This window comes from Liolophura sinensis, chromosome 13 (genome assembly GCF_032854445.1).
Source record: "Liolophura sinensis isolate JHLJ2023 chromosome 13, CUHK_Ljap_v2, whole genome shotgun sequence".
NCBI lineage: Eukaryota > Metazoa > Mollusca > Polyplacophora > Chitonida > Chitonidae > Liolophura > Liolophura sinensis.
Window position 1 is genome coordinate 17,161,652 of NC_088307.1, and position 72,089 is coordinate 17,233,740.

Below are 72,089 nucleotides of genomic sequence, written 5' to 3' on the forward strand. Positions count from 1 at the left end.
GTCCAGGCTCCGATTTATATTGAATATTTATGACTATACCGTAATTGTTAATGATGCCATGCATTGACTCAACGATAGTCCAGTAACACTTCAAACCTATAATAATATGATCTTTTATATGGATAGTATTAAGTTTGCATGACATTATTCCCAATGCAACCCTATCCAAAAGGACGCGCTCTGTTAATGCAACATTAAAATGTATTGCATGTAATGTATACAACCATTGCAGAATGGCCCTTGGGCACTATTACTTAATTGCATATTGAGTGCCATGGGTATAATTATTCTAACTCGTGATTATGAGTAATGGTCACAAACAGCTGACTGTCAATCACCGTTTGCCATTTATGGGTAACATTCACAATATGGTAAACATGGCTTGAAAGACTGGGCATCCTCCATATACAATACTCTTTTTTCGAGTACATAATGTACTTCATTGATTCACCTAGGGAAATCTAGGGATGCATGTCATTTAATACGAAATCCCACTTCTCATCGGGAATTTTCTACAAAATGATTAAAACAGCCTATTTCGTAACAGTTCGGTGTAAAGTGTCATTTCGGCTTTATGAGAATATGAGAATTTCGCGCCGAAATATCAGAGTCAATGACTTTTCGCGACCTTGTATATAGCTGAAGTGTGGAGGTATTGGTGCTAACAGCCATATGTTTTACTACTTCTTAGGCATATGCAGAAATGTTTTAGAATTAACCCCCAACTGAGGCAAATTGACAAATGGCCGGATTTCACCGGTAATACATGTGACCATTTGTCAAGTATCACGCTGTCGTCACTGCTCCAGATTTACTCTCTGTGCTCTAAGTCTTTTATGATATTAGATTGTTCCAATCAGCTCATTCGTTAATGTAATTTAGCTCATTTCGCTAAGTTTTACCAACAAATTCTTTCCGCATTATGGCGCATTTTATTAGACATTAACCGACATGAAGTTGCAAAAATACACTTAATTAGGTAGCTTTGTGTCAAGAGGACTTAAAAAAACTGCCTTCACTTTTGTCTACAGCATGATTACGATCGTACAAAGATGGATATATATCATATTCATTTGGGGGCTAAATGAAATAAATAAATCGAATACACTCTCATCTTCTCTTACATCCACTTTTGCATTACTGTTTAAGTCGAAGCAAATCAATTTCGCTTCTAAAACACAACTGCATTTATGATGCGTGTGTTTTCCCGTTTTCTACTTTTTTCTTTTCTTTATTATTCACCGTATATATTATGCGTGTGTATGTAGCCTTTTATGTATATATTAGCATTTGTCCATGCATATTAATGTCTAGATGTTCTTTCACATGTTTTTAAAACACAACAGTTTGTCCTAAATTTTCATTTACATGGGATAGAACAAGCTCCTCGAGCTTCATTCTCGCCAGAAGATTATCACATGATTCAGACGATTATCACATGATCCAGACGATTATCACATGATCCACATGATCCAGAAGATTATCACATGATCCAGAAGATTATTAAATGATCCACATAATCCAGAAGATTATCAGAAGATTCATTCATTCTATTAAAAGAATGAATGAAACTGACATGTGTTCTAGGTTGCTTTGGAATCGAGTCCTGTGATTATCTACTTAGAACGCCCCATTCATGATTTACTAATAGTATATGCGAATGTCGGATTTGACTCTTAGATTTAACGGCAAAATTTCCTTTTCGGATATGACATGTTGAATTTGAACGGCGAAATTGCAGATCAAAGACCCGCCTTTGAATACAACAGTAATTAAGTCGGTGTTAATGGCGGTGGACTTGTATGCCATTGTAATACCAACCTGTAATGGATGTGCATTTTCCCCGCACAATGGCAATTTCGGGTCCAAGCTGAACTGACCGGTTTGCCCACAAAACGTCATAGTAAAGAGGGAAATGAATATTATCAGGCAACATAGTTTAGACCAGAATTATTCCTGGCAATAAAGCTTTCCGACCATAACATTAACTTGTCGTATTGCATCTCTTATCTGTTATGGGCGCCATCGTTATAAACCTCATGCACATTAAAAACCACAAATGTGCTGCTTCGGCTTTTCTTTCAGTTCGTTCATAAGTATCACGTGTGCTGGAATGCTTTACTCAAGACTATGATTTTCAACAGCAGGTGACGCTACTTCAGGCCAGTTCATGCAATGCCAAATCCCCCTCAGGCCGGATAGCACAGTTGGCAAAGCGTCCGCTTTGGGACCGGTAGATCCAGTGTCAATCCTTGATCGAGTCACACCTAAGACTTTAAAAGAGAAAGTTGTAACTTCCTCGCTTGGCGTTCAGCATGAAGGGGATAGTGCAACGACTGGTTGACCCGTATCAGTATAATGGCTCGGGCGGGGCGGCTTAGTGAAGCAGCACTAGACAAAAGAGCGGTGGAAATCCGTCCTGCAACAAGGAGGCACATTACACGAAGGAAGGATTCCTTCGTCGTCATATGACTGAAAAATTGTTGAGTACGACCTTAAACCCCAAGCACTCACTCACTCTTCAAAATTGTACGACTGACGCGTGAACATGGGTCAGTACAATAACATGTAGATGTCGTTCTATGGCGAGATTTCAAATTGCAGGAATTTCATGCCTTACCTGCGTATCGAAGTAATCTGTGTTTCCATAGACAGAAAGACAACACACAAAACGAAACATAATAGAACAATGATCAAACCTGTGTAAAACTTACAGCTCTAGGATCAATTTCATCTGACGATTGGTTTACTTGTGTGCGTAAGCCAATAACACAATTAAATTTTACGATGGGAATACATATTTAATATCTTGATTTTGGAAATAACACCTGGTGTCATTCTCATTGGTTTTTGTTGGATTAGATAGGTAATGAAAGTAGCATGATTAAGTAGTTTTTTCATCAAACAAACTTTGTATAAATTTTCGGTCGGGGTGACCTATCCTGTCGTGGTTAGTGCTAGCATTTTATCGTAACAAAAAATATGATGACACACCTTTCATGAAACAAACTTAATATAATTCGTGAACAGTGTTGTCAATCATTGATCAATAATAACTTACAACTTTCAATACTTGTCTGCTCACAGCACATAGGTAATGATTTATTACATAAAGCAACCACAATGAAACACATATATAGTATATTCTATAAAACTCCTTTCGACACACAAGGTGTGGTTTGAAACCCAGATTTGCATCTGTGGATTCTCCCCGTAAAAAAATTCAATCTAAAGATCATTTGACAGTCTGAAATATGAATTCCACGACCTAAGGGATCTGATTTATGTCGTTCTGTAGATCAGCTATACAAAGCATGATTGACACACTGGTAATAGAATGACTTATGGCCCCACTTGAAGCCTAATAGCGGGCTCGAGAAGACCTTATCTGCAAAGAGTAGGAAAAGCAACACGTATGCACGACAAAGTCTATACTGAGGTTCGACAACGTCACATTATCGTAGCAAAGTCAATCAACCTAAGGTTATATCTACTTTAACTGCATGAGAAGACTGTCTATACTGGGAAAGTAGGCCACAAAGCCTTTATTATTCCCTCTACTCCAGGAAACTGTACACAGGGAAGCAGAAGAAACAAAACACGAGAACGCTGAAAAAGCCTCAAAAACACTTACTCATTGTTCCGAATAAAATTTACTGCAAAAGGAAACCAGAGACACCTGGAAACCTTCTGCAACAATTTAGACCAGCCAAAATCAATAAAATTGCCAAAGAATACGACAGTATTACAATACACTAGTCAAGGTATTACAATCACCCACGTTTTCTCACGATAAACATCTGCTCCTAATTTATCCTTATTTACAGTGCTGTCCAGCTGAAGCGTTATTCCACTGAAATCAAATATTATTCCACAGTCGAGTCACAGTGAACTGACACTATATGATAACAGACATTTGCGATGTAAAAAGCAACCAAAACGGCAATAAAATTTCGTTATATCAAGATTAATGTATTTAAATCGGATTTCCCATTTACTTGGAGAAACTTGGTGGAAGCTGATAAGTTTCGGTCACAGAGACATCAGTCGGGATATTTTATTCCAGTAAGTTGAATGTCAATATGTTTTTACCATCACAAAACCAATATGTCCAGTTTCAGTGAGTAAAGGCCATGTCAGCGACACCAGTAATGCCACTTGTCCTCAGCGAAACTAATTTACCGAACTGATGTAAAGCAACCGTAATAACGATACCAGCATGAACACGAGAGCTTTTTGTTGTCAGAGAAAAGCCGTATTGTCCTTGGGAGAAGTACCGTTGTTCAACTTTAAACGATTTCCTCCACCAAGAACCATCTGAGAAGCCAGCAGTACCGTGTGGCAGTTATATACCCACACGTATTACAGGTCGTCTGGTTAATTCAAAGCACAGACCCCTAATCACAAGAGTCTGGGCTAGAATACTAGTGTGACCTTACGTCTGTCGTCTTTATCAACTGCTGAATAGATCAGTGCTTGAGCGTTTTTTGCCCTCAGATCATCCCCTGCCTATCAGGGAAGCTTAACAACCGCTCTTTGTAAGGGGAAGCCAACTACCACTTGATCGGCGAGAAACTAATAACCGGTCTGACACCAGCCAACCATACTGATAATACTACTGTGGACTGTATGAGAAGTCCGGCTGCTGTGAGGAAAGTAGGCCGCGCAAAAAGCTATCACTGCTCTTCGGGCTTTCCATCAGGGAGCTGTACATCTGGTTATAGACTATTCATTAACCCGACAAACGAGGAGTTAGGGAGGTTCATTACGTTTACCATAGTTTATAGTAAGATTATTTTACATTGACCCGTTTTTCACTTATCCAGAAACAAAGAAGTTTCAAGGAAACGCACAAAACTTGGGCGAACATTTCGGGGGAATGTGTTGTTGTCGTCGTATGTGATATAGCCGGTTATATCACGACGGCGCCACACTGAAAGGGAGCATTCAACTGTCGCCGTGCTTGTATGGTGATATTTTGTTCTCTGTCACTATCTATTATAACGGGCATAGCAGGAGAGCGGAACGCTTAAAATGTTGAAGAGTGTGCACTGAGATAAGCTAAAGCAAGCAGACATCGATAGAGACCAAGGTTGCAGTTAAGTTGAAGCGAAGAACAACTTTAAAAAGCATTAATACTGTTAATGGTTCGAAGCGCCTCGGCTTAAAGAATACTTTATCACCAGTTAGTATAGAAGCTGTCTTAAATATACATGTTTCTGAATCTTCTCTTATGCTGAGCTGAAATTTCATCGTTTCTATTTCCAGTAAAAAAATAACCCAGAAAGAACTTGTGTATAAAACGTATTATCATTGGTCATCTAGAAAGTTTAGTATATAAACAACCAAAATAAAAACTTTAAGGCATTATATAGTTTTAATCTTCATGTCTGAGTTTGTTACCGTCCATAAAGGCTCGACTGTTTAAGATATTAAATGTATTATTAGTTGATCGTTTAACAACCCCACGTGTCCGGTATTCAGTGAATACGTACATGTATGGTAAGATTCAGAAGATTTGTAAAAGCTGGAAGAATATTAAAGAATTCTATCTAATCAGCCGTAAATTAATGGTTAAATCACGTGACTTACCTGTGGTGTATTGTTTCTGATACATTCCTACACATGTCGTCATTTCCGGTTACGTCAGTATGACACTGACGAGCGTGAGATCCGATAAACACAATAATCAAGGTGATCCATCCCAGGCAAAAACCTCGGGCCATTTCTGTAGCGGAACTGTATGACTCAGTGTAGCTGTATAAACTGATAAATATCTATATCTTTCTGTTACCCCTGGGTAATGGTCTACAGCGCTGTTAATTCCAAGTTAAGTCCAATTAAGAGATTTGTTCCCGTCCATAATTGTCAGCGGCCAGTGAAATCATAGATGTACTATCGTTTATGGTTGGATTTCTGTACCTCGCACTAAACTACAGAGCTCAAAATAACCAATTTACAATCTAGCCTAATGGCTATTCTTGAGATTGCACAGCTATATACTATGGACTGAAGCCCTGGTAATTAAATGGCAGAATCGGATCGGCATATCTTCACGGTACGTTATCCCAATGTTTAAAGTTCTCTCAGATCGCGCAGTTCTCCCACATGACAGTTGCCCCTCGCCCTGGTTCTCTCATTCGCAGACACGACAAACCAGCGGCCGATCACCGACAATACAGAATCCGATACTGAGAGTAACACGTACTACAGACCTGCATACCTGTCGTTGGTCCGCAACCAGCTGACAATTGCTTGATTATCAACATGTCTCTACATGATTGTAAACAAATAAGGCGGACAACAGAAGGCTTGAATAAACTATCGCTCTACTCGATCTATCTGCCTTCAGCTATTGCACCCTCATGAACGACCCTGCTGCTGACAGCATCAGCTCTAGAACTGCCGATCGTCATGAGCTAGCTAGAAGACACAGCTGTATGCTAATACCGGATAAGGCAATGGCGAAAATGTCATATTGTGACAGTAAGACCGTTTAGTTTCCAATCCTACAAATGTAAATCATTCGTCCAGAAACATGCAGGCTCAACACCCAATGGGCCGTTATTTGGTTTAAAGGAGAAGAAAACCTAAATACATGACACTATAGGCTGAAAATAGCACATTTTTTTTCTCTCTGGTGGTGCCTGCTGCATAATTTTGCGATTTTTCCTCGCCATACACGTAAAGCCTGAAAACGGCAAAGCTGACATAAATCGCTGAGTCCATCGCGTCCTCCATCTTTAACACCCTGTAATTTATACTTGGGGTGTGTTGCCTCTCAGCCAATGACAGTCGTTAAAACTGCCGGTTTGTTCATGTAAACTCGGAACCTACGCCTAACATTCCGGTTTCCCGATCGTCAAGCGGAAAACGAACTGTACTGTTCGCTACCTTCTGGGAAGAAGAGTTCTACCGGAAATGTACGAAATGCACTTTGGCGGTTTCCGACAGCAATTCTCCTCCTAGCACAGAAGACTTTAGGACTAGTTCTTAGGCAAAATGAGGTCGCCCACAGCGGATTTTGGCGCTGACTCTATTTATAATTTATCTACCTGAGGTACATATTAGAATTTTTTATGGCATGCACCTGTGAGGAAATAGATACTCTTTTCAAGAAAAGAAGATACATGTCACAGATTCAGCGCTAGACTCTAACCATTAAAGGGTTAGTCTAGGACGAGAACTGATAGTGGATTTTGTACACCTAAAGGCCGAAGTCTCCAATATACTTTAAAGACACGGCACTTCATAGAAGATTGGCCCTCATTTCTGATTAATAGTTGTCTCCTTTAGGCAAATCCCAATTCTCAATATATAAGTTGAAAATACTCACCTTAGTGATAATATTTGTAAACAAACTGTCATTGTTAATAACTTCCTCATGATACTTTATTGTGCCAGTAACCCACCTCTCCCTATACGCTTCTGTCTGGGACTGGTGCTTCTGAGGACGTACTATGTACGCACCTTTACACCTCATATTTTTTGTGATTTATTTTGAAATTCTTACTTGTATGTACTGGACTATGTTACACGTGATCTTACCGATAACTACATGCGTAATAAACAAAAATTCGAGCTGTTATCAAGTGAGTACGATGGTAACCAGGCTAGAACATGTGCTTCTTTCTTTCTTAAATGTTGTTACGTCATGGATTACCTAAGTCAATATCGTGTGGCAATCGGGACTTGGTATAACTTTGTGTGCTGTAAAAGCAGGGTACACCTAATCAAACTTATAAACTTGCTGAATGAATTAACAGTGATTTGTAATGCTACTGACTCTTTACTATTTTGTGTTATTATAGGTATTCTTTGTATGTTAAACAACTTGAATTACGTTTTAATTGTCATTATCGCATTACTGCTGCGATGCGGAGATATACATAAAAATCCGGGACCACCAAGCTCGCATAACTTAAGATGTTGTCATTTTAATGCTAGGAGCCTTCTGGCTCAGTCTGATGATCAAATGTCATCATATTCTAAGTTAGACGAAGTCTCAACCGTACTTGTAAATGAACATGATTACGATATTATTTGTGTAACGGAAACTTGGCTTAGTTCTGCCATACCAGATGAAAGAGTTAATATAGAAGGGTACTACATTATAAGGAAAGACAGAGATAGGCATGGTGGGGGTGTTGCCATTTATTGTAAGTCATCATTGAATATCACACGCAGATTAGATCTTGAAAATGAAAATGAAATGCTATGGATTACAATTGAATTGTTCAATAGAAGTGTATTAGTTGCTGTATGTTACCGCCCTCCTAACCAATCAACGGAATCACGGGATCTTTTTATTAATAAATTTGATTCTACTCTCACTTCTGTTATATCAGAAAACCCACATGCTTTACTAATATTTGGTGATTTTAACGATCGCTGCACTGACTGGAATAAATACCATGATAAGAGTGAATTAAAAATGAAACTTTTCGACCTTTTGGCTGGAAAAAATTTATTTCAAATACTGAATGAGCCGACAAGATATACGGAAGATAGTGCTTATTTATTAGATCTAATAATCACTGACAATATGAGATATGTAACAGATTACGGAGTGGCTTGTCCCATGGCTAATCTTGACCACTGCACGATCTATTGTAAACTGGATGTTCTTTGCAATGATAAACCTAAATCTTTTAAAAGACATGTATGGGACCTTAAATGTGCTGATATAGACCGTCTACGTAACTTACTGTCTGTCTCACCCTGGGATATATGTGACGTTTTCACTGATATAAATGACAAAGTGTATGCATGGTCAAATCTTTTTCTGTCATGCTGTAAGGAAACTATCCCAAATAAAGAAATTACCGTGAGACCTCGCGACAAGCCCTGGATGACCAATGATGTGCGATATAAGTTACGAATTCGAAATAGATGCTTTAAAAAGTATAAAAGATCTAAAAATGAAAAAGATAAATTTCGCTTCTATATAGCCAGAAGGGAGGCCAACACAGCCAAAAGAGAGGCTATTCGTCGCTATGCTACACGTCTAAAAACCAAACTATCTGACCCAAATCTAGATACCAAGACTTACTGGTCTTCAATGAAATCAATGTTGGGTTCTAAAGCAAAACCTCCAATACCACCACTACTTGTAAATGGTAAAAATGTGTCCAGTGATATTGATAAGGCCAATGCTTTCTGTGCATTCTTTGCATCACATTCTGACCTTCCATCTCCTGTCCCCGACTTGCCGGACTTCTCCTTCGTTACTACAACTCGTTTAAACAGTATACAAATAACTGAAAAGGAAGTCGGCCATTGTCTCAGTTCGTTAAATACAAAAAAGGCATCAGGTCCGGATGGGATCAGTAATTTTATGTTGCAGAGTGCAGCAGGAAGTATAACACCCTCGCTTACTAAACTATTTAACTCTTCATTACAAAACGGCGTCTTTCCGTCCGCGTGGAAAAGGTGCCGCGTTTGCCCAGTATTTAAAAAAGGTGATCGACATTGTATTTCTAACTACAGACCAGTATGTCTTCAACCATCGATATCCAAAGTATTTGAAAAAGTCGTCTATAAACATTTATATCAATATCTTACGATAAACAATATTCTTATTCCTCACAATGCAGGATTCAAAAGTGGTGATTCAACTATCTGTCAACTAACTAAAATCGTCCATAATATTTATAAAGGTTTAGACAACGGTAATGATATGTGTTTGGTATTCTTGGATGTGAGCAAAGCCTTTGACAAGGTTTGGCACACAGGTTTGCTATTTAAGTTGAGGCAGATGGGTATTGGAGGAATGTTACTGGCGTGGATAAATGATTACTTATCTGATCGATCAATCTCTGTTTGCCTCAACGGTAAAGAATCTAGCTCGAATCCTACGTACTCAGGATTTCCTCAGGGCTCTGTACTTGGTCCTTTGTTGTTTCTTATCTTCATAAATGATATAAATACTAATACTGAATGTGACATAAATATATTTGCTGACGACACATCCTTGTTAGAAGAAATTAAAGATTTACCAGTCTCAGAAACTAGACTGAACCGTGACCTTAGCAAGTTAGCATCGTGGGCAAATCAATGGTGTGTCACATTCAATGCTCTTAAGACAGTTTATTTACTTGTATCATTAAAGGGAAATCCTTCCTACCCCAAACTGTATCTTAATGGCACGGAGGTGAAGAGCGTTCAGTCCCACAAACACCTTGGGATCTTTTTACAACACAATGGGAAATGGGACGAACACATTAGAAACTTAGTTAATAAATGTAACAAAAAACTGAGTATTCTCAACCGATGTAAGAAATGCCTTACCCGAAAATGTTTGAAAACTCTATACTTCAGTCAAATAAGATCTACCATCGAATATGGTGACATCCTGTTTGACAATTGCGGTATAGTGTTGTCTCAAAAACTTGAAACAATTCAGCGAAGAGCTGCTCTTCTCTGTTCTGGGGGCCTACGTCGGACATCGTATAGTAAATTATTAAATGAACTAAGATGGGAACCGCTTTATGTGAGACGTAGATCCCACAGAATTCTTCTTTTCCATAAAATTATAAATGGGCTATCGCCTCCTTATTTGAAAAAATTACTACCATGCGGAAATGAAGCTGTCGTCAGTACATACAATCTACGAAATAAGCACAACATCCGTCTTCCCAAAGGTCGTATCCAGTTGTACATGTCGTCATTTATTCCCCAAACAATTAAAGATTGGAATTCAATACCTCCCCACTTTCGTCACGACTCTCTAGAAAAGCTTAAATCCTATCTTAAACCTAGTTTTGTTGACAGCATTACTATTTCCGTACTGTACGATTCTTTTGTAACATTTTCCTCGATACTGCATTGTAGGATGCGGATGGGACTGAGCGCTCTTCACGCAGACTTATTTACCAATGGCCTTTCAGATGACCAGTCTTGTCATAAATGTAATTACAAATGTGAAAATTCTCATCATTTTATGCCGCTCAAAGGAAGCACATGTTCGACAGGTTTACTAAAACGATTTCTCCAAATGCTCACTTATCTATTTTCCTTCCGCATTGCTCAAAACATATCTCAAATATTTTACTTTTTGGATCAAATGACCTATCTCTTGAAGACAATAAAACCATATTCTGTTCTGTGCACAAATTCATTCAAGATACTCGAAGATTTATCCATCGTACTCACCAAGTAGTTCAAACAAGCTCCTTTTAAGGTACAAAGTGCTAAGACTGAAACCCATTCCTAAATCTGTTATATAATCGGTACTTAATGAAGTATATGAGTGTGTGCAGTATTGGATGCCTATGTGTATTGTAAATATTGTAAATATTTTATTCTTCACTATCAAGTTTTGATTATATAAATGTATGATGTATATAAGTTTGAGGAGACCCCCCTAGTGACCCATGGGTTGTGGGATATCCTCAGTAAACAAATAAAGAATTAAATTAAATCCTGAATAGTTTTGAAGATTTAAGTAATATTCAGACGATCCACTTGCAATTTTCACGCAATACACAAGTAGTAAAACTCTAAAAAAGGAAAGCTTCATTTTGATTCCATAATTCAGCATTTCATTTTCCCATCATCAGAATACAATGTTGAAACACAGAGTCAAAATGAAATTAACTGAAGAATTAAAGTTGAACAGAGATGAGTTAAAACATTTAAAACTGGATGAAAATGTAAAAGGGTCTCCATAGTAAATATCATGGATTTTTTATCCAATTTTTAATTTTTATTAAAGGGCGACAGTAAGGGTGTTTCATAATGTTACTATGTACGAGCTGCCCAAGTCAGGCATCACTAGAAAGACCCCTACAGTATTCCTCAATCTAATCACAGTTTATGGACACCGAGGCAATCGATCATTACTCTGGCAAACAACGGAAGATGGCCACAGAATTCCGTTGTATCTACGAATTTAATGTAGACGCTGATATTTACTTCTAAAGACGTTATTCCTCATTCGTGTCTTCAGTTTTGTTTAATGCAAGTCATGAAGTTTCAAGATTCATTGGTTTGTTTCTACTGTCACAACACGAAACCAAATAACGCCACTCCGACAATGTACCGGATAAGACCATGTCAACAACACCTGCAATGCCGATTGGCCACAGCGAGGTAATTTACCGAGCCAATATATAAAGCATCCCTAACAGTGATACCATCATGGACATATGAGACTTGGTTATCAAGGAAAAGTGGACCACAAACACAAGGCTGTCATTGTTCCTGAGGCTTTCTATCAGAGAGCTATGTATCTGATAACCGGGTACCCTGTAAATCTGACAGATGAGAACTCGGCTACGCTAGTGGGTTCTTAACAAGACATTAAGAAGATTAGAGCACTTTTAGCAGTGTATGAGTTCTCCAGACACAGTGACCTCATATTTGTGTTAACATCGAATGCTGACGGGAGCATGCAGACAAAGGCAGAGATTGAAATGAACGATTATGGGTTTACGCCACATTCGCAGTATCGCAGCCATATTGTAGTGATGGCGGACGGTCGTCGTTGGCAACGGAATTATATTATTACATGGACAAGATGTGGCGACCAAAAAGAGTGAAAAATCAGATGCCGTACTATGTTTCGCATTCAGGATTCTTAGGTGGTGGTCTTTACACGTACACTGTATTATAAACATAAGACTAAAGGTTACGTCTCTGAGGACAGTCTTTGGTGTTTAAAATATAGTGGCACAACGTTTGAGAAACACACGAGTGGTCCATACCTAGAGACGTGTGTACGTATACCAATAGAGGACATTTCACTACCTTGGACTTTCTAATACAAGGTATGGTAGTGAGGTGACCGCTACATGGCTGCCTTGACCTGTAACACAAAGGTCATCGGGTAGCGAGAAAGACAAGAAGTGAGGCAGCTAAACGAAGTAAAGAGGTGAGCAAAATAAGCATCCAGCCTCCAATTGCCGTGAAACTTGTATGATGATATTTTCGTCCCCCAGTTATTTATTTTAACAGAACAACAGGAGCGCGGAGCACTTAAAATTGCTGAAGGAGATACATTGAGAAAAGCTCAAACAAGCAAACATCGACACAGAAGTACATTGCGGTTTAGAAAGGATAACTAGCGAAGTATAACTTTGGAAGCGACAAAACTGTTATTTATTCGACGGGCCTGGGATTAGATATATAACCTATCCTAACAGTGCATATTTTAAGTCATCGATTGCGTTGAGTTGATTTCTTTTATGCTTGTTTCCAGTAAAGAATACCTCAGAAAAAACGTGTGTATAAGTTATTATTGGTCGTGTGGAAAATGTGCTTTGTAAAAAATTAAATTTTAAGGCTTTATATAATTCGAATCTTCACGTAGGAAGAAAACATTAAATTTAATGTCAAGAGAACTTTCAACAAAGATACCATATCGGGTATTTAATACATATGTAACTGTATGCTGGGAATATGTAAATTTGTGCAAAGTGGAAGAATATTGAAGAATTCTGTCAAGAGTATAATCCGTTTGCATTGTTAAATTCATGTCACTTACCTGTGGTATATTGTGTCTGATTCATTCCTACACATGTCGTCATTTCCGGTCACGTCAGAATGGCACTGACTAGCGCGAGACCCGATAAACACAACAATCAACGTGATCCATCCCAAGCAAAAATCTGGCACCATTTCTGTAGTGGATCTGTATGATTCAATAGCGTTATGAATGGATATATATCGCTAGCTGTTACCATTGCAAAATGGTAAACCGTCCTGTTAATTTCGAGCACGAAGTTCTTGGAAATGGCCGCTCTCTTCTTTACAGCCGTGAAGAGATCTTATAGCTGTTCGTAATGGTCGGGGAACAGTAGAGGAGTTAATCGTATAGTAAACCTTCAAATCGTAAAACTACTATCGTTTACAACACGACACAAATATTGTGCCTTTAGGAGATGAGATGTGAAACATTTGGTGACAATCCTATGAAGGCACTGTTTAACGCACACAATATACGCTGCCCAAGGCAAGCACGTTTCCATCTCGCCTAACAGCTATTTTTGACACTGTACCCTCGTCTGGTATGGACTAAAGAGTCATGGCAACTTGATGGCACAATCAGACTGATTTATCTCTTGGTGTGTAACGGAACTTAATCCCATTGATAAATGTTATTTGGCCATCGCTCTCGTTTTCATTCACAGACGAGCACCTGATCGCCGCGAGTAAGGAACCCGGTACTGAGAATAACACAGGGCAGCATATGAGTCGTTGATACGATGCCAGCTGACGATTGCTCGATTATCTACATGCGGATGCTCTACTTTGTACATAACTGTCCAGAAATAGAGTGGGCAAGAGCAGTCCCTAGTAAGCTAACACTATGCTTGATCCACCTGCCTTCAGCTATTGCACCCTTCTGACTGAGACGGCTACTGACAGCATCAGCTCTAGACTTGCCGATTGCCGTAAGCTAATGACACGAATGTGTCCCAGCAGGGATGAAGGATGAGACAAAGGCCAAAACGTCAAAGGTGGCAGTTAGACCGTTCAGTTGAAAATCCTACTGATGTAAGATCTGTTGAATTATGTAGCTGTAACACTCAGAGGGCCGGTACTTGGTTTAATATCAATACCTGACAAACGGTAACTATTGTCTCGTTGCATGACGATTCAAAACTCGAATGCTGAGTCCATGCATGGGAAGAAGAAGCTGTGTGGAGAAGATAAATCGTCAACAGCCAACACAAAAACACCCTCAGACCCGCTCGGGAGCATCTATTAAGGGATTAGTTAGGATGGGTGGGAATGGATAGCAGACTTCACACACCGAAAGGCTAATGTCCCCAATACGTTTAAAAAACATCGCTCCAGTTCGCCTGACTTGGTAATGTAAATAATATCTATTTTACACGATCGTTTTGGAAGCATTTGTTCCATTGGATGTTTACCAGGGGCGTGGCGTCTGATGAGTTTTTATGTGTCAGATAAAATAATAACATTACGTTTTCAAAAATCTATTCATCTTCTGTAAACAGTAATGAATTAAAAATATAGATCGAGACACGAATTTCCAAGATTTTCAACGTTCTACAGTATTGTAGTATTGTATTGTACGGCCTGCTCCACATATTTTGTATCACATATTCAGCACTGTGCAAGGGCATGGTTATATCATGGTTATCTCAAATTTGCTACAGCGCAAAGAAAAAGACTTGGGTGAGAGTGTAATATTGTAGGTAGGGTTGTTACAACTGTTTTCAGTCTGTAATTAGTACAGACACGTGCTATGATAAACCTTCATCATATATGACGAGTAAATAAATGGCCAAAGATGTATTGCGATGGCCTACATTAAATTCCGTCATATTGACATATTATGCAACATCATGACGGTATCATATTAAATTTCGCCATAATTATTCAGTACATATTCTGCAACATTATGATGGCGTTGTAATTAAAGGAAAAACCCTAAAACACTTATGAATGAGTTAAGTATTGAGTACCATAAATACGTGCTATGATAAACTTCATACTTTAAATGTAGAGTTGTATTAGTTTGTGCAACTTAGCAATCTTGGGAACGACCATTGAGATAAGCTCAAAGAAGCAAACGTCAACGAAGCCCTAGCCTGTTGTGGTTCAAAGGAAAATAAAAATTTCCAAATGTTGCTCGGAAACCAACATTATCGTTCTTTGTTCGAAGCACCAGGGCTCAAAGAAAGTAGTTTTAACAACCATTACGCACATAGTGTCTAAAAAAGCTACACCGGTTATTTTTTGGAAAAAATCACTCAGTTCAAATTAATTCGAATTTTTGCTGTTATTTTAGAATACTTCAGATAATTACTTTTCAGAAAAGATCAACATGTTTAAGCGTTTTGATGCTTACAATCCTTAATGAATTTCCTAATCGTTATAACATGTTAACAACAGACGCATGTAGAAATGAGTCTTCCAATTGTTATCCAAAGAGTTGAACGGTAATTTAGAATTAAAAGCTGACTGAAGAGTTCGAATATTACCTGTGCCTTGATGGAGATTTTTTCTCGTTTTGCTTTTTTTAAGTTTTATATAATATGAGTTTAACTTCACATGTATATCACGACACTAAACGCATAACAACCTTAATATTGTAACAGATTTCACTTAAATTATACTTCAATAGTAAATGAACATATCTGTTGTTATGTGAACAACTGCCGTCAGCTTCTAAATTTAGCTTGCCACTGTTTACATATGCTGAGTTCAGGGCCTGCTGTCTGCTTCTGCCTTAGAATGTTCCAGAATACGCTCAATTCGGGGCCTGTTGTTCAAGAATTTTCTTATTCTGTAAAATTCCACCAGTCTATGTAAGACCTATGAAAGTAGGCCAAAAGGGGAAAAGGAAGAAAGGAGAATTATTGAAAGTTTTGGATGCTTTCGCTGTGTATTACTTTAGTAGGCCTTTTGTGCTGAATTTTGGTGTCTTTATAGCCTCTGGCTTTGTTATATCATATCTCCACCGAGCACTTGTTCAGTCTGAACTTGTATATTTAATTTGTGCTCTTGTGTACACAGAGCTTATTAGTACACGGACCCTGTATGTGGAATTTTGTGTATATTTCGTCATACACTCAGTTATACTGTGGACTTTCCCTCTTGTGAATATTGCCTCCGTGCATTTTTTAAGCATTGTGAAGTATATGCACCGTTGTACATGTAAGTACTTTAGTATTTGTATAGATACTGCTATCCTTTCTTGTTAAACTTAAGTACTTTAGTATTTGTATAAGTCTTGTTATCTGTTCTTGTTAAAGCTAATAAATTGTCGAAAAATAAAATCTGCTGGTTTTGGTTATTTTTTTGTGCGGCTAAACTGTCGTGTATTTCGAACAAACCATCTCTTTATAATATAGACAGTTTGAATCTCCATCCATCGTTTTCCCGCTATTTAAAAGCACTTGTTTTGAGAAAACTTTCAATGTTCTAGCTCCGCCGAGCACTGATGCGGTGTCATGATATTTCGCGACGATCAGTACTTGTGCAGATCCAGTTTACAACTAGAATAAACTAGGACAAGGTTAATGTCATGTTCCAGGGGATCCAGTGCCACTTTTACAGAATGCAAGACAGCACCCAATCGAAAAGCTACATAACATCAACACATTTGACTGGTTTGCACTATATAATTGGTAGAATCTTTCACATGTGGGAAGGTCCTCCAGCAACCTCCGGATGGTCGTGGGTTTCCTCTCACCATAATTCTGGTCACCCTCGTTTATATTCTTGGGCACGCCAGCGCGGAGCAATGACCCTGGAGCCTCTCACCAATGCGGTCGCTATGAGTTCAAGTTCGGCTCATGCTGGCTTCCTCCCCGGCTGTATGTGGCAAGGCCTGTCAACAACCTGCAGATGGTCGTGGGTTTCCCTTGGGCTCTGCCTGGTTTCCTCCCACCATAATGTTGTTCGTGGTCGTATAAGTCAAATATTTTTGAATACGGCGTAACACCAATCAAATAAATAAATAAATAAAATAAATATCAGAAGATGGTGTATACAATATAGAAAACTAATATTTTCATGTTAATCTTGCTAACCACAAGTTCTTTGAATTTTGAGGATGATCAGGGGTATCACGCATCATAAAATGGTGGCCACTGATTATGACGTCACACGACACCGGAAATATCACAGTCGTATCGTAGAGATGTTAGAAACATCTGTGACTACGGGAAAGATCCGGAGACGGGGTATAGTGATTGCGATACATATCGTGTGCTGTTCCTGTGAGATGGGATGTAATGTATCAAGAACCACATAGCACTAATCCCAGGTCTGACATCAACCAAGCATACGGATAATACCACTGCGGACTGTATATGAGAGTGAGGAAAGTAGACCGCGTAAAAAGCTATCATTGCTTTCCGGGTTTTCCTTCAGGGAGCCGTGCATGTGGTAAAACACTATTCATTCTATCCGACAAAATAGATATAGGAAAGCTAATTACATTCTCCACACCAGATCTACAGAAAGACTATCCTACATTACGGATCTTTCGTTCATCAAGAAAGAGTGACCTGCTTTTTAAGAAAAAAGTCAATATATGGAGACACGTTTCATATAAATTATGTTCCTGCTGCCTTGCATATGTGGCATAACATATCGAGTCACATTTAAACGGAATCGATTGTTTTGACTTTTTAGCCTCATCCACATTGATCTGTTATAAGAGATATGGAATAACCAGAAAACTATAAATGCTGAACATTGAGATATGCGCAAAGCGCACAAATGTGCAAGATAGAGACCCAGATAAATGGCAGTTAAAAGAAAACAAGAGCAGTGGAACTTTGCAAGCATTAACACTGTTTTTCATTCGACACATCTGCATTTCAAGAAAATATGTTTTACGTACAACATACCCTTAGTGTACACGTATGATTATACATACCTTGTGTTGAAACAGTTTATATCTGTTACCAATCAATAACTCAGAGGAAGGTTTGAATAAGTGATTTTTCGTTGTCTAGATATGGGCTCCGTAAAGAATCAAAGCTAATATTTTTGATTGATATTTAAGAATATCTAGTCTTAATCTTCACGATAGCAGTTTTCAATGTCCATAAAATTCATTTCAAATGAACATTAAATATCTCAACATATTCTTTAATATATACAGCTGTGTAGTGTGACTTGAGATTTGTTACAAGAAGAAATATTTTAGAATTCTGTATAGAGTGAAGTCAGTTTGTCTGGTTGAATTCATTTCACTTACCTGTGATGTATTGTATCTGATACATTCCTACACATGTCGTCATTTCCGGTTACGTCTGTATGACACTGACTAGCGTAAGATTCGATAAACACAATAATCAAGGGGATCCATCCCAAGTAAAAACCTGGCGCCATTTCTCTATCGGAACTGTATGACTCACTGTAGTGCTATAAACAGAGATAGGCCTAAATCACAGCTGTTATTCCTGGAAAATGCTCAACAGTCTTGTTGATTCCAAACCACGAACCCTTGAAAGTGGAACCTTTCTCTTTTATAACAGTGAAGTGATTATTTGCTGTACACAAACAACCTTCTGATGGTAAATCAGTAAACCACAGTATAAAGCATTCAAATCGTTCATCTAATGCAGTTTAAAATACGACAAAATGTAAAGGCTTCAGGTTAGGGTGAAGAGTCATCAAAGAGTTGAAGCATTTGGTCACATTGCAAATCCTGTAACCCAAAACAAACTGTTCGATTGTAATTGTTATACGCCCTTCTACACTACAGGGACTTAAGTAACCACATTTCCATATAGCCCAACGCTAATTCTTGAAAGTGAACTTCTGTCTTTTGGTGACACACTCAGACTGGTTGATCCCTTTACCGATAACGGTACTTAATCTCAGTGATTAATGTCGTCTCAGATCGCGCAGGCCTCTCACACGGCAGTTAGCCTTCGCTCTGAGTCTCATTCAAAGACCAGCGGCCGATCATCCACCAGGCCTATGGATTGCGGTTTTACGAGTAACACAAGCTTACATACGGATCGCTGGTCCGACGTCAACTGGCGATTGGTGGGTTATCAACCTGGTAATGTTCCACTGTGTACCTAACACTCAAGCAATAATGTGGACATCAGCAGCCTTGAGTAAGCTAACGCTCTGCTCTATCCACCTGCCTTCAGCTATTACACCCTCATGACTGAGATAGCTGGTGACCGATTCAGCTCTAGAGTTGCCAATCGCCCTAAGCTAGATGACAAAACTGTACTCCAGCACCAATGAGGTAACGGCTATAATGCCACACAGTGGTAATGTGATCGTTAAGTTTAAAATCTTGGAAGTGCACATGCTCTATAATCACTTAGCCCCAACACCTAGAGAGCCGTCCTTTGCTCAAATATTCAGTCCTGACAAACTAGAGCTATTGCCGGCTTGTATAAAGATTTAAGTGGTGGGAAGCTAGGCGTATGCTAGAGAAAAGAAACTGTGTGGGGGACAAATTTTAAACAACCAACGGTAGACGCTGCCAGACACTCTCCGGAGCAACATTTAACAGATTACACCAGGGTTGGTGGTAATGGATAGCGGATTTTACACACCAAAATGACCAAAGCCCCCAGTATGTTTAAAGAAACATTAGGGCAGTTCGCTTGGCTCGGTAATGTAATGGGTTTCTTGCACAATCCTTTTGCCTCGTGGATTCTGTAGTTCTTAGTATATAGACATTTCACAGACTGCAATATATATCATTACTATATCCCTTACAGTTACTGTAATGTCCGCATGTCTGACATTTAACGAAAAAAGCATCACTAGAAAGACAACCCCAAAAAATCGATGTAAAATACAGAAATAATTAAATTTTTAAAAGATCTTTTTAACGAGATAAGTTGAATTTGTTTTTTTTTTATGGCAACTGACGTGTTTTATCATGTCACGATATTCTTCCCTATAATCTACGCATGATATAAGAAAATAGCTGATGTATAAGTTAAGTTACACGAATAGATCTTACAAAATTGTAGATTGATAAAATGCCTTGACATTATTTTACCAAAATATGGCCGATAAAAGTAAAATGTTAAAAAATTCACACACATATAAAGCATACATTGTGTCACCTATCTGAAGACTGTCAAGGTAAAGTCCATTGAAAACCTAATCCAAAATTAATATTTTTGGACCGAATAAACTGCAGTAAAATGTTTGAATTCCATGGTGAGCTTTATAGATTAGGATAAAGTTATGCTGAATCGGTAAAAAGATTTTTGTGTGAGAAACCTGCGATCACACCCTGTCAGGTACAGATGACCTGACTTAAAGCCGCATTCAAACAAGCATGTTGTACATGAGTGGGAGAAATCTGGAAGTGCGAAATACAAATCATCGCCCTTCACCACTTACATGTGACTTATATCAGGGTACCGGGCCACTACTAAAGTGTAGGCACACTCAGCCACACGATATAATCCTGAATGTTTAAAAAAACTGACGTCTTCGAAGGGAACATGCCTTAGACCAGTTTAGTAAAGGAAACCATCAGACTATCTCGCGCTATCTAGTTGTTCTAACAATTACAACAGTGCTGTACGAAGAGCTTGTATGGCATGGACGAGGAGACTAGAGATTAGGATATTGTCAGACGAGTTACTCCCCTTTAAACATACACGGGCTAAATTGTTGGACGTTGGTTTCTGTATGCCCTAACAACGCTTCTGGTTTCCACTGTTACACTGAAGGCAAAGTAATTTAATATAAGCACGACGAGAAATTTAGGATGAAGAAAAAACTCAAGTCGACATGCGTGTAATTCTTAATTATAATAATGCAAAGTTTTTTTTTTTTTTTCTTTTTTTTTAATTTTTTTTTTTTATATTAACAGCAGTTCTTTAGGTTTAGAGTCCGTATAATCTGCTTCCCAGCAACCTTCGGATGGTCGTTGGTTTCCCCCGGGCTCTGCCCTGTTACCTCCCACCATAATGTTGGCCGCCGTCGTATAAGTGAAATATTCTTGAGTACGGCGTAAAACACCAATCAATTAAATAAATAAATAAGTCTGCTTCCCAGTGCAATCGATGTTGGTTTCCTGATAAATCCGACTTGTGATAGATTGTACCCGGGACATAGCTGAAATGAAATTTATGTCCCGCCCACGACGTCTGATGTCTTCAGATCCACCACAGCCTCCTATGATAGTAACGTAGCCACGATCGTCTTCGTATGTATAACCAGTCCCGATAGCTCAGTTGGTAGAGCATCCGTTTTGTGGGAGGTAGATCCAGCGTCATTCCTGGGTCGGGTCACATCTAAGACCTTAAAAAAGAAAGTTGTAGTTTCTTCTCTTGACGTTCAGCATTAAGGAGAAGTGCAACGACTGGTTGACACCGTATCTGTATAGTGGCTCGGGTGGTGCAGATTACTTGCCTTCGATAAGTCGTCTCAGTGAAGCAGCACCAGATAAAATAGCGGTGGAAATTCCCCCTGCAACAATTACATTACATGCACTCTAAGAACGACATTAAACCTCAAACACTCACTCACTTGTCTTCATATAATATTTAGGCCATCCATCAGAGTAATGTTTCGGACTATCTTACGGAAATCAGAGTTATGCACGTTCCGAACGTCAGTCCATCATCTGATCCGCACTTAGACTATTTCAAAATTTCTTTTTTTAACCTCTATACAAGGCAAGAAAGGGTTTGGAAAATTATTTCTCAGATATTATGTTCACACAAGATGATCAGCTCTGGTGAGCTAAACATCCCCGAGGCCTGGTCCCTTTGCATGCTTTAATGTCATTGTATGTTAAACGTGGTGACAACACAGGGTTTCGAGTAATTCTAGACTAATAACGCCCAATAATTTGCATCTGTCATCACTACAATTTTTACCTTATTTTGCTTAAGCCACATTGTTAGGGGTAGTTTTACCGGTTACGTTTGACCATTTATCACACTGTCGTCGCTGCTCTGTTTGTTTCTCTCTTTGCTGTAAGTCTTTGTTATATTGCATACAACCACGTTGTTATATCATACCCGAAGGTGTCTGGTCTCAGTACATCAGGAGTTTTGGCTATGTTTATGGATATTTATTACTTTCACATGTTAAACGTCAGAATATATCATTTACACGACGGTGAGGTTTTACAGTGTGGTGAAAAACTAAGTGCTTGGAGTCAACCACTGATCTTTGGCAAGTAATGTTAGGCTAACATTTTTAGTCACCAAATGAGCTCGATGTATATATTATATTTGTGGCCATCAAGTGACTACAAACTGGTCATGTCGGATATTTTACTTAAATATGGCTGTGGACAGCTTTATTGTTGGAAACATTCAAACCTCGGTCTCTAGCCTTATTCCTGGCAAACACCTTCACCATCAACACGGTCAAATACTGCCTCATTGATTAAGGGCTAATGAACCTTCACTGAAGCTGTTTTATCCCTTGAATAGCTGTTACGGAAACATATGCCTTCTGTCAACTTTCTCAAATGTCGCTATATGAAGAAACCTCAGTTCGACATGGAGTTAATTCTTAATTTATAACAACGCAAACGTTTTTCACAGAGGGCCAACTATCTTTTAGACAACAATAAATCAAATGTATCTATGTACCGAAAATCTACCTCATATGAAGTGAGGCCTCATTTTCTGTGTCTTTGGTATGGCGTTCCAGTGAGGTAGCACAATAAATATATGAGGGGACAAGGTCGTGATATTACCGAAATAATGTTGAAAGCGACGTTAAACCCAACGATAGGAACACTAATCGAAGAAATGGCTCATTTTTTTTTATTGCATTACGCTATGATATTTAAATTATTTCATTTATATGGCGGTCAGGATTATGGCGGAAGACAGCATGGAGTAAACCAGTGGCCTTTGACCTTGAGTATTGACAAATCAACATGGTATTTTGACCTTGCAAATGTGTACATAGTGAACAGTGATCCGGACTCCATATAGGATTTGACGCAATGTATTGCGTATTTTATTTTAAAATTTTAAAAGTTTATTAGGCGTCTAATGAAATTAACCTGTGGCTAAGGCCTAACGTCACAAAAGCAGAATTTCTAATCTGATGGAATAGACTATCTATTGTATATATCTACTGTTTTTTTCTTATTCAAAGAGCTATCTCTCACCGACAATCGGCTGATGTTTCAAAAGTTTTTTATTAATTGTTCTTTGCCGATTATTCGTACAGCGTATTACAATCATGAAATTCTTCGCTGCAGACATCATACCCTTGTGTCACTAGAGCCGTCATTTCGTTGAACGTAAGCCAAAAGGCAAATCTGAGTCGGCCGAAAAAAATTTTTTTTTTTGCTAAGACAAACGGAATAACTAAACTTTGCCCAAAGAACAATCATATTGCGAAATTTTAAAGTAAAAATTGGCAATGTTCGTACATCCAGAATAAAATGGAAACAGTTGCGATATGCGCGAACACTACAGTTTGACAGTTTTTTCACTCATACGACAGCGGCCAACATTATGAGGAAGCCGGGTACAGCACGATCATCCATAGGTTGCTGGTCGTCCTATGTACGACCATAGTGGAAGCCTGCATGAGTTGGACACAGAAAGAACGATCTATGCAGATGAAATATGTTACCTGTATTAGGAACGACCTGGATTTTTCTGCTGTTCATTCTACGGCGTTTACACGATAAGCTTCAATTGGCATTAAAAACACATAAGACACTTCATAAGTTCACAACCTGCCGGTTTTATTGAAACTTTCTGAGATTTGTTTCACACTGTGTGTCTTATAGACTATACACAATTGTTTCACATAATGAATTAGATATGTTAAATTTTTCATACTTTATTGTGTAGGCTGATATTTTGTCCAGAGGCCGCATGAACAAAACTATTATAAACCTAAGTGGATGGTAAAATCACTGATATTTCGGTAGTAGCCTTCGCTTACAATCATTATTTAAGCGGGCCCTGACACCTTCAGACAAATCAATTTCCGATTGTTAGAGAGTTTTTCCATACAAATTTTGCTCCAGTCAAATCAATTATCGATTCTTTGAGAATTTTTCATGCTAATTTTAAATTTTTTTGAATTTTTCTCATGACAGGCTGAACAATAATTCCAATACTGTGCCTGCTGATAAATAATCTCAAGAATTTCCAAATGATATGAAACATAAGTAAATATAAAAAATAACAAAATTACAAAAAATATGCCTCCCTTGTAAAATAAACCAAAATGCATCAGATCTCCGACTTCAAGATTTCATCCCTGAGATGTTTGGATCTATAGATGGAAGGACTATAAAAGACCTCTTAGTTGAAAATGTTGGCGCCAGGTCACACTAGAGCCATTTACTTGTGGTGCCCTATCATGAATACTAAATGTATTTGCTGTTCTTATTCCATATTCCATATAATCGTATAATTTTGTACAATACGATAGTGGTAATAATTAATATATGCATCAATAAAAAAATCCCAGAAGCACAAATTTCTCCAGAAACACAACAATAATTCTTAAAATGCCTTAGATGATTTATTTAACGTGTTTTTAAAAATTTATTGATTTGATTGGTGTTTTACGCCGTACTCAAGAATATTTCACTTATGCGACGGCGGCCAGCATTATGGTGGGAGGAAACCGGGCAGAGCGCGGGGGAAACCAACGACCATCCGAAGGTTGCTAGCAGACCTTCCCACGTACGGCCAGAGAGGAAGCCAGCATGAGCTGGACTTGAACTCACAGCGACGCATTGGTGAGAGGCTCCTGGGTCATTACGCTGAGCGTTTTATTTTTGTTTAAACACACTCACTCATAATTGCTCTATATGCTCTATATGAAATACATCATATCAAGTTTCACATGGCCAACTTGTAAGAGTGAATGAGTGAGTGCTGAGGGTGTAACTTCGTACTTAACAATTTTTTCAGTCATATGAAGACGAAGGAGTCCTTAGAGCGCATGGTAATGTGCCTCCTTGCTACAGGACGGATTTCAACCGCTCTTTTATCTAGTACTGCTTCACTGAGACGTCTTACCGAAGGTAAGTAAAACACCCCACCCCAGCCATTATACCGATACGGGTCAACCAGTCGTTGCAGCAATCCCTTAATGCTGAACGCCAAGGGAGGAAACTGCAACTTCCCTCTTTTACAGTCTTAGATGTGACCCCGAAAAAGGATTGACGCTGGATCTACCGCCCCCTAAAGCGGAAGCCTAGCAACTGAACCATCGTGGACGATTGACTGCTTGTTGGAAGAATAAAATAATACACTACTGGGAGTGTACGCAAGTCGTTATCTATAAGAACAAAAACATCACACAATTAAGCACTACTCTGGAAGAGAGCTAACAATCATCATTCTCTGGCGTTGCCTGGCGGACGGCCTAAAAATCATGACGGCCTGAAGTGATTGAAACCCTCTGTTAAATATTGTCTTATGCCGTAGCCTTCAGAATGTTAAAAAAAAATGTACGTGCACACTTTACCAGTGTTTTCGTTTGTTTGCTGAAAGTGGATTTAAACTTTTGCACTCACTGATGACTGATGACGTTATCACTATAGATTGCCACAAGATCTGGGCACAAGCTTTTACCAATAAGAAGGCCTCATATTTTTTAATCAAGTGAGTGTGTTCTACAGTGAAAGAGAACCTCGAGCCTTTTTTACGCAAACACAGATTTTATCATATACCTGCGGCTGTTAGCCACGTGATACCGAGGCATCCTATAGGATTGTTCGTATATGCATCACCTGAAAACCCAAACTACTTTCAATATTTTCATTCAAAATGCTCTATACCGGAGAAAACCCTAAACTAACACCGGAATTTTGACGTGGCGTAACTATAGCAACGGTGAAGAAAACACATTTTCATTTTAACAAACAAATTTAAGTCACGACAAACACGCTCTGCTCTGTCCACAGTTTGATCGTGGTTCACAATTCCTTCGGCTTCACATGTGGAGCATGTCTAACACCGCGGCGCTCGTGCATTAAGGACATTTAAAGGTCATCTAAAATATGACTGATGTTCTCCATAAAAATCCTAAATTTGGTCGCCATAGCAACCTATACAAGGCCACACCGATAAATATTCAGAGGGCGTGATGATAACTGATAATTCCACTGCTAATTCTATTATCACACTCGGTAACCTGGTTTGTTCCTGATTCTGAAATCACTCTCCATAATTTGACGTTTTCATGAATCCAACGCCCATCGTCTTCCCACTCACTCTGGTGGGTGATAATGTCCATTTTTGACATTTTAAACAAAACCGTGCTCTCCGCCCCCTGCAATTAAATTGAAACGCACTGACCGCATGGAACCCCTTTTTTGCCCCTGGGCGGGGGCAAAGGACATGGCCATCTTACACTCACGGAATGTTAAGAGTAACAAAAAGCAAATATTTCCAAAATGGCGCCATGTCCTGCATTTGGCGTGTTCTCATTAAATAAATGTCGCTTCCCAAGATCAGTTAAGACAATTAGTTTATGGGCGCCGTTCAAAATTTATGAAAACTATGCAAAGGATGTGTTGGTAGACAGTCCACCAGGCAACATGTAACACACAATCATGTGTGATTTTCTTTCAGAATGAAGCGTTTGGTTCTGATCAAACATCAAACAAAGCAACCCCTCAACCTCCACAGGAAGTCCTTTTGTATCCCACATGTCCTTAAAGTTTACTTGTTAATTTCATATGGTACAATAATAATCCCGCCAATGGCCACCACCTTCTGAAAATTCGGCCGGTAAACATGCGTGGTGACCTGGCTTTTTACACTTGGCCCTTCCACCGTAGAAACCATACATTTCAAGGTATGTCAGACCATAATAATGTCTTATGCTTTTAAAAATATTCTTTGGTAGTGGATAGAGCCGACCATTAATATAGGCACTCATGAAACTATCAGGGCTAGCAGGCTTGGACTGAGGAAACATGGTGTTCACCCCATTATCACCATCTGCCCGATCTCCGGCGAAAAGCATCAGCTCTTTATAACCCTTACTCATTGGAGCTGCAATGAAAAGAAAACAGGAATATAAAGCCATTGCCTATGTGTTTATTTATTTATTTCATATATTACTTGAGTATTTTCTATTTGACCAGTCGTATGTGCGATGGTCAGCAGATGGCGATGGATTTCCCCTGAGCTCTGCCCATTTTCCACCCATCGTAATGCTGGCCCCCGTTGTACAAGTGAAATGTTCTTCAGTACGGCGTAAAATACCAATTTAATAAATAAATTAAATAAATAAAACTAATCGTGACAGGTCAGTATGAAGAACTCGGTTCGGTTACCATATAACCACAATTGCTAGGCTTTGAGCTTGGAAAAGCTTCCTGTAAAACAAATAATTAAAATCTGGAAGCTATTCCGTGAGACAAAGCACCTTCTTAAAAGTCATTTGGTGGAGACGAGAAGTTCTCTACGTAAACCACCGAGCTTTGGTCAGTTACTCTCGAGCTTTCTCACATGTGACTTAGAACACAAGTTGCCTTCCATGAACGTTAGGCCGTAAACAGCCACACGAGCGATTTCGACCAATCATTGCGACCAGAGCAACATGCATAAGCAGATAGCCTGAGAATCAACAAATTACAGCTTTGCGCTGAGGAATCCTCTGTACTTGTTAAAACCGAAAAATTACAAATATCACCTGTGTTAAGTTTGCCCAGAATCTTCTTCTCTTTCATGTACTTGTCTAGTTCAGTTTTAACTTTTTTCCAATCGTCATGGAAGCCCGTGTCAATATCCCCAGAGTCCCAAGGGAGGATACTCCGCATTCTGATAGCACCTAAACTCATGCCGCCCTCGATGAAGAAGGAAATGTTCTGAAACGGCAAATCCATATCGTGTTAAAGAAATCATTAATTATTGTATTTCTTAACCGTTTAGGTTTATATCAAGTCACACATTTTGCTTGATTGTGTTTCATTCGTTCACCTTAAAGGCCCACTTATGAAATGTATGCGCCGTTTGAATAATTACTTATCAGTAAAAATTGTCCGAAACACTTAAGTCTTGGCACCAAATGTATTTTTCATGCCCTGTACATAGTACTAATGAACATTACCCACGATATGACATATCACAGCAATAGAATTTTTTTAACAAGTTCATAAAGTTGGCAAATGTTTACACGAATTACTGGTGAAGTCTGACCCCTTTTCAATTTGCTTCAGTTAGGGTTTTATTCTATCTGTTCATGTTAATTGTAGCACCTGACACCCCACCCCCACCCCCACCCCCACCCCCACATCAGTAACACTTCTCATGCAGAATTAAGTACAAAAAATGCAGTAATATTAAGTTACCTTACACGAGTTTGAATTCAGTTCTTGTTGTTTCTGTTACGGTATTATCTTAAGAACCCCGAATATTGTGCGCTCAGAGAGGACATTTCTATGTATACACTCATCTTATATGCTGAACATTCTTGAGCATGGCATAAATTACCAATCAAATAAATAATACACGATATGCATATTGCTCTACGAACAAAGCAGACACAAATTCACAGCCTTAGTATCCTGTAAGCTTCAATTACCTCTGGTGTGAATCTCGCATTTAGATCCTATTTCTCAATCATAAAATCTATTATCATTAACTCAACTATTATCATTCTGACCTGGTAGATTTATGCATCGATGAACAGATAATAACAGTCAGCAAGCAACATTCGATGGCGCGAATGGAAGTTTAAAATGATGATCAACCCGTCGACGTGAAGGCGTCTAGCGAGCCGAATTGCTCTATTTTGTCGGCGGTACATATTTGTTTTTTTTTGAGCGTGTATGTTTGGATGCATGACTTAGAGACAAAGAAAACACTGCAATAAAATATATATGAAAGGAAAGACGATTAAACACTCTCCAGGAAAATAGTTCGATTTGTTTCTCCAGATTTTTTTCAACCGAGTAAAATAGTTTTAATATATCAGATTGTACAAGAGTATTAGTGACGTCACATCCATACTTTTTTGCAGGAAATCTTGTCAAGGTCCATTCGACGAATGCATTCATAGACAAATGTGTATATGCATCATCAATGATGCAGTCAAGCAGTCTGTGAGTGTTAAGTGACAAAAAACGGATGTGATCTCATCGGTCTTAATATGGTCAGAATGTTGAATGGTCTTTCATTTGACATATGTTTTTCTTCAGGGTTAGACGTGTATTACCATAGTTATAACAGAAAAGGTCAAAAGGTCTGAGAGAATTGCAATTGTAAAAAGTGTAATTCCAGGCCACTTGTACAACACCTTCTTTGGGACCTCTATACTCGTCATCCAACCGCAATCCGTAATTGACACTGACACAGTTTACTTATATTTCATAATCTGTGTCCATCGTCAGACAAATCTTGCGCCGTAATATTCATTTCGTGTGAAGACAGGTGCCATTCGTGTTGTACTGGATTGTCACGTTGGACATATGAACAGTTTCAATGAAAGCGCAACTGAGATACATGTTTGGATTATCGAAACTAGACATGGTACACGATTTCGATTCTGACTTCATTCATTCGCCTCGAACATTTTGGGGTCTTTCCAAAATCAGTGAAATCTGTTGAATGCTTCTATTTGCGTGATTCCGTCTGAATTTAATACTTCATATACTGTCGTAGTTCTTATGTTGTTTTGGGAACTGACCTTAAGATTATTGATCTGGAGCGTCCATTTTGGACTGGTATACGAATGTCTGTTTTGACGCCTAGAGTCAATAACATTCGCAGTTAAATTCCAATATTTCACCTTGGAATGTGATATATTCTAAAACGATTTCGAGTTGAAACTTAAACTGAAGCTAAAAATTGTTACATACGACGTATAATCCACAGTAAGCTTGCCTGTCTGAAGTAGATGCAGTAGATCTGCTAAAAGGAATTGCTTTCTTGCTAATCTATCACAAAAAGTTGTTGGTCAGACCTAGATGGTATTATTTCAATCCAGTCCCAATGGACGAATATTCAAGGGATTCTGAGTAATATATTAGCACGCAAATGACAAATGAGCGAGCAGAACTGCAATGACCCTGTCATGGCTAACCGGTCCTCTATAAAGGGAAGCAAATCTTGCAAGTTATAAAAATACGGTGTCCTCTACCTTTTTGAATAACAACATTAGCTATAAATATTCATTACCACTGGTGTTATGATTTCGATGTGGAGAAGGCTGAGTAACTTTACATTTCTGGAGAAATTACATATTTTCTTATATATTCATGTATTACATATATATATATTCATAGAAATTTTATATACATATATATTCCATTGGTTTCCGTAATGTCCATTAAGTTGCTGTTCAATGAAATGCGAAACATACAAATTCAGAAAAAATATAAATAAATAGATAAACAAATTACTGTTTGGACTCACCTTGGACTCGAAAAAGTCCGATCCCACCCTTAAGTTGTATTCAAGGCCATCAACAAAATCTGGGAGAGCAAATGTGTCATGTTTCCAATGCTCAATAGTACTATCAAAACGATGTTTGAGGTTTTTTGGACGTTTGATTTTAGATTCTACACCAAAAGAATCAATGTATCTGGTCACCTCATGTTTCACCATAAAATCCAAACTTCTATCAGCTCGTTGATCCTCTGATAAGATCTCCGCTGCGCATGTCTTGGACACGTAAAAGTACACTTCCGGTCTTAGCCCTACAACAGTTTTCCCCTTGCCTCTGAGGAAGAAGTCAGTAGTTGCCATAAATTTTAACTTTTTGTCAAAGGTGCCGACTTTTTTTATACTCTCTACCCGGCCCATAAAAGACTGTGAAGTTTCCTCGCAAATCATCATATCTCCAACGCTGTAGCGATATTCCATAGACTGCGAGAATTTCCATTTACAAAGGCGTAGGCGATGACAGGGCACTTCAAACCACGGATATCGGGATCTGGGGACTTTCTCTTCCCGTAAGAATGAACCGCCGACAAAATCTAATTCTGGGATAGATTCTAATGCATGGTACAACCAGCCCACCCCTTGGTCATCTGCGTGCGGTGCAATGTGGACACCGGGCGACAAGTACAGAAAATATCGCGAGTCCACCCGTGAAATCATGATTTCTAAAGCCTCCCCTTCTCCTGAAATGTTGGGAATATGCACAACCTTGGTGTGTTTAAAAGCCGAGGATTCTTTGAAATCCGACGCCACGATGATCCCGATGTCAGGGTATTCCTGCACTACGGTCTCCACTCTATGCTTCAAGCACTCAAACGATTCGCCGTGTGAATACATTATGACAGTCACGTGTTTTACAACTTCCTTCCTCGTGCTGTTGAGCTCCACGTTTCTGTCCAACGTACGAGAAGAAAGAATTTTCTGATTCTCGTCCGGCAGCAGGTCGTGTCGACGTAATATTGTCTCGTACTCTGCAATTTTTTTCAGAGCCATTTCGAGGTTTGATATATTCCCTACAGGGATGTAACGGGGAACTTCAACGTGTCCGCGATCAATGGGCAACGTTTTACCATGAAAATCCGTAGAAAGAAAAATGAGCGTGGCTCCCAAAGATGATGTTAGAAGTGCTAAACTGAGCAACGACTTGATACTTCGCAAAGAAAAATGTGGTAAGAAAGCCATCCTTGAGGCTTTAGTCGACATGTTTGTTAGAAAAGCTCAGAGTAAAGAATGTTATAAAACAGATTTAAAAAAGCACCAAAGACCTAGGAACAATGTCGCCACCATCTTAAGACAGGTCAGGTGCCTCTCCATACTCTGCGCCAACGAGTATTATGACTTCCAAAGCAGTAAAAGTAGAAAAAAGAATTCAGAGCTTACTACTGAAACTGATTCGAATGATAAGGAATGAGTGACCAGGCGTTCTTGTCGCAAATTTAAAATGCCGATAATAGACCTTCCTCCAAATCCTGATTGATTGGTATCCTTCTTTTGTTCAAAATAAAGACTCTCCTGTGTCCAGTGTCATCATAACGTCCAAGGCTTCTTCAACAACGCCAGTTAAAATGTGCATCTGAAAGCATACAACACACGAATACACTACAAATAAAATTCGATATGCTCGTTCGCCTTTTATCTCTATTCCAGTTCAAATACGATTGGCCACAAAAAAGGGAACTCTGGCCATCAATGCGTTGAGCACAACTACGAAAAATCAGCAAAATACAAATGTTCATTCTTGACATATTAGAATAATATAGTGCAGTAGCTTAAAGAGGTCAGCTGAACGTTACTCGGTAGTGCTCCACTCCTATCCCATGCACACGAGGCCTTGCACACGGCATTTCTGGACTGACCTACAATAATTGTTCGAGGAATCACGGTAACAATGGTCGGTCAACAGAGGACGAGGAACCATTCATGCAAACAATAACCCTTATTTCCAATCAATACGCACGAGTGACGTGAAACTCAATACTCTTTCAGTGCTACAATGAGACAAACGCTACACCAGATTGTTTGTAGGCCTACCTTGTAATGTTTTATAGTACTGTAATTATAGCTTGTCACAGAGAAATTTATACCTTTCCAGTGATACATTTAGACATGAGACATCAAACACTACCCCAGAGTATTTGTGCTCTCTATAGTGTTTTATAGTACTAATTATTTGTCCTGTGGAAACTGATACATTTTCAGCCATACATTTAGACGTAAGACACCAAAGACCACACCAGATTGTGCTTTCTACCGCGTTTTATTCTATTCATAACTTTTCCTGTGGACATTGTTACATTCTCAGCTATAAATTTAGACATGAGACACCAAAGACCACACCCGATTGTGCATTCTACCGCGTTTTATTCTATCCATAACTTTTTCTGTGGAAATTGAATGGTTCCAGTTATCTATGGCTGTAAAATGCACGAATTTCTGCGTACATTTGTTCTCTTTTCTTTTAAAAAAAAAACATTCACAGAATGCGCTCATGTGCAGAAGGCGACATACATGTAGAAATGTGTATATGAAGCTGCTCACACTAGCTCTGAATGTCTTTTGTGTTTGATTTTTATCTTCATATCAATCACTTTTCAGAAAATATATATTTTGAGCCCACGCCCAATTTGCTGTTGGGCGTGGGCGGTACTGTAAGTAGCCCTTAGCTAAGTGCAGTTTATATCTCTACTACACTCGTTGTCAGCTGTGGTTAAGGGCTAACTTGGTTGAGCGCACCTTATCAAACAGCAGCTTGAAGTATATGAAATACTATTAAAATAGATCTATATATATTTTTCAAAAATTCCAACCTAGTAAAACCCATTTGAAACATTTTATTCTACTGTGGCAAGTTCTCACTATCATTGGACTAGCGATGTCACCTTAGATTTTTCCATTTAATACAAATAAAATGCTAGATTTGATCATTAAAATTCAATATAAGTATATATACCTTGAAACAGACAAGTCAAGCAAGATTGTGGATTTGATGTAACTGATATCCTTTGTTAGAATCTGACATTTTAAAACCCTTTTGGTAGATTATTGAAAAACTTTTGAAAAAAATAAATCGAACATTTTTCCTGGAATAATTTTGTCCCTCATGTGATTCATGCTTCATTTTAATGTCTTCTTTGTCTTTAAGTGATCCGCACATATATGTACATAAGACGAGTCACATCGTGAATTTTAACTGTCTTCAATTACTCATAAGCCACACGAATAGACATGCCTGTACCTACTAACTGCCCTATGCAAAGATTTATTTGTCTATTGCTTTTACTGTTGATTTACACCGCACTCAGGAATATTTCTCTTATAGGAAGGAAACCGGGCAGAACCCGGGGGAATCTACCCGAAAAAACGGCTCCCTTTTGTATATTAAACCTTTATGTGAAAAGCTACATTGTTGACCAGAATTGTTCGCGCTCAATGAGAATGTCCCGAAGGGCTAAAATAGGTAACCTAGTAGTTATATCAACGTCAAACATTGCGTGGACATGTAGCAAACTTCAAGCTGTATATGTCGGGGAACTGTGTAGAGTATTCAAGACTAAATGTAAGTTGCGAGTTATATCAACTAGCTGCACCAATGAACTATGACAATCACGTCTTTATAAAGGAGAGAGAGCCACGTGTGGTCGGACAGGAAGGCAGCATGGACAATGGTGATAGGCTCGTCACTGCGCCGCGCTGTCGCGCTAACCACCTCGGTCATGGATCAGTGAGGCTTTGTGACAGGAGATAGTCGAACGTACACGGTATCAAACGACACGGATTGTGGGCGAGTTATTCCTTCCACCAAGAGCTTATATGTTTGCAGACGTGTTTGTCGTTGTCGTTTGTTTCATACCAAAATAGACACGACTGTATCAAAGCTAATGACCCCGGCTGTGTGGAGAAGGGGGGGGGGGAAGGTTGGGCAACCTGTCATTGAAACTTGAAATTAAGTACATTCCTAGTCTGTGGCCAAACACTAAGGCCGAATGCATATATCCTCCATCGTTAATTTTTCCGACGTGAAATTAAAAAAAAAACATACTTTTTTATTTTTCTGATGTTGCATAACCGCGATATCGCAGTTAAAAGTAAGCAAAATCGCGCATTATTGAGAATATCCAGGACAATTTTAGCCGTATGAGCTTAAGGCACGAGTGAAGAAGCATCTTGTGTCAGGTTTCCAAGTCAAAAGTTAATTTATTGGGTTGCCAGGCACGTCAGAACAAAATGGCTCTGGACGTGTATGTGTGTGATCCACGCCTCTTTCTACAGAACTATTAGTTGTTGTGTGTTCTGCTATTTTTACCTTTTGAATCATTATTCTTACATTTGTGTTCATATAGGTTATTATGGCAATTGTTCTGTTGACATATAACTGAACGATTCACTGCATACCACTAAACTATTCTCCAGCATACAGTTCGTGACACATGGTAGGCGCTTTTCAAATAATATTTGCATCTCTTGGGTTTTAGCATAACGACGTCATCAACCCTTACTACCGTAAATCCTCAGCCGGTAGTGCCTTTTCTGCACTAGGTTAATTACCAATCAGTGGTGCAGCAATTCTCGGAAACCAATTTGATTTACTTGTCGTCTGTTGTTGTTCATTTGGTGATTTAAAGACTTACATAAAAATATACTGACCGAGGGGGATTGCGTGCCAGGGCAGCGCAACGTCCCTGGTGTTTTACGCAGTAATCAAGAATATTTCGCTTATACGACGGCGGCGAACGTTATTGTGGGGGGAAACTGGGCAGAGCCCGGCGGAAACCCATGACCATCCCACGTTTAGCCGGAGAGGAAGCCAGCATAAGCTATATATCTAATGAATGAAGATTGTTAGTATAAGGCCCCATTGGCAGACCATATTATGATCACGGAACAGTTATCAACAACGTAAGAACGCCAACATTAGATTTCAGAAATAATACGAAACAGACTCTTTTTAAACGAGCTAAAATGAACACAGTTAAAAATCAATCATCACTCCAGTAACCTTAACAATTGTAAATATCTAACTATAATGTCCAGTAACCTTAACAATTGTAAATATCTAACTTTCATGTCCAGTAAACTTAACAATTGTAAATATCTAACTGTCATGTCCAGTAACCTTAACAACTGTAAATATCTAACTATCATGTCCAGTAACCTTAACAATTGTAAATATCTAACTTTCATGTCCAGTAACCTTAACAATTGTAAATATCTGACTATCATGTCCAGTAACCTTAACAATTGTAAATATCTAACTATCATGTCCAGTAACCTTAACAATTGTAAATATCTAACTTTCATGTCCAGTAAACTTAACAATTGTAAATATCTAACTGTCATGTCCAGTAACCTTAACAACTGTAAATATCTAACTATCATGTCCAGTAACCTTAACAATTGTAAATATCTAACTTTCATGCCCAGTAACCTTAACAATTGTAAATATCTAACTATCATGTCCAGTAACCTTAACAATTGTAAATATCTAACTATCATGTCCAGTAACCTTAACAATTGTAAATATCTAACTATCATGTCCAGTAACCTTAACAACTGTAAATATCTAACTATCATGTCCAGTAACCTTAACAATTGTAAATATCTAACTATCATGTCCAGTAACCTTAACAACTGTAAATATCTAACTATCATGTCCAGTAACCTTAACAACTGTAAATATCTAACTATCATGTCCAGTAACCTTAACAATTGTAAATATCTAACTATCATGTCCAGTAACCTTAACAACTGTAAATATCTAACTATCATGTCCAGTAACCTTAACAATTGTAAATATCTAACTATCATGTCCAGTAACCTTAACAATTGTAAATATCTAACTATCATGTCCAGTAACCTTAACAACTGTAAATATCTAACTATCATGTCCAGTAACCTTAACAATTGTAAATATCTAACTATCATGTCCAGTAACCTTAACAACTGTAAATATCTAACTATCATGTCCAGTAACCTTAACAATTGTAAATATCTAACTATCATGTCCAGTAACCTTAACAATTGTAAATATCTAACTATCATGTCCAGTAACCTTAACAATTGTAAATATCTAACTATCATGCAGCATCGATAACAACACTGCCAAATGATCCAAGTCAACTGTCCAAAAGACATCAATGCTCTCATCGAGGACAAAATTTAGTTCAAATGTCCAGGACCTATTCTGTTCACCAGGCACGCACGTGGGGGCTACACGTTAGTCGCTTGTTACGCTAAACGAGTTAAAAGGTTGCAATCTTTGTTTTCATCGCGGCGATCTTACAGGGACTGCATTGTGATCTGGCCACCGTAGTCTATAATATTATGTGATTTGAATGATTGATGTTCATATTATCTGTGTTTATTCACAGAATCTGATAAAACGATCGAATCTATGCGTCGAAACAGACCCTCGTATAACGTTTTGCGCAGTCTAACTAACGTTCGTTATTTGAGGGCTAAAAGTGCCCTAGTTCGTTACATAGGTCGGTCGTCTATCACACTGGTCGGGTGTTTATCACACTGTTATCGCTGCTCTTTTTTCTCTCGCTATGCTGTATGTATTTATTTTATTATATATTAAACAGGCGCTTGATTTGGTTTTGTGAGAGTTGGTTTTAATCCCCTTGTTTTGTCGTGCGATGTAAATCAGGCTTTTTAATGGAGATTGGCCTTACTGTTGTGAAACCATTCGGTGACTCGCCTTGTGAATCAGCACCTCAGTTCACAGCGCCAGTCTTTGTGTCATTAGTTTGTGTCATTAGAATCGCTGGTATATACGTGTACAGGCCTAGCTAGGGTTAAGAAAAACCCCACCAGCTGTATCAAGACATACACAGGTAATGAATCTAGGCATTAAAAAGGATATTGATATACCAGCCAAGCAGAATCCATTAATGAAAGCCTCGAGGGAAATGATGGCTTTCTACCTAGCGATGAATTAAGATATCTTCATCACCTGTTCCAATGTCCCGAAAAGAACAATGTTGGTGTACCCAGCATCATCCTTCATGTCTATCATTCATGTCTATCAGTAAAATGGGGTGACCAGTATCCGTAGTGGGAAATAGTGCCAAGCCATCGTAGAGTTTGCGCCAATAGATTGTACTTGGCCTGCTTGACATCCCCGATATCTGCCGCACATTGCACCAGATTGCAACCCGAAGAGACCTCCGGTCTGAGGTGTGTACGACGCCGCGCCTGGCAGACCAGTGGTTGGACTGTCAAGCGCAGGAGCTGATGTCTCACGATCGGACATCGGCTTAATGACACCAAAACTGACATGAGTCATCGCGCCATTGTCCAGGTAACGTACCTTGAAGTAAGTGATTCTTGTTTCCATGACAGCCTTAAGTAGATTTTGTCACGGCCTTTATTTAATGTGATACGTGGACAGGGAAGTATCCAAATCAGAGTTCAAGTTGCCAATCGGTAAAAAAAGTATCCAAAAGTCAAATTCCAAAGAACAGTTTAAAATTAACATGACTTAACAATGACTCTTTTACAATACATATGATTTTAACGCAAAATAGTAACTTCGTAGTATACGTACCGAACGCTAACAGTACACCTCCGCCTTCTGGAAACTTCCTCCCCAACGACATATAAGGATGGACAACTGTCGCATTGTAATTGAAGACGTAACATGAAACATGAAAGGAAGGACGCCTCCCTGAATTCCGCCCGGACAGCTAGTAGTGCATCATTGACTGCTTCATGCCCAAAAACTTTGTTGAGCTCTGCCAGGCACATCTTTTCTATGTAATCAGTTGACAGTCGTGCAGTGTAACTAATAACGTGAGGAGAGAGTAAGGTTACACGACACCTGTATACCTCTAAACAAATCACCACTAATACATTGTAATTACCATCAATGCATTGTGGTTACCTAATGGCACTTGTGCTAGAGGGCGTGTAAGTTGCTGCTAATTTAGGAATTTAGATGAAATATAGTCGGATTAAAACCCTGGCTGAGGTAAACTGACACGTGGCCGGATTTCACTCCTTAAACACCACTTGCCTCCAGTAATTATTGTAAGCATCGGTAACTTACCAAGGGTTGGTGGTTCAGTGCTTTCCGGTTTCCTAAGCCCAAAATAGGACCGACATCGTAGCAGATACAGAGGCAGCTTGCCATGTCACACTGTAATTGACATTCTGCTTTTGTTCACCATGCTGTCGTCTTAATTCCATTGACTGCATGAAACAGAACACCAGCTGTACCCGGGATTATTTTGTGCCCTACATAATTTGTTACCTGTGGCCGTCTGGCGTGCGGTTGCCACGTAGCGGCCATGCTGTCTTGTTCTATTGATTTTCTTTGCTGTCCATACTAAGTGTAGGCAGGTAGGGAAGAGAGTGAAAAACTGTTTGCAAATACATGTAGTATAACGTGAGTGAGTGCTTGGGGTGAACGTTGTACTTAACGACGAAGGAGTCTTTAGAGTACACGCAGTGTGCCTCCTTGTTGCAGGGCGGATTTCCACCGCTCTTTTATCTTGTGCTGCTTCACTGAGACGACTTAACGAAGGCAGGTGAGCCGCACACCCGAGCCATTATATTGATACGGGTCAACCCCTTAATGCTGAACGCGAAGCGAGGGAGCTCCAAGTTTATCTTTTGGTCTTAGGTGTGAGCCGACCCAGGATTAACCCAAAATTTGCCAAATCGGACACTGAATATTATTTTTTCTGATGGGGAATGGGATATCTGAAACCATTTTAGTATGGTCGGTATTTTGGACCAGATCTTGGTACATGTCGTTGTACGTTTTTGCATAATAACGTTCAAAATCTGCACATGGTTTTAATCTGAATTACGATTATTTATAATATCTGTAAGTTAAGTTATAAAGGATTAAAATTCTGGCTAAACACATTTTTAGCAGAAAAGACCAAACTCAGGAAGAGATGAATTTATTGTACATGTGCCAAATCCTCGTTTACAACGGAATTATGCTATCACGGGATACACCAAAGAGTGGTACAAAATGTCTACAAATATTGTTTCAAAAATATGGAAGACCATATTTACACATAACTTTTGCATGCATTTTTGATCTTTTCTTCACATTTAAGGTTATGGGCAAGTGTATATGTATAATATAGAAGACTACAGCATAGAAAGTAAACCAGGGCAGTGACGACTGTGTGATAGCTGGTAAATGGTCACACATAACCAGTGAAATACGGCCTCTTGTCAGTTTACCTCACTCAGGATTTTATCCCAGTTGTTTATGTAAACGTTTAAAGGTCAAGACCAACGACTTTCGACCGGGTTTCACTTGATTTACATGGTGTGTGTTGACAGTAGTATTGTGTGGTATTACCTATGTGCACCACATGGGTCACTTACGTTTTAAATATTAGTGAATTCATCGCTTCAAATAAAACTGATTTAAGTGGGCACGGGTATTATGTGTATAAAAAGGGATCTAGGATCTACGGAAAACAAGTGAAAATTCGTTGGTCTTGTGTAACAGCCTACACACCCACTAGCACCCTGGCTTAAGCAGAATTAGAAACAGTAGAGTGACGCAATGTATTAGACGTCACTGGTCTAGAATTACTCAAAATGCTGTGTTGTCATCACATGCAATATAGCTTTGGGTGGAGGAGGTTACTTCACACTATCTGTGGCGCCGGGTGTAGAGACCGTGCGACCTTAGCGCGCAACCCATATCTATGGCCATGCTACGAATAAACCCTGGATCTATACTTATCTTCAACACCATACTTGGCGCGGCCTCTCAGGTGAGACTAAAGTGGCCTGCAGAGCACGATGGAAAGGAGCTCAGACTTATAATCAAATTACCGGCCCAGGGCGACCCAGTCGTCCGGAGCTCCCTCGAGGATATACGGGTCTTTGCAGGGGGCGTTTTCAATCTCAATGACATCTATTTAGAGTCCGGTATAAGACTTCGCAGCTTTTGTGTTAGTAGTCCCGATGACGATTTAGAGTTTACCGACGTTATTGATTCGTAGGACGGACAATATGGGACGACTGTACCCGGCGATCACGGATGAAAACCCCTTGCCGCCGGAGGGCGCGGCGCCGACGATTACGGATGACCATCCCTTGGCCCCGACCCCGCCGACGATTATGGTTGAAAACCCCTTGGCCCCGACCGCGCCGCCGGAGAGCGTGGCGCACGCCCATCGTCTAAAGTATGTCAGCGAAATACAGAATCAGCTTGAATCTGAGCGAGATCTCCGTTGGGCCTTGTACAAAAAGTACCGGCGAGGTGTCTTAGCCGCCGAGGCCCTTGATTCGGCCATGCTCACGGCCGGTTTGGGACTAGGGGTTGCAGGCGTGGGACTACTCACAACAATAATTGCAGCCCCTGCTGTCTTGGCCATGGAAGCTGCGGCCCTAGCTTGCGGTGTCTTAAATATCGCCGGAAAATTCGTTAGCCGCCGACTTCACGCAAAGGCCAAGAAACAACGATATACGGCTGTTGGCTGAGGCCAAACTTAACAGCATCCGTGCGCAGGTATCTACGGCATTATCTGATGGTGTTATTTCGGACGTAGAGTTCAAGCAAGTCGTTCAGGAGCTCAAGAACTACTCTGATCTGAAGCAGGAGATACGCGCTAAGTCTCCTAAGGCATTCAACGCCGTAGAGATCGATGAAAGCACGAAAAAACAGTTTATAGATCGCGGCCGAAAACTAGCTCGGCAAGAGCTTAAAAACGCTCTTTCCGAATGATGTTCTGGGGAGGTGCCCAGGGCAACCCCCATGCTATGTCTCGAGAGCCCCGGGGGCAGGGCATTAGCCAGGATCTGACAATAGGGCGTCCAGGGGGTTTGGGGGCCGCCGTAAATAAGCAGGGGGTCTGCCGCCGGAGACATTTTATCGCCACTGTATCATTGAAAATCAAGACCTTTTATTAGCTTTAATTGCCATTATATCACTGGAAATAATGTATTACTATTGGACCCCAGAAATTGACTGTTTTAGGGGCACCCAATATATCTATCACACTTTTCCCACCAATGACTGACACTGAGTGCAAATCACTAAAAAGAGTACATAAATTTTATATTAAACTATGTAAGGTTACAATCTGTTTATGCTTTGGACAACCAAGTGTGAAACAGGAGGTAGAAAAACAAATTGAACTGTAAAATACACAATTCAATACAGATGCAAGGAAAACAATGGCAATTTGGCGCAGCAGTTCAAGTGTGAATGCTGTGAATCAGGAGGTAGAAATAAATAAACAATAAAATACACATAAAGGAAAACAATCAAAATGCATGGTAATTTGGCACAGCAGGTGCATGTCACTCACAGTTACACTACTTCACATGCAACGGAACCAAATCAGAATACAGTATACATAGCTCTTACAACTGAGACTGAGAACAGGCAAAATTATCACCACTGAATCTGTGACTGTCACTCACTAAAAAGAGTAGTGGCACCATACGATTTGAGCAGCTAAGTCACAGTAGGTAGAAATAAACTTTGTAAAATACAAAAACAAGAAACAATTCAAATACATGTACTATCAGTCACATATCTATGTCGAGAAATTAACTCTGGGCACAGTAGTGCATGTTAAACATCATTTCTGTCATCTGAATACATATATGAATACACTTTGAAAACTTACATGTTAGAAAAATATTCACAATCTAGTATACATACATATAATATTAATACACTTTGAAACAGTGTACTGGTCTGTGGGCGGGGACTCGCCGTAAAAAAATGTTGATTCAAAATTTTGCCCGTCAAAAATACCCCTTTTGGCTGGATTGCCCGTCCAGTTGGACGGGTGGACGGGTGGTAAAAAAAAAATCTGCTCGAACCCATGGTCCAAAAAAGCAAAAGACCTGGTTTATAGCTCAGCCTGTTACCAATTAATCACCACCCTAACGGCGGGCTCCGGATTTTTTGCGCTAGCGACCACTGTTAGGGGGTTTAATTGGCGCTGACACATCCCACTACCTTTGGGCCATCTACAACACCCCTTGGTAAGGTCCCTCTGCCTCCGAAACTGTCGAAAGTTGCAGAGATTCCTTAAAAGTGCGTAGAGCCCGGCGCCATATGCAGGTAACGCATTCATATACTACATATACAGGAGACCAAATCCGGATTTGAGCTAGCAAACATCCCCTTACATATGTAGTATATGAATACACCCCTTACACACAGCGCCTTTGCCACCTCTGTCAGCCGACTGAGCTATATCCCACGACCCACGAAACATGGGCTAAATTGGAAAGACTTTTCCTGCATACTACTATCAATACCAGTTTATCGGGAGCTATTAAAAGCAATTAATCACACTGTCAATCACCTGAGAACAACATAGTGGTTACCCGAAATAACCATTCACATACATTATTGCGCAGTATTTTGGTATACTCTAGAACGAATGAAACTTAATTCACTTATAACCTTATTAACTTACAGCCATGAGTTTACTTGTGTCACATCTCAAAATATCATTGACCCTGCAATTTAGTGCTGCCATGCAATATCAACTTTTAATGAAATAACTATTAACTCTAAAACTACATTTATATCTCGTAAAGATTTCAAGAAATTTTCAAACAAGAAAAATATTTGCAGTTACACGGTTGCAAACCAATAATGAAATGAAACCCTAATGGCACTCAGTAATGAGAACACCTCATTATCCATTAGAACTGTAACCTACATTAGGTAATAATGAAAACTATATACATGAATCAATATGATGACCCATAACTTCAAAACTTCCTAACCGAACGGGGTTCACTAACACACAATGGTCCTCAATAAAACATCCATGGTCCCACAACAGTTTAACTATCTGCACAATTCAAAAGCTATACTACACCAGTATTACAACAACACTACGCACACATCTGCACTATTGAGTATACATTCACCTAGCACGGAGAAATCCACATGTACAGTACACATGTTAACGATAAATGCATCATTATGCAGTACATTGAATTGTATTTAGTCTCTTTATTATCATAAAAATAATCATCAAATACTTGCAAAATTATCTCACTGCTCATCATGCAGACTGATCAAAGCATCAAAGGCAGGCAGAATAATGCTGGTTACAGCTATAAGAGAACAAAAAGTGACATCTTGAGCGGCATCTAACAGGCACATATATTTTTACAGTGTAATGGTTTTTTACAGTGTACTAAGCAACATTACATAAAGCTATATCTGACTAGTTCCCTGTTTACAGCAAAATTAGTAGAATCAGCAATAGCAATAAAGTCAGCAAATTAAGAAAGATTGAATTCACTATTACCCTATGACAATAAAGCAAATGAAAGGTGTCGACTATTGACAGCGTTCGGATTCCCTACAGTCACAGCAACGAAAGCATGTTCAAACATTCACAAAACCCCCAGCAGGTCTAGACCAGCTGTAAATTGAACAAATATTTCCTTGTCAGTTATATACTATAACGTGTTCAGCTCACTGAAGCATCATACCAAAGGTAAAAGGCACAATACCTTCCTCCAAACTATGCTGAAACTGAGCCGACAAGTTCTGTTTTCTTTGCTTTAACCTCTCAGTGATGAACTCCATGCGAGATAGCAACAAGTACCATACATAGCGATATATAAGGAAATGCATACTCAGCATATCGAGGCGATCCTTCTCACCATTAGGACACCGAAGCGGTCAGGTCGCTAAATAGCGATATATAAGGAAATGCATACTCAGCATATCGAGGTCATCGTTCTCTCCATTAGGACACCGAAGCGGTCAGGTCGCTAAATAGCGATATATAAGGAAATGCATACTCAGCATATCGAGGCGATCCTTCTCACCATTAGGACACCGAAGCGGTCATATCGCTAAATAGCGATATATAAGGAAATGCATACTCAGCATATCGAGGCCATCGTTCTCACCATTCGGACACCGAAGCGGTCAGGTCGCTAAATAGCGATATATAAGGAAATGCATACTCAGCATATCGAGGTCATCGTTCTCACCATTCGGACACCGAAGCGGTCAGGTCGCTAAATAGCGATGTATTAGGCAATGCATACTCAGCATATCGAGGCCATCGTTCTCACCATTCGGACACCGAAGCGGTCAGGTCGCTAAATAGCGATGTATTAGGCAATGCATACTCAGAATATCGAGGCCATTTAGCGACCTGACCGTTTTGCATTAGGCAATGCATACTCCACATATCGAGGCGATCATTCTCACCATTCGGACACCGAAGCGGTCAGGTCGCTAAATAGCGATGTATTAGGCAATGCATACTCAGCATATCGAGGCCATCGTTCTCACCATTAGGACACCGAAGCGGTCAGGTCGCTAAATAGCGATATATAAGGAAATGCATACTCAGCATATCGAGGCCATCGTTCTCACCATTAGGACACCGAAGCGGTCAGGTCGCTAAATAGCGATATATAAGGAAATGCATACTCAACATATCGAGGCGATCGTGTTAGGAGAAGCTAAATGGTTTAGAAAAATTTTGGTAAATGTGTATACCGTAATATTTTTTTTGAATATGTGATCTTTTCATCAGATAATTCAATTTGTCTAAAAGTGACATTAGCAAGTAATCAGCGGAAATGTATTGTTCCTATCCGAAAAAAGGGACATACATCAATAAATAGTAAAATTACACAAATTAAATAGATCCCATCCATTCTATCGATATCTGTCCATGTACATGGTTTAACGTAGGTATAGACGTGATTATTTAAGCTTCCTAATTTTGCCATACATAGTCTCAGCTTAAAGAATATTTCACGTATACGACGGCGGCCAGCAACATGGTGAAAGGAAACCGGGCAGAGCCCCGGGAAAGCCTCGACCATTCGCCGGTTGCTATAGGCCTTTCCACGTACGATGGGAAAGACAGACAGCGTGAGCTGGACTTGAACTCATAAAGATCGCATTGGTGAGAGCTTGGGGATATGTTACACCGTGTTATTCAATAATAATCGAGTAATGTAACACCCACCAGGTAACGTAATAAAAATTCACGTGTCATGTAATATCATCGCGTAACGTAATGAATTTACCCTATGATGTAAAGAAATCAATCCCCATGACATGTTATATTTATTTATTTGATTTGTTTTTATCGTGATCTGTTATAAAACAAATCCGTATAATGTAATGATTCTATTGGAAACATGTAGTGCAATAAATAATTTGCGCTGTGTAGGTATAGTTCGTATTCAATGCTTGTTGAAGTGATTGAGAAAACCGGGGTCACTTAAAGTTTTTTCGAATAACGGGTTCAAACTCTAGACCTTCTGGCAGTTGCTATCGGGCAATACGCGCAGGGTTGGGCTTTAACGTCGTACTTAACACACTTGTCTGTCATATGACGACGAGAAATTATTAGGTGTGCGTACATATACTGTGTCTTCTTGTGGCAGGGTGAGTCCATGCCACCAAAGTGCTGCCTTCACTGAAGTATCATGCCGAAAACACCAGACATGACACCTCACCCAGTCGCATTAAACCGAGACAGGGCCAACCAGACCTGTTTCCTTGCTTTAACATCTTAGTGCTGAGCGCCAAACGGCGCCTTTTGTTCTGTTTTCTTTATGTCAACTGCGAAATACCCATGCTTATGACATCGCTAAATTCGAGTACATGGGACCGACAATTGGATATAACCCACAGAGACCGCGACATAATTGGGTCAGCGTTGGACTCGCCCGACTCACCCATCCCACGAACCCTGACCCGTCGCACCAACTAAGAGGGACACACACCCCTATTACAACTTCCGTTTTTTCGGTAGGGACGAATGTAATTCTGTGTATTTTAGGGTATAAAGTCTTTTTTTGCTCTCAGGCGGCCATTTTTGGTGTACAGGTGCATGCTTGGTATTAAAATGCTGGAAACTGTCTAAACTTTGAGGAGCTTTATTGATGAAAGTTTGAAGTTCTGGGCGAGAGGTCACAAGGTGTGAGGTAGTGATGAGGCTGTGAGTGATGTTCCCTTGGCGTTGCTAGGCACGACTCCCAGCTGCCGGCATGGAAAGGTCCAGATTTTGACTGTCAAGCTATGTCAAGATCTTTATGGCTTGTTTCTCATAGGCTGGGCCAGGTATGCACCAAAGCTTATTGGCCACAGAATGTTTGGGACTGAGCTACAGCGGGAGACGTTAACATTGTCGCTTATGAAAAATTAATGGGGGTCTGAGGCCAGAGTACATGTGTGTTTACGTTGTTGTTGTTGTCCTTGCTTAGCTACTGCTCTCACTGTTTATCTTCCTAGCTGTCCAAGTTATCGTGTTCTGTTCGTTCCACCTCATTCAGGTGTATAGCTGTTCGTAAACCAGCAAATCATTACGAGATGGTTAGGTCAAAAACAAGTTAAACATGAATACCGGTACGGGTACCATACAGCATATGATATTACCCGTCAACCTTTTCAACCACGACTGCAACCATTCTGAGAGAACAATGGGGTGTAGATAAATCATTTGCACAGTTTTATAAAGTTTACATCTTGCGAGACACGTACAAGTCATTTTAGCTTCGTTTACACAATAAATGTATGCACAAATTCCACTGAAGAAAGTGCATTACAGGTTGAAATGGTTGAATATTTACAGTATATAGATATAGTTAACGAAGTACAGCATGGGGAGTAAAACCAGAGCAACGACGAAAGTGTGATAAACGTACAGCATAGAGAGTAAAACCAGAGCAACGACGAAAGTGTGACAGACGTACAGCATGGGGAGTAGAACCAGAGCAACGACGAAAGTGTGATACACGTACAGCATGGTGATTAAAACCAGAGCAACGACGACAGTGTGATAGACGTACAGTATGGAGAACAAAGCCAGAGCAACGACGACAATGTGATAAACGTACAGCATAGAGAGTAAAACCAGAGCAACGACCACAGTGTGATAGACGTACAGCATGGGGAGTAAAACCAGAGCAACGGCGAAAGTGTGATAGACGTACAGCATGGAGAATAAAACCAGAACAGCAACGACGACAGTGTGTTAGACGTACAGCATAGAGGGTAAAACCAGAGCAACGACCACAGTGTGATAAACGTACAGCATGAAGAGTAAAACCAGAGCAACGACGAAAGTGTGATAGGCGTACAGCGTAGAGAGTAAAACCAGAGTAACGACGAAAGTGTGATAGACGTACAGCATGGAGAGTAAAACCAGAGCAATGACGAAAGTGTGATAAACGTACAGCATGGAGAGTAAAACCAGATCAGCAACGACAACAGTGTGTTTGACGTAAAGTATAGAGTGTAAAATAAGAGCAACGACGAAAGTGTGATAGGCGTACAGCATAGAGAGTAAAACCAGGGCAACGACGACAGTGTGATAGGCGTACAGCATAGAGGGTAAACCAGAACAGCATCGATGGCAGTGTGTTAGACGAACAGCATAGAGGGTAAAACCAGAGCAACGATGACAGTGTGATAGGCGTACAGCGTAGAGAGTAAAACCAGAGCAACGACGAAAGTGTGATAGACGTACAGCATGGAGAGTAAAACCAGAGCAATGACGAAAGTGTGATAGACGTACAGCATGGAGAGTAAAACCAGAACAGCAACGACGACAGTGTGCTAGACGTACAGCGTAGAGGGTAAAACCAGAGCAACCACGACAGTGTGATAGACGTACAACATAGAGGGTAAAACCAGAACAGCAACGACGGAAGGCAAATGGTCACATGTGATCGGTGGAAAACGTCCTCGTGTCAATTTATCTCAGTCATTAATTATCAAATATTAATTAATTAAACATTAATTTAAATATTACATTAGGCTTAATAATCATACATGCCTATAATTATTCTACAAACTTAAAAGTTACCTGAAGATTGTTGTGGTTTGGATGTACGTTTTGGGTTTATTTTTTGTTGTTCATAGCACACATTTGTGAGCACACTTTAAGACTAAAATGATAAATTGCTAAACTCAGAACAGGGGAGAACTCAAATTTTGGTTGGTCTCTAGTTATAGAGTAAAGAATCGCTGTACAAATTTTAAACTTCCTAGAGCAAAATATTTTAATTGCAGCTGTGTTGGAATTTTCTGACTTAAGTCTTTAGACGTTTGAGGCTAAATATGCACCCAGTTTGTGAGAGTTTTCTTGTTCTGTTCTGTTCTGTTCTGTTATTTAAAATAAGTTCTGTTCTGAGTTCTGAGTTCTGAGTTGGTGCGTTTGCCCATATAAAGGTACGGAAAGCAGTTTGCCAACCTCAACGTGGCCGTCCAGGGCTCACGCACAGACATTATACATAATTGGCAATAGCCAATAAATAGCCAATAAATTTTTCAGATGAAAGAACATTAAAAACTGTCAGGAAATCGTTTGATTTATGTTTTTTATCGATTTTTTTTAACTAAGTAAAATTAATTTAAAACGTAACATTCCCTGGTGGTCTGTTGGGAGCCAATGACGTCAATATGACGTCAAAAAGTTCGTTTCAAGACCCATTTGTTGAATGCATTCATAGCTCAAAATGAAGATGCATTTTGAATGATGAAATATAGAAATATATGTGTGTCAATTGGCAAAAAACTGATGTGACGTCACTAGTCTCAATATGGTCTAAAAAGGCCCCACTGGAATCCAAGGTTTCAGATGCATTTTACTAGGTCGAAAAATGTTCTAAAATACTAAATCAAACTATATTCCCGGACAGTACTTAATGGTCTTTCATCTGGTATGTACTTTATACCAGTGTTTTCTTCGCCTTCAATAACGCATAGATGGTATATTTCAGGTACCTTGAATAGACGTATTCTAATGTACATTTATAACAGTTAAGGACCAATCAACAATTTAAAGATAATATTTAAACATTTGAGGATATTATGTACAATTACAAGTCCACATCAAACTGTTCGTGGGAAGGTCTTCCAGCGAATGGTCATGGGTTCTCCCGGGTCTTCCGGTTTCCTCCCACCATAATGATCGCCGCCATCATATGGGTGAAGTATTCTTGGGTATGATGGGTAAAACACCAACAAAAAAAACGATTGTTTGCTTTCATTCCGATTTTTAATGCTGTATCATTCTCACGTCGAAAGCGATTTCTGTTTCCTTATTCTAATTTTTCTATACACAACATGGCTGAAGTAATTCCTGTGTAGTCAATTATTAATGGTAGATTCATCTGTAGTCAGAGGGTTTGTTACATGCAGGATGCCTGAGTTCACCGGTTATACGTGTGATCATTTGCCAACTACCACACTGCGTTCGCTGCTCCGGTTTTACACTCCATGTTGTAACACTGTGGTCGCGGCTCTGGTTTTACACTCCATGTTGTAACACTGTGGTTGCTACTCTGGTTTTACACTCCATGTTGTAACACTGTGGTCGCGGCTCTGGTTTTACACTCCATGTTGTAACACTGTGGTCGCGGCTCTGGTTTTACACTCCATGTTGTAACACTGTGGTTGCTGCTCTGATTTTACACTCCATATTATAATCTATTACATCTCTAGAACAACAAGGACGACAAAATGCAATGCTTGCGTGTATCATCTGCATGCTGCATGGTTTTGGTTTTCCTGTTCATATAAATGCTTAGGTGAAAAGGTGAAACCACATCCTCGTCAGGTTGTAACCCTATGGTCGTAAATAATGGAACGCTTGTCAAACCAAAGCACTCGTGCTTTTATGATACTATCCATAATTCATAGACGCTATCATGTTATGCTGCTTCTCTTTACGCTAGGGTTTTCATTAGACACCAGATGTAGGCCATTATCAAAAGGCTTTCAAAAATTACCTCCTTGTGCAGGGCTTGACCCAACAGAATGTTTGTACTGTAGCGTTCATAACTCCCGTTTGTGTTGTACGGCGTGTTAGTTAGATAGCGGTTAAAAAGTAAACATTGACACCCGGCCTCTTATCAGTTCACCAGTTAAAGGTTTTATTCTAACTTATTTACTTATTCATTTGATTGGTGTTTAACGTGGAATAAGAGAATATTTTTTTGTCCTTTTTTAATTTTTAAAAATTTTTATATAAAAATCAAGAATATTCTGTATGCATTATTTTTTATATTTATGTTCATGTAAACGCTGAAACAGTAGCAACCTATGTAACTGATCAGCACCATGGTTTAAGTTCTACACTGAAGCATGTTTGTTGCCTGTGTTTTTTCGGTTACAAGCCTATACACCTATAAGCCTGTAGGTATTTCAGCATATTTTATAAACATCCAACAGTTGGTGAAATACCTTGTATATGTACTTTCGATCGCTATCTGGTTATGGGGAAGCTCATAGCATATGGCATTTGTTGTTGTTGGTTAATTTTAATAAAGTTTCTTATTTATTTCTATTTCGTCGTATACAATGGTGATTGTTAACGCAGCCTGCCTGACCTGTTTAGTAAACACTTTACCCAGAGGAATGCCATGTTTCCAACCCGTACATGTACCACAACAAGGAATTTGTAGACTTCTGTACCCTCACTGTCCGTGGGAACCGCAATCGACAATGCTGGTGGGTCTGTTTGCGTTCTCTAACATTACTTGTATCACTTGTGTGATATGCCGTAAGCATGGTCTGGCGTGGTACTATTTACAAGTGAAAAAGTCAAATATGCAAGACGCACAGCCCTTTTGTTAACACATTTAGTAACTGTCAAATATGTAATAGGACCGTTTGATCCTACGAATGGACGCAAATAGTATTCCTTATACACAGACAGATTTAAAGCAGCAATGTTCACAAAGTCTCGAAATAGTAAAAACCAAGTGAGTTTTCAAGTTGACGTTGCTGTAACGTTGTATGGTGAAGTGAATTCTTTGATGAATCTGCTTTCCACGATAAACATCTGAGAAGAAGTCTGTCAGCGACTAACATTAAGCTTGTCTTTACAGCTGCCATAGCTTCCCTACGTTAAGACAAAGCACGACAAAGAGTACCTGGTGGACATCCACAGAGCAATGCGAAAGACGTCTGTAAGTAACGGAATTTTAAATAAATCGAAGGTGACTGAATGATTAGTCAGAATGGAACGGTCTTAAAGTTGTGACAACTTACCTAACTGTGAAATGCCTTGACAGGTGGTGCTCGTTGCGAAATGGGACAGCAATGCGAGAGGCCATCTACATGGAGGTGTATCGTGCCCCAGTTTAAATGAACCAAAGACGACGGCTACCGCTACACTTGCCAGCTGTGTCAAGGTTATACCCCCAGCGTCAAGGTGAGACGGGTGTCAACATAATGGGAGAGTGTTTCGTCTCTGTCCTTTTTTCTATTCAATGTAGAATACCACGTGTTACACCTATTCTCTCACTACTATTTTAATGTTTAACTCTCCAACAGTATATACGTGTATGACTGATGGATTTGTAAATACTGCATGGTTTAAAAAACCGTTCTTGTCTCAGTACCCACTGATGTTTTAACTGTCCTTGCCTCAATACTCAGTAACGTTTTTACTGTCCTGACGATTATAAAGCGTGACGACTTGTATAACCTGAGTGCGCCTTCGATTGGTGTACGGCAAAACAGAGTTTGTACTGTGAACTGGTGGATCAAATTTGTGGCATTCTGACCACGAACATTTTAGATATCTCGAGGCCTGGTTATGTGAGTGGGACAGAAATTGAATAATCTACTCTCAGACTTCCTCAGATTATATGTAAGCTTCAATCGATTCAGATTTACTTTCCTGCATAATTAATCATAGACCGAGTCACTCAGTGTATGCTCATGTGTTATGTGCACAACTGCCGTCAACTTCTAAATTTAGCTTGCCACTGTTTACATATGCTGAGTTCAGGGCCTACTGTCTACCTCTGCCTTAGAATGTTCCAGAATACCCTCAGTTCGGGGCCTGTTTGTTTACAAGTGTTCAAGAATTTTCTTATTCTAGACAATTCCACCAGTCTAGGGGGAGAAAGGAGAATTATTGAGAGTTCGGATGCTTTCGCTGTGTGTTACTTTAGTAGGCCTTTTGTGCTGAATTTTGGTGTCTTTATAGCCTCTGGCTTTGTTATATCCTATCTCCACCGAGCACTTGTTCAGTCTGAACTTGTATATTTAAATTGTGCTCTTGTGTACATAGTGCTTATTAGTACAGGGACCCTGTCTGTGGAATTTTGTGTATATTTCGTCAAACACTCAGTTATACTGTGGACTTTCCCTCTTATTTGTGCATTTATGCCTGCATGGTTTTCCGCATTGTGGAAAATATGCGTCCGTTTGGGCTTGACACCGTTGTACATGTAAGTACTTTAGTATTTGTATAGATACTGCTATCCTTTCTTGTCAAACTTAAGTACTTTAGTATTTGTAAAAGTCTTGTTATCTGTTCTTGTTAAAGCTAATAAATTGTTGTAAAATAAAGTCTGCTGGTTTTGGTTACTTTTTTGTGCGGCTAAACTGTCGTGTATTTCGAACAAGCCATCTTTTTATAATACAGACAGTTTGGGTCGTAACAAATTGGGGGCTTGTCCGGGAAGTGAATTTGAATTTGAATTGAAAGGATTTTGTGTAAGTTGTGTCATTTTTCTAGTCTTTGACTTTGTAGTAAATTTTTCCAGAAGAAAGGATAGCAGTATCTATACAAATACTAAAGTACTTACGGTGTCAAGTCCAAAGGGACGCATATATTTCACAATATATATATCACACAGGCATAAATGCTCAGAGGCAAATTCACAAGAGGGAAAATCCACAGTATAACTGAGTGTATGACGAAATATACACAAAATTCCACAGACAGGGTCCGTGTACTAATAGGCACTGTGTATACAAGAGCACAAATTAAACATACAAGTTCAGACTGAACAAGTGCTCGGTGGAGATAGGATATAACAAAGCCAGAGGCTATAAAGACACCAAAATTCAGCACAAAAGGCCTACTAAAGTAACACACAGCGAAAGCATCCAAAACTCTCAATAATTCTCCTTTCTCCTTTGGAATTGTCTAAAATAAGAAAATTCCTGAACACTTGATGTAAACAAACAGGCACCGCACTGAGCGCATTCTGGAATATTCTAAGGTAGAGGCAGACAGTAGGCGCCGAACTCAGCGTATGTAAACAGTGGCAAGCTAAATTTAGAAACTGACGGCAGTCGTGCACATAACACACCCACCCTTCAAGAAAAAAAAAGTTTTCCTAACTTTTTTTTACTTACAATATATGTTAAACAATATATGTTAAACAATAATATATACAACATTGTAAAACCACATGTAATTAAACATTTATACACAACTTATACACGAGACAAGCAATCTGCAATAACATTATCTTTTCCTTTTACATGTTTGATTTCAAGATTGTATTCCTGCAACAATAAACTCCACCGTAACAATCTCTGATTATTTCCCTTAACTTTCTGTAGAAACACAAGTGGATTGTGATCAGTATTTACAATCACAGGTTGTCTCGAAGCTGTTACATAAACTTCAAAATGTTGCAGAGCTAAAATAACAGACAAACATTCTTTTTCAACAGTTGAATAATTTCTCTGAAACTTGTTAAGTTTACGAGAAAAGAAACAAACTGGATGATCAACACCAAGATTGTCCTCCTGAAGCAAAACAGCACCTACAGCAACATCGTGAAAAATGACATCATTTCGTGATGGTACATCCGGAAACAAATGTGAAAACTCAAAAACAAGTTCAGACAGTTGCTGTTGCTGAATGGGTTCTAGATGTTGCAGTTTAGAATCAAGTTGTTTTAAGACATCTGAATTCTGAAGCTTTGAAGAATTGAGCTTAGAATCAACCAACTGTTCGCCAATATCATCTGTATTACAGCAACTCTGGTCAATGTCAGCAGCAACAACATTAACAGAATGTACAGCAGTGTTGTCAGCGTCACTTCTGTTTACATAGGGTTTCAGCATGTTAATATGACATAACTGACTTGATTTGCGCCGATCAGGTGTTTTAACAACATAGTTAAGCTCACTCAGCTTTTTGTCAACAACATATGGACCAAAAATATCTGACATCAAAGCATTTACCAGGTACAGGTAACAATACTAAAACTTTCTGACCAGGTTGAAATGACCGAACAACAGATTTCTCATCATATCTACGTTTCATATTCTTCTGAGTACATTCAAGATTGGCTTTAGCCAATTCACATGCTCTGACAAGCTTAGTGCGAAAATCAGATACATAATCCAAAAGATTTACATTACTTGTGTCATCATTGAGAAACTGTTCCTTGTAAATTAACAAAGGTCCTCTAACAGTATGTCCAAATACTAAATCAAATGGACTGAAACCCAATGATTCTTGTACTGACTCTCGAACAGCAAACATAAGAAATGGAATACCTTCCTCCCAGTCTTTCTCTGTATCATAACAATAAGTCTTAATCATGTTCTTTAATGTTTGGTGAAATCTTTCAATTGCACCTTGACTTTCTGGATGGTAGGCAGACGACTTGTATTGTTTAATGCCTAACTGGTACATAACTTGCTGAAAAATACCAGACATAAAGTTTGAACCTTGATCAGACTGTATGGATTTGGGTAAACCAAACAGAGTAAAAAACTTTGTTAAAGCTTTGACAACAGACTTGGTGTTTATATTCCTTAAAGGAACAGCTTCGGGAAATCTGGTTGCTGTACACATAATAGTTAACACCTACTGACTCCCAGACTTCGTCTTAGGTAGAGGGCCTACACAATCAATCAATATTTTGCTGAATGGCTCTTGAAAAGCTGGTACAGGCTCTAATGGTGCCTTAGGAATAGTCTGATTAGGCTTACCCACTACCTGGCATGTATGACATGATTTACAAAACTGGGTTACATCTCCCATTAATCCTGGCCAAAAGAAGTGGTTCAGTATCCTGTAGTAGGTCTTGTTAACACCCAAGTGACCAGCTAATGGCATTTCATGTGCCATGCGTAAAATTTCAGTTCGGTATGCCTTAGGTACAACAATCTGATGTTTAACAACCCAGTCATCATCAACAGATACATCAGGTGGTCTCCATTTACGCATAAGTATATCAGGATTGACATAATAACACACAGGTTCAGATGAAATAACACAATCATCGAGAGCTCTGTCAAACAAACATGACATTTCTGGGTCTTTATTCTGTTCAGTTACAAGCTGATGTTTAGAAACATGTTATATGCCACTAGGTGTACAATGGTCTGATTCATCATTATCAATGCAGTCGCCTTGAGTAAACATTTGTGTAAGAAATGTATCTTGTAAGTCCGTTACTGTGTTTTTGCCGTTATCAGAAAGTTTGTTTGACATAGACCTCGTTACAGCACAAGAGGGATACAAATCTGGAATTTCTTTCTCAACAGGATCAACAGTTTGATTTAAACAAGGTTTATCAGTCACAATAGGATTAACCATTACTTTGTCACCAGCAAGATCATTGCCAAGTAGTAGATGAATTCCTTTAAAAGGCAAAGTAGGCCTAATGCCGACAGTAACAGGACCCGAAATAATATCTGATGACAAGTAAGCTTTGTGAAGAGGCACAGATTCAAATTCAGCAGAGCTTACACCTCTAATTAATACATTTGATCCAGAATATGACTCATCAGAAAATGGCAAAACATCTTGTAACAATAAAGACTGAGAAGCTCCAGTATCTCTTAATACCCCGATCTTTGTATCACAAGACATGTCACTTTTAAGTGAGACTTTACCGTCACAAATAAATGGCTCAAAAACCTTCATAACATTATCCTGTGAATTCTGTGTACAATCTACTGGTGGAGTCTTAACATAATCAAATGCATCAACATTGTTCACTATATCAAACTTTTTAGAAGTAACACACAAACCAGTAGGCTTGGGGCCACCCTCCTGTTCTTGCCTTCTCTTTAAAGCATAACAATTTGATGTGACATGGCCTTTTCCTACAAAAATTACATGTAACCCTGCTAAACTGTCTATCAGCAAATGTATGGTCAGACCTTCGTTGAGTAGTGTTCCAATTAACAGGTCTTCTTTGATCACCTGATTTGTCAAAATTTTGAGCCTGTTTCGGTGGGCCTGAATTTGAGTTAAATGAACCGCTGGAAAAGGGTTGAGGCTTTCTAAATGTAGACGGCTTTTTCTGAAATGAGATCTTATGTGTAACCGTGTATGTATCGGCCATAGTGGCTGCTGCTTCTAATGTATCAGCCTCTTTGTCCTCAATGAAAGTTCTGACATCATCATTAATAAACCTTTTAAAGTCTTCAATCAGAATGATCTGTTTCAACTTTTCATAATCATTACCTACGCTTTTAGCATAACACCACCGCTCAAACAATTGTTCCTTCTGTCTAGCAAATTCAATGTAAGTCTGATCTCTTTTCTCAAAATTTCTAAATTTCTGCCGATAGGCCTCTGGCACAAGCTCATATCTTTTTAAGATAACATCTTTCACAAAATCATAATCTGCAGCCTGTTCTGTTGATAACTCTGTGTATATATCCATAGCTTTGCCAGTTAACACACTCTGTAAAAGGGTAGTCCAAAACCTTTTAGGCCACTCTAAATTCTGAGCAGTCTTCTCAAACTGTAGAAAATATTTATCTACATCAGTTTCACGAAATTGTGGCACCAATCTTATGTTTCTAGCGACGTCAAATTTTGGAGGCATATCAGAAAAACTTAAGCCAGACCTATCTCCTTCTAGTTTACTAGCTTCAATTTCGCTTTGAAGTCTCAATTTCTCCAATTCGAACACTCTTTCATTTTCCCTTTCTCTAAACAACCTTTCTTTTTCATTTTCTTTTTCTTTAAATAATCTTTCATCTTCCTTTTCTTTAAACAGTCTTTCTTTTTCATTTTCTTTCTCTTTAAACAATCTTTCATTTTCCTTTTTCCTTCAGTTCTAACTCCTTCAGTTTTATTACGGTGGAATCATCGCCCTCAGGCCTGTACGCATCTAATGCACTTTCATCAAACTCCTGTAATTCTACCAAACACTTAGCAATACTAAACTGCATATCTTTCTTGCGTAAGGATCTTTTGATATTAAGATTCAGGTACTTGCTTAAAGCATACAAATCATTCTTATTTAGCACATCAAAAATGTCCTGATCTGGCTCTTCCATAAACTCGTCGGGTTTAAAATCCGACATGATGAATAAAATCTGCTGGAAAAATTTACTACAAAGTCAAAGACTAGAAAAATGACACAACTTACACAAAATCCTTTCAATTCAAATTCAAATTCACTTCCCGGACAAGCCCCCAATTTGTTACGACCCAAACTGTCTGTATTATAAAGAGATGGCTTGTTCGAAATACACGACAGTTTAGCCGCACAAAAAAGTAACCAAAACCAGCAGACATTATTTTACAACAATTTATTAGCTTTAACAAGAACAGATAACAAGACTTTTACAAATACTAAAGTACTTAAGTTTGACAAGAAAGGATAGCAGTATCTATACAAATACTAAAGTACTTACATGTACAACGGTGTCAAGCCCAAACCGACGCATATATTCCACAATATATATATCACACAGGCATAAATTCTCAGAGGCAAATTCACAAAAGGGAAAATCCACAGTATAACTGAGTGTATGACAAAATATACACAAAATTCCACAGACAGGGTCCGTGTACTTATAGGCACTGTGTATACAAGAGTACAAATTAAACATACAAGTTCAGACTGAACAAGTGCTCGGTGGAGATAGGATATAACAACGCCAGAGGCTATAAAGACACCAAAATTCAGCACTAAAGGCCTACTAAAGTAACACACAGCGAAAGCATCCAAAACTCTCAGTAATTCTCCTTTCTCCGTTCTCCGTTCTCTCCCGTCTTATATAGCCTGGTGGAATTGTCTAGAATAAGAAAATTCCTGATCACTTGATGTAAACAAACACACCCCGAACTGAGCGCATTCTGGAATATTCTAAGGTAGAGGCAGACAGCAGGCGCTGAACTCAGCGTATGTAAACAGTGGCAAACTAAATTTAGAAACTGACGGCAGTCGTGCACATAACAACATGTATATCCGTATTATGTAATACATTGTTTAATATTATATAACATTTGCACCGCTTATTTACAAGTATATAAATGTCTTTAATATTTAATAATAATATTCGACAAACCGTAAATTATATAATATTCGATAATCGTACTTATGAATCAGTACGTACATGTAATACAATTTACCTAAATGTCTTACGCTGGGACACCTGTTACTTACCTGTAATAAGAAATACGAAGCCAGTCAGTCAATTATCGAGCACACAAGTGGAAGTGAAGTCCTACCACTCTGTGCCCGACTTTATAGCTGACCGACGTGGCAACGTATTCACAGAACAGGCAAGAACAAGTGTCTCCACGGACGACCGTAACCTTGTACAGGCGCCCTAGAGAGCGGCCCTTTCTATACATGTACGCTCCCGCTAATCGGGTTAATCCTCTACCCCGAGTCATTCATAATGACTCGGTAGCAGATGGCTATCCCGACCACAGGAGCGCGTACATACAATCTTTAAACATGTAGGTAAATATACGGTATATTCTATATAAGTAAATAGGTGTATCATATTGATTTACATACACACCAAATGATAAATTTCATTATTAATTTAATACAGTGGTATGCCCTATGACGTAAGTAAGTAATACATGGAGTAATGTGTGAATATAATATAACTTAAATAACATACAGTGAAATGGTGTGTGCATGCTGTGACTTGCATGTACACACCTTATCTTATACAATTCTATCGGTCTGAATAAGGGCTAATACATATATCAAATAATACAAACAATACTGTCAATATAATATAACAAATAAATAATGTGATTATACATGTAATGAATCATATAAACAACATGGTCAATATATAAATAATCGTGATTATGTAACCTATAACATTTCCTCCTTGGTAAAAAAAATGTTTGGTCCTCCAAACTCAATATGTCTAGTATTAGGACACTACTCAGTATATGTTTACAGTAATTCTGATGTTAGATTTCCATGGTTCATGAAAGGTGCAGATGGCACATTAGGATATATCTCATTTTGAGATTTATCCAGGGCTTGGGAAAACCCGTTATGGGTTAATATTATATTTGCAAAAAATGTATTGTTCAAAATTTTCCGAATTTTACCTGCTTTCAAAATATTGATTTCAATATGGGCAGGAATTTTAAAATTTGTTTTTGTCGATTTATTGATAACACTCCAATTCTGCCAGTTAACACGTAATTGAGGGCGAAGCGAACCAATTACATGCATGTTCATTATAGAAGTTGGAGGTGAAATGTTCCAGTATTCAGGACAAAAATGAAGGCTTATGAGATTGACAGTCTCGCAATGATCAGCAGAGCATAGCTGAAGGCTAAGCACAGTCTTCTTAGATTTTGACAATAGTAGTGACATATAAAGATACCAAGTGCAACGATAATAACGGTAATGATTTGGTATACAACAAAGTTTAATATATCACAATCAGGGAACACATTCTGTGACGGGCTTTCAGCTTCTGTCCAATCAAATGACGGTAAATCACTTGATGCGAATGCTTTGGCAGCTTTTGGGTCTTGTATCGGTATAAAAGCAGCAGCCAAAGCACGCAGTTTAAATATTGTCCCTATGAGAGCTATGCTCGAAACAGAGGCTATGGTTAACGCGATATGTGTCAAGACTGCATTGAATCCAAAATAGTTGTTCAAGGCAATCTCGCCTGCCATTAAAGGTTCGGACAATGACTTGAAGATTATTTTATCCTTTTTTGTTAGAGTTTTGGAGAACGAATTCTGAAAGAAAGTTATTTTAGGAGAATTGGTTTCAATAGCCCTAGGATACAGGGTATCACCTCTTATTGACGTGTGGTTTACGGGTGCTAGAAAGTTTTGAATGAGTGCTAAATTCACTGGATGTAAGACTGTAATTTCCGATGACGAGTTGTCACAGGCTTTTAAACGAGGAGCTATATATATTTCTTGTAAGTCAATTGAACAGTCACAGGGTACTGTCATGACACAAAAGAAACATCCTTTTATCATTTTCGGCCCTTCATTACAGTCAAGTGCGACAAGTTTATTGTCGTACACGATCATTGAAGTTGGTGAGACAGGAATTATATGAGGCCTGATGACATCCATAACGAACCTGAAGTCACAAAGTTCGTGTACTTTTTGGCTTTATCGTTGTCAAACAGGGCAGTGATACAAGAACGTGATGTGGAGGATTTCAATTGGGGTATAAAGTGACAGTGAACTGACTGAGAAAAGCGACAGGGAGTAAGATCAGAGGACCGAAACTCATTGTAATGTTTCTTATCTTGAGAAATTGCAGAATACTGAGGAAGATCTAATAATTGTGTTGCGTGTTGACTTGAACTGTTGATGGCTACAGGAAAGGATTGAACATGATAGAGAGTCATTGGTGACATGAGAGACGTTAAAGGATAGCGGACTGTGATATACAAAGAGGAGTGGTGACGCGTATACACGTAACTGTTTTCTTTGTATGGATGTGTAGAATCTGTGTGAACTAATGTGTACTTTGGGGTGCTTAATTCGTAAAAGACGCGTTATGTCTCTTACTGTTTTTGAAATAACGGTAGGTTTTAAAAGTGAGGGAGATAATTTACCTTCGACAAGGCTATGTACTCCCTCTTTTAGTGTAAATAGTTCATTTTCAACATCTATGATTTTACTGATTTGATCAGTTAAAACTGCAGACATGGCGTTGTATGCTTCTGCCCATGACTGCTGAGATTTAATTAATTGTGCGGCCACAAGATTTATGGAAGCATGATTTGATGTCATGCCGTTCACGACATTATCTATGCGTGAATTTGCAGTGGCCATAAATGATGTCAGATGACGTTCTTGTTGTGTAATAGAGTGAGCAATTTTATTGTTTCTTTTTGAGATGGCTGTGATGTGCCTTGCTAAAATTTTAACATCATCTATAGTTGCCGTACCAAAAAGAGACTTAGAAAATTGCCCAATAAAAGGCAAGAGACTCCGCGTAGATCTTTGGCTAGGTGGTCCAAGTTCAATGCTTTGGTGAGGTATCAATTTATTTATGTGATGAATACTTGCATTTATTTGTTCTGCCACCCTGTCTCGTAAGGAATTCATGTGACCAAGCATATTTCTAAGCAATGGGCATCCCTTATCGTTTGAATGACATATCTGCAAACTTGGCATTTTGACTGGGTGTGGCAGATTTATCTGGTAAGTGTGATACCAATAATCTGGAGAAAAATGGATTGTTCCCTTACTTTGGAACACAACGCCATAATTTATCCTCTGTGCGACGGATGGTTCAGCCGCTGCTAACGTACCGAAAAGGGACATCAACGTTGCAAGACACACTAGACTCATCCAGGTTATTCTTCCACTTCCTACAAGAAACAAAATTCGAGTGAGTTTCCGATGTGAAGGGTAACGTTAAGCCCTTCTAGCACTATATTTAAATGGATAGTCACAAGAACGAAACGAAAGTGAAGTAGGGAAGAATAACCGAATTGTTCTAGTGTCGTTTGAACGAACCGTACCGCGATAATTAGGAATAAATTTTATGGTTGTGTTATCTATTTTGTTCAGTATCGACGTTTACGACGTCTTCGTCTTTGGGTTTGCTTTGTATGGAATTGCCTTTTAACGTCATCCGAAATATTTTCAGAAGGTTCCCATGTTGCTTCTTTGATGGGATATCCTTTCCAATGAACGAGATACTGTTTCTTACCTTTATTCTTTCTGCTGCTTAGTAGTTTTTCTACTGGATAGGATATGTCATCAGATCCTTCATTGCTTGTAGCGTCTGTACTTACCTTTTTAGCCATAGCTTCGCTTGGTTGGTTTTTAGGCCTTGCAACTATGTTTTCCAGACTTTTGTCTGGGTCAAGGTAAGCCTTTAGTCGATTTGCATGGACAGGAGCTTTGAGTTCCACAATGTCGGTGCATCTCCGCAATCTATACGTGTTGGACGAACCCACCCATGTCACATAGTAAGGACCATCATGCTTCTTATGTAGTTTGCTTGATAACCCTTTTGGTACTTTTGGCGTGAACAGCATTACCAAATCGTTTAATTTGAATATTGGAACAGCTGTGTTCTCGTCATATTTTTCCTTGCTTTTTGCCTTTTTATTTGCATCGTTGTCTTGTGCAATTTTGGTTGCAATTTTCAAGTTATGCATGACGTTTTCAATGTGCGTTTTGGCATCATTTCCAAGCGTCTTCTCAGGGAGCAAGGAAACGTCAATGGGTAAATTCATTTCCTTCGAAAACAAAATATAGAATGGCGAGTACTCGGTTGGTTGGGTACATGGGCTCATTCGAAAAGCCATCATTATGCTTGGAATGAGCTCTGGCCAGTTCTGTTGATCTGCTTCACAGTACGTTCTGAGACATTGCTTTATTGTGCTGTTTGTTCTCTCACAAACACTGTTTCATTGGGGATGATAACTGCTAGTATGGTGCCTTGTTACTTGGAAGAGTCCACAGATTGCGTTGACAAGATTACTCATGAAATTCTTACCTCTGTCTGAAACGAGAGTGCGTGGGGCGCCGTATCGAGTGAAAATTTCATTGTAAAGGACGTTTGCAATTTCGCTTGCTTGTTGCGTTTTTAATGGAAATGCTTCCGTCCATCGTGAGAAACTGTCTACCAGTAACAGTATGTACTGATAGCCGTCTGCTGTTTTCGTTAGTGGGCCCATGATATCCATATGCCAACTGGAGAAGGTTGATTCTACCGGTAAAGGCATAAGTGGAGCATGTTTATGTTTTCGATGGGATTTTGCTCTTTGACAAGCTACGCATGACTTTATGTAATCCCCAACATCTTGGTACATGTTTCGCCAGTAATACCTTTCCCTAATGGCTTGATGAGTTCTGTCTCTTCCTAAGTGTGAACCGCCTGCTAAACCATCATGGAAAGATAGCAAAACGTCTTCTCGCAGCACTTTGGGCAATGCCAGTTGGGACACTAACTTGTCACTTGACACTTGAGGTTTTGCTCTTTTTTGATAGAAATGGTATAACAAACCATCTATCAAAGCGTAATAGTTTGATTCCGAAACTATTCTGTCAGCTTTTGGTTTGTTTTCTGGAAGGATATTCTCTGACAAGTATATGATCATATCTGCAAATTCTTCATCTTCTTTCTGAAGGGTAATTATATCGTTCTTTGATTGATCTTCCATTCGTGCTGGCTGAGTTTGAGTAGCATCTATGGTTGCTACTTTTTTATGATTTAGTTGGTCGTAAAAGAATTCGACCTCAGTTAATTCTGGAGACGTATCTATCTGGGCTATCGGTGAAGGTATATCCAGCAAATCTTCAGTATTGCACTGATCTTTGACGTCATTATACGCCCTCCTTGATAAAGCGTCCGCATTAGTATTTGCAATACCTGGTTTGTGAACGATATCAAAGTTATATTGTTCAAGTCGAACCGCCCATCTGGCTAAGCGGCCTGTGAAATGATTGGAATTCCGTAAGCAGGACAGTGCTTTATGATCTGTGACCACCGTAAACTTAGCATTTGCCAAATATATATGAAAGTGATTTATTCCTTCTATGACTGCCAAGCATTCTAAATCGGATACACACCACTTCTTTTCGAATCCTTTCAAGGATCTACCACCATATGCTACAACACGCTCTCTACCATTCTCATCACGCTGTCCAAGGATATATCCTAATGCATAACCAGATGCATCTGTTGTGAGAATGAATGGTTTTTGCATGTCGGGGTAAGCTAGTACAGGCGGGGATGTCATTGCGAGTTTTAGACTTTCAAATGCCTGTTTTCGTTCCGGTGACCAATCGAAAGATTTGTCTTTTTGAAGAAGTTGCGACAAGGGGGCTGCTATTTTGGAATAGTTTAGTATAAATCTTCTGTAGTAATTGCAAAGTCCTAAAAAAACTCCGCACGTCTTTCTGATTTTGGGGAGTCGGAAAAGAACGTACCGCGTCTGTTTTCTGCAGATCCACCTTAACGCCATCTTTCGTCAAGACGTGTCCGAGGTAGTGGACCTTTGCAACAGCAAAGTTACACTTCGATGGCTTTAAGGTGAGGTGTGCTTGTCGCAATTGATTAAACACCTCATCTAAATGTTTCAGATGTTCTTTAAATGATCTACTAAAAACAAGAATGTCATCAACATAGACCAGTTGAGTCCTCTGAGGGCCCTGGACATGACCATTTGGAAACTTGCTGGTGCGTTCATAAGACCGAACGGCATGTGCCGCCATTGGTACACACCGCTGTGGGTCACAAAGGCTGCTTTGTGGGCGGTCTCAGGGTCCATAGGAATCTGCCAAAAACCGGAAGCTAAATCTAGCACTGAGAATATCTGGGCTTGAGACTGGCCGACAGCATCGAAAACATCTTCAATGCGGGGAAGAGGGAATGACATAGGCTTGGTGATACTATTTAAACGCCTGTAGTCTACAGCAAAACGGTACTCACCTGTTTTCTTTTTCACCATAACGATTGGACTTTGTCACGGTGAGGATGAAGGCTCTATTATTCCATGTTGGAACATTTCGTCAATTTGTTTGTCTACCTCGGTTTTGATTTCGTGGGTTGTCCGATATGGTTGTCTTCGAACAGGCATACCATCACCTGTTTCTATCCGGTGATGATATAGGGCGGTCGAACCAATTCAGATAGATCAGAGGCAAACACATCTCTGTTTTTGTTAAGAAACATTCGTAATGTGTCTTTTTCTTTTTCTGATAACTCGGAATTGTTGAGAGGTATGTTTAATGGTTCACTTACCTTTTTTTGTATGGGAATGGTTTGGCGATGTTCTTGTTTCACATCTACATCAGATGCAATAGCCATGACTCTATTTTTCTGTATAGTTATTTCTTTGTTGGTGGGATTCATGATTCTTATGAAACCTTTGTTTTCAATAACTTTCACCAAGCATCGTGCTCCAGCTATATGCTGTTTGGTTGGTAAAGATGACAATGGTTCTTTGAGAACAATAGTGCCATTTTTTCTCTTTGGCAAGTTAACCAAAATTTCTTGCTCATGATTTGGAGGGATGGTAACAGTTGTTGATGCTTTAGCGTACGTTGAGCTTGTTTGTATTGCCTGAACACTATTTTTGTAAGGCAGATACAATGTGTTGTCTGCCATGTTTATATTAGCTGAGTTGGCTGTGAGAAAATCAATGCCTAAGATGAGGGAGGTATGCAAATTGGAAGTGACATGAAAAATCTGTGATATTGTAACGCTACCTATGGTTATAGTAAGGGAAATGGTACCTAAAACAGGAAGTGGGTGGTTGCTTACTCCCACTATTTTAGAGATAGATGGCTGTGAGAGAGGAGGAAGAGTTTTATGTAAGAAGGATTCTGTAACACATGAGATTGCTGCACCTGTGTCTACAAGTGCGCTAATTCGTGCCTGACCTACTCTGACAAAAACATTATTTTGTTGTATGGGCGCGATCAATTTTACGGTATTTCCTTTTACATTTGGTTGCACTTGGTTCCTTGATAGTTTTGGACCTTTCCTATGCCTATCCCTAGGTAGCGACCTGTGGATAGGCGCTAATTCCTATCTGAATCTTTTGTCGTCACAGAGAATTGAGTAGTGACCATTTCGATGACATTTTGTGCAGTATGCATCTTTAGCGACACAAACTGGTTTTGATTTACAGTTGAACTCACCACATTTACGACATTGTCCCTCTTGAAGTTGAGGTCACCATGGGCGTTGCTGTGGTTGTTGTGGCTGTGGTTGTGGGTCTGCAACATTTTGAAGTTTATGTAACAGCTTCGAGACAACCTGTGATTGTAAATACTGATCACAATCCACTTGTGTTTCTACAGAAAGTTAAGGGAAAGAATCAGAGTTTGTTACGGTGAAGTTTCTTGATGCAGGAATGCAATCTTGAAATCAAACATGTTAAGGGAAAAGATAATGTTATTGCAGATTGCTTGTCTCGTGTATAAGTTGTGTATAAAATGTTTAATTGCATGTGGCTTTACAATGTTGTATATATTATTGTTTAACGTATATTGTTTAACAATAGTAAGTAAAAAAAAGTTAGGAAAAATTTTTTTCTTGAAGGGTGGGTGTGTTATGTGCACAACTGCCGTCAACTTCTAAATTTAGCTTGCCACTGTTTACATATGCTGAGTTCAGGGCCTACTGTCTGCCTCTGCCTTAGAACGTTCCAGAATACCCTCAGTTCGGGGCCTGTTTGTTTACAAGTGTTCAAGAATTTTCTTATTCTAGACAATTCCACCAGTCTATATAAGGCCTATGAAAGGGGGAGAAAGGAGAATTATTGAGAGTTCGGATGCTTTCGCTGTGTGTTACTTTAGTAGGCCTTTTGTGCCGAATTTTGGTGTCTTTATAGCCTCTGGCTTTGTTATATCCTATCTCCACCGAGCACTTGTTCAGTCTGAACTTATATATATAAATTGTGCTCTTGTGTACACAGTGCTTATTAGTACAGGGACCCTGTCTGTGGAATTTTGTGTATATTTCGTCATACACTCAGTTATACTGTGGATTTTCCCTCTTATTTGTGCATTTATGCCTGCATGGTTTTCCGCATTGTGGAAATATGCGCCCGTTTGGGCTTGACACCGTTGTACATGTAAGTACTTTAGTATTTGTATAGATACTGCTATCCTTTCTTGTTAAACCTAAGTACTTTAGTAAAAATCTTGTTATCTGTTCTTGTTAAAGCTAATAAATTGTTGTAAAATAAAGTCTGCTGGTTTTGGTTACTTTTTTGTGCGGCTAAACTGTCGTGTATTTCGAACAAGCCATCTCTTTATAATACAGACAGTTTGGGTCGTAACACATGCAATAACCTATAAAGAGTATGGCTAATAGCTCCAACTTAGCGCTGTTGAAAGATCAACCACGTATTATTTTAGAAATGCAAATGATGCGACTCAGCCGGCACGAAAGAGCATTTATTGACACTAATTGTGATGTAACGTTGTTTTTTTTTAATGTCTGTTTGAAATGACACCGTACGATTCTTGCAAAAAAAAGATCTATAATTGTTACATTACTACAAGCATGTTTAAGTAGGTGAAAAAACTCGCAACTACAAAGATATTTCAGTAGGGCTATCACGGACAGAGGCTCGCTTCAGTACAGTTTTGGAGCTTTATCAGACAAACGTTTGCTATATGTAAAGAACAGATGAGTGAAACAGGGCTGATAAAAGATGTGCCATTTACGAAGATGTTATTCACACCTTCGTAAAGGTCTGTTTGAACTCTTGTGGTGAACAGTTTCGGGCACGGGAACCGATTCCCCACCTTACAATACCAGATCCATGATTATTTTTATTGCAGGTTTAGCCTTATTCAACAATATTTCGCTTTCACGACGCTCTAACAATTAAGCCACCAAAATTGTCGATACAGTCGGTGACCATTTTCTGACCTTACCAACACGGATTGCAAACATTCGTACTCTATACTTTACTCAGGTCATAAGATACAGACTACACTAGGTGAGACAACTCAGCATAGAAATTGTTCATACCGGCTTGGCATTGAAAGCGCCAGTTTTTCTCAGTCTAAAGTCTGAAAATTGCTTTCGTACTGTGATGAACTAATTATACGATATGTTATATAAAATTATCGACCTCAGCTTTCATCAACCCACACTCTCCCGGCCGTAAGTGAGAAGGTCAACTTGCGGATGGTCGCTGGTTTCCCACGGGCTCTACCTGGTTTCCTCGCACCATAATGCTGGCCGCCGTCGTATAAGTGATATATTCTTGAGTACGACGTAAAACACGAAATAAATAAATAAATATTTTGTTTAAATAACGTGTTAACTCAACAATTAGGATAAGTATTCATTATCAACTGCATCAACTCAGTACCGAGTGTGTCCATCATTAACAACACGAATGGCGCGAACGTAATGACCCAGGAGTCTCTCACCAATGCGGTCGCTGTGAGTTCAAGTCCAGCTCATGCTGGCTTCCTCTCCGGCCGTAAGTGGGAAGGTCTTTCAGCAACCTGCGGATGGTCGTGGGTTTTCCCCCGGGCTCTGCCTGGTTTCCACCCACCATAATGCTGGCCGCCGTCGTATAAGTGAAATATTCTTTAGTACGGTGTAAAACACCAATCAAATAAATCAAATAAATCAAATAAGAATGTCGCGAACTGTGATTACCGACCATTCTGTTTCCACGCTGTGGATTATTGCCTTAAAATATGAAAATCTGGTGGAAATTGAAGCCGCAACTGAAAACAATATAAAATTGCTTCGCAGGGTTGGTACAGTCTCGAAGTATAGTAACAACTTATCTACATATGGCATGCATAGAAAGAGCATCCTGTGAGAAACGTGACAGAAATGCGAGAGGCCTCTTTGCAGGTAGCTGTAACGCGCTCCAGTTTAAATAAATCGAAGGCGACTGAATGGTCAACACTGTATAAATCCCGATCAACAGAATGAACACTATCGCGGTGAAATTTGTCTGACGTATAACTGTGAATTGAAATGCCCCGGAGGCCGATTCCACAAAGCCATTTCTGACTTAAGTCAAAATTTAGAATACGATCTCAAAGCTTAGTTTGGGGGTTTAGAAATTAAAATTTTGTACAACTCATCAATGTTATGTTAGGACAAATGTGTTCAAATTTCAACTTCCAGTATCAAAGAGTAAGCATCGTAGAGAGTGTTTGAAGGACATGTTATGTTAAGGCGGGGAATCGACCGCAGTGCGAGAAGCTGTGCACCTCAAGTAGCGAAAATAGCAATAGCTATTAGTGACAGCTGCTGACACATCTGTACAATCGGCTTAAATAAACTTCAGCGTGCAAATTAACGGGAAAACGCATGCTGAGTTTCATAAAAATAAGTTTTGTACTTCAGGAAGAGTTGCATGGACAGAATCTGAGTACATGGAAAAGAACTGTTAGGCAAAGTTCTAATTAGGCGTAATTATAAAAATAATTACCCGATTGCCATTAACCTTAAGCAGACATAAAGTTAGACGATTGGCCAGATGTAGGATAAATTTCACAGAAATCGACGCAGTTCTTTTGGGGGGAGAAGCATAGATAAAATCGTGTTTACACACAGATAGAGAGACAAACAGAGTCAGATGGACAGACAGACAGGGCTATTCCAGTATAGCCTACACCCCTCCCCGATCCAACTTCTTTGATGTGTGTATTAATGTATAGGCTGTGTTATTAGTTTTTGTACAACTTGTTGGGCTGGGCTGACGTCGGCCTGAGGTGGTTCATGAAACAATCTATATGAAACCAGTACACAACGTTTTGACATTTCATCCGGATTCTAAATAAATTTAATTTTATTTCTTTTTTCTTTCTTTTTTGTTCATTTATTTTTAATCCAATAGAAGTCTCGTTGACCAGCTCACAATATGAAAATCTACAACATAAAATTCAGAACCAAAGCAGCAAGTTTTTTCGAGCCCGGTTTCCTCCCACCACAATACTGGTTGCCGTCGTATTTAGCTAAATAGTCTTCAGTGCGGTGTAAAGGCCAATAAAAGAAAATAAATAAATAAATAAATAAATAAATAAACAAACAAGAACAAGGACGACAGGGTAAAAGTTGTCAAATATTCACACGTAACCGGTGAATTACTGTATCTTGTCAATTCCTCTCAGTTATGGAGTTATTCCGGCTTCAAGCATGTAAAGGCTTACATAGTAGCAACTATGGCCTAAGCAAACTTAACCAAATAAAAGCAGTGAGGTTTACTGCAATGTATTAGACGTCACTAGTCTAGAAGTACTCAGAATACTGTGTCATCACAGTAACACAATGGGTGTCTTTCAAAAAGAAGTCCGACCAGTGAGTGATCAAATAAAGGGATTATTTTTAAGTATTCTTAAGTTCACATCTGGCTTATACTACCCATGCCCACATTGCAAGAACCTTCGGCTGCTCTCGTATAACTGTGTCAAACTCGATGCAACGTCACAGACAGACAGGGCAGACATCAGACAGGCCAAGAACAGGCAGGCCTAGGGTAACTATGCTTAGAGAAGACCGGTACCTACGCACTTTTCACCTGAGGAACCGCTTCCTGACTGTGACGTCAATGCCTTAGGTCACCGGGTCAGTCGGCAGATCGTGTCCAGGAGACTCATGGCTCACGGAATTAGGGCCTATCGACCATTCAGAGGGCAGTTGTTGACAGTCGAACATCGTCGGCAGAGGTTGCGATGGGCTCAAGTTTAACGTCGAACGGCTGCATATGCGTCCAGCAGGTGGTACCGTCCGGTGGCGGCAGCGTGATGGTGTGATGGACCCTACCCTACACTATACCCTACCCAACACTATAGCCTGCCCTACACTTATACCCTACCCTACACCATAGCCTGCACTAAACCGTAGCCTGCCCTACATTGTACCCTAAGCTACACTATACCCTGCCCTACACTGTACCCTGACCTACACTGTACCCGGTCATACACTATATCCTGCCCTACACTATACCCTGTCCTACACTGCACCCTGTCCTACACTGTTCCCTCCCCTACACTGTACCCTGCCCTACACTGTACCCTGCCTTACACTGTACCCTGCCCTACACTGTACCCTGCCCTACATTATACCCTGACCTACATTGTACCCTGCCCTACACTATACCTTGACCTGCACTGTACCCTGACCTGCACTATAGCTTGCCCTACACTATATCCTGTCCTACACTTACCCTGACCTACACTATAGCTTGCCGTACACTATATCCTGACCTACACTATAGCTTACGATACACTATACCCTATACCACACTATAGCTTGTCCTTAACTATTCCCTGTCCTATTTTATAGCCTGCCCTACACTATACCCTGACCTACACTTTACCGCACCATACACTATAGCCTGCTCTACGCTACATGTGCACTATGCCCTACACTACACTATAGCCTGTCCTACGCTACACGTGCACTACACTATACCCTACCCTACTCTATAGCCTGCACTAAACTATAGCCCCCCCCCCCCCCCTCACACCTACACTGTACCCTGACCTACACAGAAATTGAAGTGATGGTGGAAGCCTTGTTCTTGTACCCTGACCTACACTGTACCCTGTCATACACTATACCCTGCCCTACACTATACCCTGCTCTCCCCTGTACCCTGACCTACATTATACCCTGGCCTACACTGTACCCTATCATACACTGTACCCTGACCTACACTATCCCCCGCCCTACACTATACCCTGACCTACACTGTACTTTAACCTACACTGTACTCTGTCATACACTGTACCCTACCCTAGACTGCACCCTGCCCTACACTGTACCCTGACCTACACTGTACTCTGACCTACACTGTACCTTGTCCTACACTATAACCTGACCTACACT

The 72,089-nt window shown here is 39.4% G+C and overlaps 1 protein-coding gene across 3 annotated transcripts; it reads right to left on the minus strand.

Moving 5' to 3' along the window:
• Nucleotides 1-24,147: 24,147 nt before the first annotated feature.
• LOC135480249 (uncharacterized) lies at nucleotides 24,148-51,908 on the minus strand. Of its 3 annotated transcripts, none has more exons than XM_064760032.1 (4): nucleotides 51,826-51,908; nucleotides 30,798-32,397; nucleotides 28,075-28,249; nucleotides 24,148-27,431 (listed from the first exon to the last, which is right to left on the minus strand). In XM_064760032.1, the coding sequence occupies exons 2-4, from the start codon at nucleotides 32,025-32,027 to the stop codon at nucleotides 27,109-27,111; spliced, it is 1,728 nt and encodes a 575-aa protein (XP_064616102.1). In that variant the 5' UTR covers nucleotides 32,028-32,397; nucleotides 51,826-51,908; the 3' UTR covers nucleotides 24,148-27,108. The 3 variants fall into 3 exon arrangements, with proteins under 3 accessions (XP_064616102.1, XP_064616104.1, XP_064616103.1); XM_064760034.1 differs by lacking the exon at nucleotides 51,826-51,908 and adding an exon at nucleotides 38,875-39,297; XM_064760033.1 differs by lacking the exon at nucleotides 51,826-51,908 and adding an exon at nucleotides 38,374-38,513.
• Between the last annotated feature and the right edge of the window lie 20,181 nt (nucleotides 51,909-72,089).

Bases quoted from the DNA above. Each gene is read 5' to 3' on its own strand.
- LOC135480249 (XM_064760032.1), bottom strand. From the start codon at position 32,027: ATGTCGACTAAAGCCTCAAGGATGGCTTTCTTACCACATTTTTCTTTG. The intron at 28,250-30,797 runs GTGAGTCCAAAC...TTGCCGTTTCAG, and splicing joins CGGACTTTTTCGAGTCCAAG to AACATTTCCTTCTTCATCGA. The intron at 27,432-28,074 runs GTGATATTTGTA...TTTTCATTGCAG, and splicing joins TCTGGGCAAACTTAACACAG to CTCCAATGAGTAAGGGTTAT.